The sequence below is a fragment of the Sorex fumeus genome, unplaced genomic scaffold, assembly GCF_029834395.1.
Source record: "Sorex fumeus unplaced genomic scaffold, SorFum_2.1 ptg000008l, whole genome shotgun sequence".
Taxonomy (NCBI): Eukaryota; Metazoa; Chordata; class Mammalia; order Eulipotyphla; family Soricidae; genus Sorex; species Sorex fumeus.
The window spans coordinates 77,006,262-77,067,209 of NW_026606065.1; the positions used below are offsets into that span (position 1 = coordinate 77,006,262).

Sequence of the window (60,948 nt, forward strand, 5' to 3'; positions counted from 1 at the left end):
CCTTTTCACGTTAAAATCCCTTTTCTGTTAGTCATTCTCTTTATTTGCCTCTTATTTCTGCAGTGCGCCTCTTCCCATCCCCTTCCCCTCCCCTCCCCTCACCTTCCCCTCCCTTTCCCCCGTCCCCACCCCGTGGGCCTTGCAGCCTGTCTTCTACTGGCCTTTCAGGGTCCACTCCATGAGTTAGCAACACTATGCTACCTTTTGCAAAAGTGTTACAAGCCTGGTCAGATTTCCCAGACCCAAGAAATCCTTCCTTCCACCCCTCTTACCACCCTACAAATCATTGGTTTTTTTTTTTTTGCCCTTTCATTTATTATATCTTTTTCACACTGCAGTGGACATACATTGTCTTTATTTATCTGCCTTTTTGGTTTGATATACAGTATCCTTCTGTTTTTCTCACTTCATATCACTAATTCCAGCCCTAAATTAGAATGAGTTTGTGCTTCAATTCTATGATAAATTGGCCAGAAGATAGCAACTTTCTATGTTAGGTACAATTTTGAATCTCTATGCCAAGTGCTCCAACCAGAACTAGATTGTCCACCACTGCTATTAGAAGTCAACCGTCTCTCTGCTTCAACTCCCCCCATTTTTGACCCCCATTAACAGTCCTTTCATATTTGGACAAATTGACCTTAAAGATTTCACTTTATAACTGACTATGCTGATTTTAAGAATGTGTATTTATTTATGTTTATTTTGTCATGGTGGCATACTCATGGGACTCAGAGACTATTGAGCTCTGGGGTTGTTATCTGAGGTGATCAGGGACGCTGTGTGGTGCTGGGATTCAACCCCATGCCTCCTTCATACATAGCATGTGATTAAGACCTCCGAGATATGTCTCCCGAGCCTGGACAATGGGCCTTTAGTTATTTGACCAAAGAGCATTCTTAAATTTAACTTTCTCACTTGGCAACGCTTCATACCCCGTTTCTGCTCATGGCTTGTAGGCTGATATGGGAAAGAAAGTTAGGGGCCATGCTTTCCTCTAAATTACCAAAAAGTCAGTCACTCGTCCTTTGAAAAGAGAAATCAGAGAGAGTTACGCTGAAAATGTTCCTCCAGTAATTTTCCATCCCTGAGGGGGGTAGAGTAGATAGTTTTTCATCTTTATGGAAATGTGAGTCATAGGAAATAAAAGGGCCCCAGTGTCCTCTGCTCACTTTGAGTCTGTTGGTAACTCGGACTCTGCCCTAGAAAATATGTCTAGTCCTGACCACCAGGTCCATTGTGTTGCTACTGTTGCTACTTCTGCCAAGGTTTTAGCCCTTAATCCTTAATGGTGCTTTTAACTCCTTCACTCTACACACTATGATTTCTGCCTCAAACTCAAGTATCATATTTTAATTAATTGACCCAGTGATAACTTCTCACGCCTCATGTCTTTAGTTCCACGGCTCTGAAATTTTTTTAATCCTTTCTCATTTAACTGTAGAAAGAGAGACAAAGTTCATGTAGCCAGTCACTATGCTTTTTGTACAATAAGTCTTGAATAAGGGGCTAGAGCTAGTATAGCAGGCAGAACACTTGCCTTGCATATAACTGACCCAGGTTTGATGCTAGAACCTCATCTGGTCCCCTGCCAGGAGTGATACCTTAGCCAGGAGTAAACCCTGAGCATCACAGGGTGTTGCCTCTCAGAACAAATGAAAAATAGTTTCTTGGGTAAGTACCATTGTTGGTAATCAGAAGGTAAATCTCTTAATAACCAATTCCTCAACTCTAGAATTTTCTGAAAATCAGAATTAATCTAAAAAATACTTTCTACTGATGTGGAAGACAGTTAAAAACTTTGGAATTAAAACAGCAGAGATTACCTTTGGATCCCAATTCTAACACTAATGATATAATGTCTAATTTCTACTCTTTGAGTAATTTCATTTACAACTTGTGAAGTTAATTTCATTAACCATATTATTGTGTTACATACTTGATTCAAATCATCCTAAAATTTATAGAGATTTATTTACCTTTATAACAACCCTATGAAGCAAATCCTATTATTATTCCCAACCTTCAGATTAATAAAATGATATTTAACAAATGTAATCAACTTTCCAAAAGTCATAACATTAGTGAGTGACAATTTGAAACTAAGCTAATAAGATATCAATTAGAACTCAGGTTTATTTAAGTCATTCAGTGAAAATTGTTAAAGCTCTTAACAATTATGCTTTTCTTTTTTCCACATAGAGGATGCAGAGACCTTCTAAAATGCTTTTATATATTGTCATTAGATTGTTAACTATCAAAATCATTTTCATCTCCGTTACAGTGTTTTTTTAACTTTAAAATTTTTTATTTTTTAAAAATAATGTAGAAGTACTGTTATTTGTTCAGCCATTGAGTAAGCTGATTGAATTGGGCATGAACTCCACATTACTTTTTTGTTTTATTGTATCACCGTGAGATAGAATTAGAAGGCTTTCATGTTTAAGATTCAGCCATACAATGATGAAACACCCACCCCCCACCAGTGCACATTTTCCACCACCAATGTCTCAAGTATCACCCCCTCTCACATACATACACATCGCAGTTCTCACCCTGCCTCTATGGCAGACAATTTCCCCAATGCTCTCTCTCTAATTTGGGGCATCAATTTTGCTCTAATTTTCCCACCACCATTCAAGTCTACTTGTCAGGGACAGACACTAGATAATATATTTCCCATAGCTCATTTTGAATATCACGAGAGCTCACGTGGGTGTGATTGTAAATGTAAATTTCTAGATTGTAAATGATTGGGTTCCAGAGACATCTCTGTATGGCACTAATCCATTTTGGGATTCAATTGGGAGCCTCTGGGCCAGGGCTGTTGGTGCGCTAAGATGGCATCCAGAGGCAAATTGTGGGCATGACAGCCAGTCTTCTGGGAAGGTGGTGACCCAGGGAGGGACAGCCCAGGTCCTCTGCCACATGTGGCCTGGAGATTTAGTCCTGAACCCACATACTTGGGCCTTGCTTTGAAAGCTCTTGGTCACCGGGATTCCATCTGGAATAAGTGGAGAGACTGCACCTGCTCCATCTGGGGAGCCCCCGTGATATAGACTCGGTATGGGGCCCAGAGAGATCTCCGGTGCTGTGGTGTCATCTTGGACTTGCTGCTGTGTTTCTGGGCCAGGGCTGTTGGTGTGCTAAGATGGTGCCTAGAGGCTAATTGTGGAAATGACAGCCAGTCTTCTGGGCGGGCAGGGACCCGGGAAGGTACAGCCTGGGTCCTCTGCCACCATGCGTCCTGGAGATTTAGTCCTGGAACCCGCATACCTGGGCCTTGCTTGTGGAAGCTCTTGGTCACCAGAATTCCATCTGAAGTAGGCGGGGAGACTGCACCTAATCCATCTGGGGTGCCCTGGTGATATTGGCTTGGTATGGGGCCTGGAGAGATCTCCGGCGCTATGGTGTCATCTGGGACTTGCTGCTTTGTCTCTGGGCCAGGGCTGTTGGTGTACTAAAATGGTGCCTGGAGGCTAATTGTGGGCATAATAGCCAGTCTTCTGGTCAGGCTGAGGAGGGACAGCCTGGGTCCTTGGCCGCCATGCGGCCTGGAATCTCCATTATAGTTTATCATCAGCAATGCTAGAAGATTACATTCTAATTTAACCAGCAGTACCTGAGTGGTCTTATTTTCAAATCTGTCTTTTACTATGTATCATTAAAAGTATTAATCACACTTGTTTTCTCAATTGACTGTGAATGCCATATCCTGTGGTGTTAGGACCTTTACAGGTGATACTCAGACCCAGGCACCAAGGCCACACTGAAGAGAAAATATCTATATTTAAACAATTATAAATAGTTCTCAGTTTACTATGATGTTATCTAGATAAATGCACTAAGTTAAAAATAGTATAATAAAAATTGTCATTTAATATAACTAACTTATTTATCAATATAGATTAATCGAGCCTACTTCTTGTACTCAGAACAACTTACATTAGCTTACAGTTGGAAAACAATCATCTAGAATCAAGCTTCTTTTATTTTCAAATTTTATTGAATCACTGTGAGATAGTTACAAGCTTTCATGTTTGGGTTACAATCACACAATGATCAAACACCCATCCCTCCACCAGTGCACATTCCCCACCACAAATATCCCTAGTACACTCCTCCTTTTCCCACCGTCCCCCTGCCTCCATGACAGACATGATTCCCCATAATCTCTCTCTACTTTTGGGCATTATGGTTTGCAATACAGACACTGAGAAGTTATCATGTTTGGTCCTTTATCCACTTTCTCCCATCCCGACCGATTCCTCTAGCCATCTTTTTCTTAGTGATTCCTTCTCTATTCCAGCTGCCTTCTCCCCTTTGCTTATGAGGCCGGCTTCCAGCTATGGAGCAAACTATCTGTCCCGTGTATCTACTATCCTTAGGTGTCAGCCTCATGTTATGTTGTTTTATACTCCACAAATGAGTGCAGTCCTTCTATGTCTGTCCCTCTCTTTCTGACTCATTTCACTGAGCATGGTACTCTCTATGTCTATCCATTTATAAATAAAGTCCATGACTTTATCTCTCATGACAGCTGCATAGTATTCCATTGTGTAGATGTACCAAAGTTTCTTTAACCAGTTATCTGTTCTAGGGCACTTGGGTTGTTTCCAGATCTTGGCTATTGTGAACAGTGCTTCAATGAAATATAGGTACAGATGTTATTTCTACTGTGCTTTTTTGCATGTTCAGGATATATTCCCAGAAGTGGTATTGCGGGGTCATAAGGAAGCTCAATTTCTAGTTTTTGAAGGACTGTCCATATCGTTTTTCAAAAAGGCTGGACTAGTGGGCATTCCCACTAACAATGAAAGAGTGTCCCTTTTCCCCCACATCCACGCCAGCACTGGTTGCTTTTGTTCTTTTGAATGTGTGCCAGTTTCTGTGGTGTGAGATGATATCTCATTGTTGTTTTTATTTGCATCTCCCTGATGGCTAGCAATGTGCAGCATTTTTTCATGTGCCTTTTGGCCATTTGTATTTCTTTTATGAGGAAATTTCTTTTCATTTCTTCTCCCAATTTTTTGATGGGGTTGAGGGTTTTTTTCCTTGTACAATTCTACTAGTGTTTTGTATATCCTGGATATTAATCTCTTATCAGCTGGGTATTGGGTAAATATTCTTTCCCATTCTGTGGGCTCTTTCTGTAATTTGGTCACTGTTTCTTTTGAAGTGCAGAAACTTCTTAGTTTGATGGTTTGATGTAGTCCCTTTTTTTTATGTTTTCTTCCACTTGCATGGTCAGTGCTGTTTCATCCTTAAAGATGCTTTTAGCTTCAATGTCATGGAGAGTTCTCCCTACATTTTCCTTTATGTACCTTATGGATTCATGTCTGATTTTGAGGTCTTCAATCCACTTTGATCTGACTTTTGTGCCTGGCATTAGACAGAGGTCAGCATTCATTTTTTTGCAGGTAGTTATCCAGTTTTCCCAGCACCACTTGTTGAAGAGTCTGTCCTTTTTCTACTTCACATTTCTTGTACCTTTGTCAAAAATTAAGTGGTCATATATTTGGGGGTCTGTCACAGAATATTCAACTCTGTTCCATTGTTTTTGCAGGTCTGTTTATAGCCCAGTATCATGCTGTCTTAATTACTACTGCTTAGAACAAAGCTTCTTAAAGTGTTGCATAGATCACGTAAATAGTGACTCTGTACTCAAAGAGAAAATATTGGTTATTTCCCTTTAGGATTATGCAGCTGACCAGGGATTGTGTCTCCTTACCATTCCACACTACAGTGGAATATTATCTCAAAAAGAAGAAAATTCTGCATATTCCCAAATGTATAAACAAGCCATAATATTAAGTGAACTAAGCCTGACCTAAAAAGCTCCAATATTGTGTGATTCCACTAATACTAGGAGGTATGTGGAATTCATTAAAAAAAAGCAGGGGAGGGGGGAGGAGATGGTGGTTGTCAGAGACTTTGGCAAAAAAGAATGGACAGTTACTCTTTAACAGGAACAGATTTATAGTTTGGGAAGTTCTGGAAATGGATGAAGGTGAGAGGTTGTGCTAATGGTACAACGACATTAATTCACTTAAATGCTTATAAACTTTAAACAATTAAAATACTATGCTATATATGCTTTAACATAATTAAAAACTATAAAAATATTATTAGCGTTTATATAAAAAGCTCTCTTAATGTTAACAAAGACCAGGGAAACAGTACCTGAGAACTCCAGTTCTATCCCAAGTACCATACAGCCTCCAGCATCACTGAGCATAGCTGTAGGGACTCTGAGCATTAATAAGGTGTCTCTGGTGGTCTCTGGTGCCATGTTGAATATCAACCCTAAGTGTTTTAGGCTTCATCAGTAAATTGGCCCTTTCCTCCTCCCAAAGAAGCTTACCATGCCCTTGCTAACATCCCTAATTTGGTTAAAGCCCATCTTTAATCTTTCGTCTGTGTTGGATATTGATCCTATCAATATCTGTTTCCAATCCTCCCCAGCTGTTTTAGACTTCATCAGTCAATTGTCCCCTTTCTTCCTCCTAGAGAAGTTTAGCATGCTCTTGCTAGCATCCCTAACTTAGTTACAGTTCATCCTTAACCTTTCCCTTGTATTTTATCTCTCATTGTCATAATTCCCCAAGTCAGTCTTGATTGCTTGTAAGCCAAAACTTTCTGATAATTCTGAACTTGTATTTGTGCTGCTTTGTATTTGAAGTGCTGTATATTTATACCTGCTTTTTCATATTTTACTGTAGAGCAATGTTCTTTGGTTAAACACAGAAAGACCATTAATGCTATGCGCCTATATTTGGGAGTTGATTGACTCTGAAATATGTCTGCTCCTGGGCATAATTACTTGGTCATAATTACTTGACTCAGACTCCAGTTGCTGTAGTTCCATCCCAAAAGGGAGGTCCTGCCGTAGGACTAGGATGGACCCAGGACGAGTGGCAAAGCTACCCATCATCAAAATGGGACATTCTAAAAAGTATAAATGCATGGTCTTGATACAAACTGTTATAACTTAAGAGACAGGACCCCCATGGGGAGGAACAACCTGAACTGGCCTGAGGACTTAGTCTTGGTTTACTGTAAGAGCCTTGCTTGCTCTCAGAGCCCAGAGAACTAAGTGTTAAAAGCCTTGCTTGCTCTCAGCCCAGAGAACCAAATGTTCCCTTACTGTGTTTATCCAAACAACTGCAAATATTGATAACTTATACAACTAGAGGAAAAGATAAAAGCAATGTAGATGTCCCTGGGTGACAGTGTCTTCTTGCATTGATCTCCCCAAGAAAACTTCCTCTGCCAAACGTTTATCTATGTAAATGACCAATCACACCTAGCCTTACCTCAACCCCCTTTCAGATGTTCTATAAGTATGCTAGCAACTCAGCATTAAAGGGGACCATTTTCACCATCAGTCTGTGGTCCCTGTTCTTGGCTGGGGAGGATTGGAAACAGCTCTGACCCAAGGCAGACGTCGTTGCATCATCACAGCACCCGCACCATTCAGTGAATTTACATCTGGTATCCCTCGGTGCGGGTACAAACTCCCAACTAAAGGTAAGGACAGCATTTGGTAGACCCCTGTTCTAGAAAGCAAGTGGAAGAACAGAATTTTGTGGTACCGTGAGTTAGAATACCAGTCATACACCACCCCTGAGATGGGTCAGAAACAGAGCCACCCAGGCTCTTTCAGTGTATCTTGAGCCAGACTGAAAAGGCTGAACCATTTATGGGTTTGATTCAGCATCTCTCCTGCAGAACAGGTTAATGCCTCTCCCGAGATCAACTCTGGGCCTGCTTTAAAATTGTTTACAAAACAAACCTGTGGTTCCTGGACCAAGGGACTCTAGAAGTCCAAGTTTGGAGAAAAGTTAGAGGACCCTCACTCTGAACTGTCCAGCCCAATTGGTAAGGAAACATGGATAGTGGGTCCGAAGCCCCCTAGTTCCATCTCTTGGGAACACTCTCTCCAATAAATAAAATTAGAATTATTTAAAAAAAGTAATTTTTTAAAAAATAGGCACAACATGTCAAGTGAACTTATAGATAAAAATGCTTATAGCCTTTAAACATATGAAATATGATCAACATCTATTATAGAGAAATGTGTATCAGACTCTATAAAAATATTACCTTACCTATCATGAAAAAAATCCAAAATTTTGACCACGTACTCTGAAGACAGGTTTTAGAGAAGCAAGTAGTCACAAGAATTGCTGACAGGAAGAAAACAGTACATCATTATATAAAATTTGATATCAGAAAAACTATTCATGTGATTTATATATAATGCAACCTAGAAATTCCACTACTTACAAAAACACACTGAACTATTGCAAACATACACTAACTAAAACAGAATGACATTTACAGAAGGGGCAATTATACATAACTGTTGTTATATATAATATAATACAATAGCAAAAATTATAAGTAATCAAAATTTCTCATTCAGAGTTGAATAAGCTATGAACTTTCTTTATAATGTAAGGCAATGTAGCTTATAAGGAACAAGAAAGATTCTACATAAAAATTAATATCTCATTGTGAATATTGCTATGTTACTTTGAAACAAATAATATGATTTTTAACAAAAGGGAAGTGACAAAACAATAAAATTGACAATTTTAAGTAAAACAACCTCTAATCTTTAATTGGAGGTTAAAATTGAGTATAAAGTCATACCTTTCATTATCCATAAACTGTATTTCCTACATCTTCGTACTGAAAACCTTTGGAAAAAATGATAATAGTTTCATGAACATCTTTAATGTTGATCTTTTTTATATCTGAAAACTACTTTAGAGATTTCAATATCTCTGAAATTTCCACACATAGTGGAAACACAGTGGATTCACTATGTGGAAACATTTTTCATATGAAGAAAATAGAGTTCCATAGTTAAGTGGGAGGTTTCAGATCTGAGGCAGGCAAGGTAGAAGTGTCAGCTTAATGTTCCTAAGAGTATGTGAACTGTAAAAACCTAGGCTTGTGCCAAAAATATAGATAACAACATGAAAAATCCTCAGTAATCAGTGATGAAGCTATCTGAATGTCAATAACAGCTGTGATAAAAATAATAATTCACTGAACATCAAACATATAAGAATCAATAAAATTTGGTAAAATTTTTTAAAACTACAACTTTGAGTTTTGCCTTCAGAGGTAGTTAAAACATTGGTTCATTATTGTGACATTTAAAATTGAATTAAATCTACTATCAAATCTAGCACCCTGACTCTCTTGTTAAGAACCATCTTTGTGGTTAACCAAATGATTGGTGAAGCAAAATTTTCTTTATGTAAAAATACAGCCAATAAGCTTTCATATTTAGAATGAAAAATATCTACAATCTACTTTATAGTATTACTGTGTCTCACATCATCGTAAAGATTTGGCAAATGTTAGCTCTTATGATTTTTTGAAGATTATCATTCCACTTTTTGAAGATGTAATACAGAGAACACAATTCTATTGAGAATCATCTTAAAATTTGTTTTCCTACTTAGAATCATACTTGATAGCAACTTAAAACATTTACTATTATAATACCAATTTCATTTTCAAATACTAAATCTTATAAATGCTATTCTATGAGGTACTGGATAAACGATTTGGGGGAAAGATGTATTGAATGACAATAAATTAAGCTTCTATTTGGGAAAGGAGTTTAACCTTTTGTATTCCAATATAACATCTCAAGATTGGGATTTGGGTTCAATATGAATGAACAGTACACTAAGACTACCATAAAAAAATAAAAACTTTTATAAACTTAAGGTGAATTAGCAGGAAAAAAAGGTTCCAAATAAGTAGCTGAAATGAATATAATATAAATAATGTTTTTCTAGTCTGCATCTTTTGTGGATCAAGGTGAAGGTAAAATATGTCCAGAGATGAAGGAACTAGAATTTAGGGTCACATGTATAATTATCAATTTGCTCGAGCGGGCCCAGTAACGTCTCCATTGGAGACTTTGTTGTTACTGTGTCTGGCATATCGAATACTCTCGGTAGCTTGCCGGGCTCTCTGAGAGGGGCGGAGGAATCGAACTCTGGTCGGCCATCTTGGCTGCGTGCAAGGCAAACGCCCTACCCGCTGTGCTATCGCTCTGTATTACATGTATTAATTATAAAGTAACTAGGAGGGCCTTTGCCATGTGTACAGGCTCATCTACATCTACATCTCTACATCTCAGACCCTCTACTTGCTTACTTAACTTTCCAGGTGAAGTTAACCTCCTGGATGATATCCTTCGAGTCTTTCTGAAACCAGAAATGGATACCCCTCCCTTCTGCCAGGGAACTATCATACTTGACTTTTGCTATCCCTATGACCTGCATCCACATCTCAGATCCTCTACTTTCTCATTCTTGCTCATTCAACTCTCCAAGCCCACATCCATACCCCATGACCATAACTCTGTTCACTGCAGCTTGCATCATAAACAAGCCATGGGACACTTGTGCTTATTACAGCTCACACTGTGCACATTTATATCTCCAGTCACCAGGTGAGGTCCAGTAGGAAAGTAAACGAGCAAGACACATTCAGCCTAATTCCTCAGATATCTTCAATGAGTGAGAAATAAAAATACTCACCCTGAAGGACAGAAGACACACTGAAGAAGCCATTCAGGCTCAGTGAGTGAGGATAAGGTGCAGAAGGCTTTACCAGTACCAACCACCTTTAGAACCTCTAAGGTAATGACTAGAAAGACACCATCATGAGGATGTTTAGTAAGCTGAAAAAAATGATGTGACATTACAATACAGAAAAAGTAAAAGTAGAATCAGAAGTGACCGACAAAAGAATAAGGTAAGTAAATTTAAAAACTTGGGAGAAGACCTTAGTCACAGAGTAATAGCATCTGAGGTAGAAACTGGTGACTTTAAAAGGAACAATGTAAGAATAATAGGAATCTTAAGGAACACGAAAGAGAATTGATAAAGAACCATAGTCAGAGAAATCATTGATAAAAATTTTCCAGACTTGAGGAGTACAGGCCTTCATATCCAGGAGGCCCAAAAAGTCCCAGAGAAAATAAACACACAAGTAGCAAAATTTCAAGTCAAAATGTAATCAGAATGACACTGTTATGCCAAAGACAGAGACAGAATATTGAAAACAGCAAGATCGAAAAAGGAACTTACATACAAAGAAATTCCCATAAGAATCACAATAGCATTATAAATAAAACTGAGGACATTTGGGAATGGTGGAGTTTAGTAAAAACAAAACAAAATGTCATTGAACACCTCACCAAGAATATCTATCAAGCTAGGTTATTATTCAGATTTGAAGAAACCTTAGTAACAGAGTAATCAGGATCTGAGGTAGAAACTGGTGACTTTAAAAGGAACAATGTAAGAATAATAAGAATCTTAAGGAACACGAAAGAGAATTGATAAAGAATTGATTCATGAAAAATCAACACCTTAGGGGATTTTGCAAGACATACTAGAAGGTATGGGTGTTTCATTGTATGACCGAGACTTAAAACTGAAAGCTTTGTAACTGCTCTCACGGTGATTCAATAAATAAAATTATAAAAATGAAAAAAAGTAAGGTAGAGTTCATGCCCAATTCAATTAGCTAATCAGTGGCTGAATAAATAGCAGTACTCCTACATTTAAAAAAATATATAAGAGAAATGAGGGCAGAAGTGATAACACAATGAGTAGGGAACTTGGCTTACAAGGGGGGCCAGACTTGGGTTTGATTTCCAGCAGCATGTGTGGTCCCCAGAGCCCCACCAAAAGTGATCACTGAGCAGAAATCTAGGAGTAAACCCTAAACACCAGCAGGTGTGATCCAAAATGGAAGGAAGGAAGGAAGGAAGGAAGGAAGGAAGGAAGGAAGGAAGGAAGGGGAGGGGAGGGGAGGGGAGGGGAGGGGAGGGGAGGGGAGGGGAGGGGAGGGGAGGGGAGGGGAGGGGAGGGGAGGGGAGGGGAGGGGAGGGAGGGAGGGACGGAGGGACGGGGAGAGAGGGAGGGAAGGAGGAGGAAGTAAAAAAGGAATGAAGGGAGAGACAGAGAGGGAGAGAGGGAGGGGAAGGAAGGAAGGAAGGAAGGAAGGAAGGAAGGAAGGAAGGAAGGAAGGAAGGAAGGAAGGAGAAAAAATTAGGCATATTTTTTTAATGCTTCATCACTGAGTATGGCATTTACTCATGGTGCTCAGGGTTACCCTCTGCTAGATTAAAAAAAAAAGTGGCTTCCTCCATTTGTGTATAGTTGTCACCAATGCCTCAATTTAAAAAAGACCTTTATCATATATGGAGAATACAAAAAACACACATAGTAAGAAAACAACAAACAGTCAAAGCTATTAGAATTGGAGAGCTTGTCTACAGAACTGAGCTTAAGGTGAGGCCATGTGTGCTAGAAGGGGTCTTTGAGACAATGGTCAAGAGCCTGGCAATCTGGTGCTGGGTGTGATGGTGGAAAATGTCTGCATAAAACCACCATTAATGGTATTTTAAAACATGGTACATCAATAAAATGAGGTGAAAATAGAATAACTAAAACAAACATGTGAAATACATGTGATAATGGGCTGGAGCGATAGCACAGCGATAGGGTGTTTGCCTTGCACGCAGCCAACATGGCCGACCCGAGTTCGATTCCTCCACCCCTCTAGGAGACCCCAGCAAGATACCGAGAGTATCTCGCTGAACGGCAGAGCCTGGCAAGCTACCCATGATGTATTCGATATGCCAAACACAGTAACAACAAAGTCCCCAATGGAGACGTTACTGGGCCTGCTCGAGCAAATCGATGAACAACGGGAGGACAGTGACAGTGACAGTAAATATTTATCCCAAAGAAAATAGCACTTGGTCTGTACATGGGATAAATATTCCCAGTGCTTTAATTTATTTTTAATGAATACCATGAGATACACAATCACAATGCTGTTCATGATTGGGTTTCAGTCATACAATGTTCCAACACCCATCCTGCTACCAGTGTACATATCCCACCACCAATATTCTCCTTTTCCCTCCTTCCATTACCCCCACTCCACCCACACTGTCTCTATGGCAAGCACCTTCTTTCTCTGTCTCTGTCTCTGTCTCTCTCTCTGTCACTCTGTCTCTGTCTCCGTCTCCCCCTCTCCCTCTCTCCTTTTGGACATTATGTCTTGCAATACAGATACTGAGAGGTTATCATGTGTGTTCCTTCACTGACTTTCAGCATGCAGTTCTTATCCAGAGTGATCATTTCCAACTACCTTTGTGCTTGTGGTCCCTTCTCTATCCCTACTTCATTTTTTTCCAACTACTTGAGCCCACAATTACTTTGTGTTCTGTTTTGTTTTGTTTGGGGCCAAATCCATTGATTCTCAGGGGTCACTACATTTTTGCAATCAGGAATCACTCCCGGTGATGGTTGGAGGACTATATGGGATGCCAGGGATCACACCTGGGTTGGCTGCATACGAGGCATTTGCCCTATCTGCTGTACTGTTACTCTGGCCCCTCAGAGTGTATTAAAAAAATGAATCCAACATTCTTCTGCCTGCAAGAAACACATTTAAACAGTCAGAGCAAACACAGGCTCAAAGTCAAGGGCTGGAAAAAAATTCTTCAAGCAAAATGTCCAGGGAGGTTGGAGCTAGACAATAGTGGTTGGTGATAAACAATAGTGGTTCGAGACTTCAACACTGCTTTCTTGTGTTTTGATAGAATAACGAGACTAAAACCCAGCAAGGAAATACTGACTTTGAAGGAAGAAATGGAAGAGAGGGAGGCTAGTAGACATATACATGCCTTTCAGTCTCCAAACAGCCAAATATACACTCATCTCTAGTGCACATGGGACATTTTACAAGATAGATCACATGCTGTGCCACAAAATATTCCTCTATGAAATCAAGAGGATAGAAATGGTATCAACTCTCTTCTTAGATCACGATGCACTGAAAATATAAGTTAATCACAAACACAGAGAACCAAATCAAACACCTGTAAGTTAAACAGCTCAATACTGAACAAATAGTGGGTTAGAGAGGAAATAAAAGGATCCTATAAACAAATGAAAATGAGGATAGAAGCTTCCAGAACTTGTGGGACACAAAAGCAGTGTTAAGAGGAAAGTTTATAGATCTGCAAGCATTCATCAGGAAGAAAGAAAGGACTCCCATAAATAACTTGACTTGAATTCACAGCTTAAGATCTTGGAAAATGACCACAAAAGGAGCCCAAACAAGGCAGGAGGAAGGAAATAATAAAAATCAGAACAGAAATTAACAGGCTGAAATACCAAAAAAAAAAATCCAAGAGCTACTTCTTTGAAAACAAGATCAACACACCACTAGCAGGACTCACAAAGAGAGAAAGACAAAGAACTCTAACAAACCAAATCAGAAATGAAAGGGGGCAAATCACAACAGAAACCACAGAAATCCAAAGGATTGTCAAAGATTATTTTGAGAATCTTTATGCAAGGAAACAAGGGAACCTTGAAGAAATGGATACATTTCTGAATTCCTATAGCCTCCCAAAGCTGAACCAAGAAGGTTTGGAATGCCTGAGCAGAACTATCATTATCACAAAAATTAAAATGATAATCAAAAGTCTTACCCCAAACAAAAATACAGGTTGAGATGGATTCACTAGTGAATTCTTTCAAACTTTTAAAGAGGGCGTACTGCAAATCCTTTTCAAGCTTTCCCAGAAAATTGAAGAAACAGAATCACTCCCAAACAGTTTCTATGAGGCACATATCATGCTGATACCAAAAGCAGATAGAGACACTCCCCCCAAAAGAATTACAGGCTGATATCCCTGATGAACACATATGCAAAGATCCTCAACAAAGTACTAGCAAATAGAATCATCAAACACACACACACACACACACACACACACACACATACACACACACACACACACACACACACCATGACCAAGTAGGATTCATTCCAAGGATGCAAGGATGGTTTAATATTCACAAGTCAATCAACAAATATACCATATAAACATTAGAAAAATAAAAAACATATAATCATATCAATAGATGCACAGAAAGAATTTGCAAGATCCAGCACCCATTCATGATAAAAAAAAAAACTCTCAACAAAACGGGAGTGTAAGGAAGTGTCCTCAATATAGTCAAAACCATCTACCACAATCCCACAGTAATAATTACTCTCAATGGGGAAAAACTAAAAGTCTTCCCTCTAAGATCAGGCACAAGACAAGGTAGCCTGCTCTCACCACTCCTAGTCAATATAGTATTGGAAGTACCTGACATAGCAGTTAGACAAGAAAAAGACAGCAAGCACATCCAGACAGGAAAGAAAGAAGTCAGGCCTTCACTACTTGCAGATAGCATGATAATATGTTTTTTTTAAATCCCATTCACACTAGTTTCCTCACAAAATCAAGTACCTTGGAATAAGCTTAACTGAAGAGGTAAAGAAAACTACAAAACAGTACTTCAAGAAGTAAAAGGGGGTGTGAGGAAATGAAGATACATCCCTGCTCATGGATTGGGATGATTAATATCAAAAAACTCCTAAAGCATTAGACAGATTCAATGCAGTCCCTATAAGGATACATATGACATTTTTAAAGAAATAGATCAAACACTTCTGAAATTCATACGGAACAATAAAGCCCTCGAATAACTAAAGTAATCCTGGGGGAAAAGTAGATGGGAGGCATCAGCTTCCTCAACTTTAAACTGTAGTACAAAGCAGTAGTGATCGAAACAGTATGGTATTGGAATAAAGACAGACCCATAGACCAATGGAATAGAGCTAAATATCCTGACACAGCCTCTTAAGCATATGATCACTTAGTCTTGAAAAAGATCAAAAAAATATGAAGTGGAGCAAGGAATATCACTTCAACATGTGGTTTTGGGAACCCTGGACAGCTAAATGCAAAGAAGGAGGAGGAGAAGGAGAAGAAGGAGGAGAAGGAGACAGAGGAGAAGAAGGAGGAGGAGGAGGAGGAGGAGGATGAGGAGGAGGAGGAGGAGGAGGAGGAAGAGGAGGAGGAGGAGGAGAAGGAGAAGGAGAAGTAAGAGAAAGAAGAAGAAAATTTCTAATTCCAGGCACAAAAGTCCAATCAATATGGACTAAAGCCCTTTATATCATACCTGACTTGTAACACATATCGAGCCAAACATAGGCAGAGCCCTCCATGATATTGAAGCTAAAAGCCTATTCATAGATGAAACACCACCAACCAAGGAAGTGGAAAAAAAAGATTAAACACACAGCAGAAATGCCATCTGTACTTCTATGTTAATTGTAGCACTATTTACAATAGCCACAATCTGGAAACAACCCAAGTGCCTGAGAATAGATGACTAGATAAAGAGACTATGGTATATCTACACAACAGAATACTACTCAGCCATCAGGAAAAATTAAGTCATAATATTTACTTATAAATGAATGGACAAGGAGAGCATTATGCTGAGTGAAATGAGTCAGAGGGAAGGGGCACAGACAATAAATGATTGCATTCATTTGTCATACAAAAAAAAAAACACAGTGTGGGACTAAAACCCAAGGACAGTAGCATTGTGGACCCATAGGATTGGTCCAGAGTTAGAAACATGCCACAAATGTATGTACATGAAGGGAGAGGGGGAGAGAGGGACAGAAAAGGGATCACTATGACAATGAAATTCAAAATGACCACTGTGGACAAGAAATAAGCACTAAAAGAAGGTAAAGGGATATACATAATAACCTTTCTGTACTTATATTGCAAACCATAATACCCAAAAGGAGAAAGAAAGAGCGAGGTTGGTGGGAGGACTGTGGCATGAGGGTAACAGGGGGGACCGGTGGTAGGAAAGGTACACTGGTGGAAGGATTGGTATTAGAACATTGTTTAACTGAAACTGTATCATGAACAACTTTGTAACTGTATCTCACAAGGACTCAGTAAAACGAAAGAAAGAAAGGTGGTTTTCTGATAATGATTTTTCTACAGATGTAATTATTAAAGATATAAAGTGTGTATAAATTGAGAAATTTTATAACAAAATTATAGCTAAACTCCATGATTGTATATACTCATATGGAAACATATAACCCAAATGAATTGCCCCAAATTATCTTAAATATGTATAAATGTCATGATTAATATTTAATACATAAAATTATATAACATTTTAATTAAAAATTTATTCCCATACAGTTTTCTCTTGTAAGTTTTCTTTTTATGAAACTAATTGGATACTACTTAGGTTCAAAGGATATAACATTTTCATACTTTCACATATATACATCCACAACTTCTTTTAATGCATTGCCTAAAGTATTTCTAAAAGAACACAGAAGCATATTTTCTGTAGGTTGTCAAGAAAACTTATTGTCATTAGTAGACCTAAAAGTATCATTACGTTATCTAGAAGCACATTTTTAAAAAGCTTTGATCTCTATAAAATATATACACCATTGTTTTAGAACTATAAATTTGGTTGGACTGGATAAATAGAACAGAGAGTACTCTTGCATGTGGACAATTGATATCTGATCCCTGGCACCAATCTGGTCTCCCAAACCCCACCAGGACTGTTTAGGAATAGTCCCTAAGCACTACCAAGTATGAGCCACAAACTAAAAGTTTTTTTAAAAAGGATAATAATAAAATTATTAGTGTGTATTTGGAAAGTAGTAATAGAAGAACAATTTTGTGCTATTTTATAAATGAATAACTTAGTAATTTGGTATCATCCTATGTCAAATAATAATGCTAGGCACTAATAAACCCCACTATTTAAAAATCTAAAAAATATTTAAGTTATTTTAAAAAACTTATAAGCCAACATTTATTTTAAGTCAAAGAGCATAACCTTCTTTGTAAATGTAAGCTGTTGTAATGCAGAGAATCTGAGGCATTTTAAAAAGTAATTCAGTTATAGTAACCATAACAAATGAACTTGGCTCTGAAGGTTGACTTGGGTTTATCCCACAAAATACAGGGGAGAGATCTCTTAGGCAGGAAGAATAATCAGCAAAATAATGGGTGGAAATCAAGAATTTTCTTAGTTTTGGTTGGAATATGGGTTTATTGTTATGAACAGAAAAAATTACTGGTGCACACACAGGTTAGAACATATTTCTAGGTAATTCCCGCTTTTTCTGAATTGAATTTTGCATCTATGAATTTTTTTCCCTGTAGAACAGACATCTCATATTTAGCTTTCACTTCAAGCAGGTAACTCACATAACTGTATTAAATATAAGACTAGCGTTTAGAATTATAAGATGAGCGTTTAGAGAGATGGAACATAAGAATGATGAGAAATACTGATAAGAAGGATGAAATTTAATTACCATACTTACCAACCAATTCAGTGTACATAGGAACGCCTACTATTTGTGTTAGTTACCTATTAGCTTGTGGAGACCAAAGGGAATAAGACAAATAGAAAATAAAACAAAACAGAAAATTTCAAAGCCTGATATAGGAAACAACTCTAAGAATTTACAATTGTGAATACACCTCAAATGTGACCTATTCTCTGAAGCTAATTTTATTTCCACAGTGCTCGGTTCTATTATAGAATGTTTTACATTGTATTTGAGCCCAGCATGTATTTTTGTTTGTGCTAATTAAACTGATTTCCTAGATAAAAAAAATATGCCATACTCTTGCCATAATACACAGAGATGGTAAAACATAAAGATTTGTGTTCATTTCACTGTGTTGGACTCTAACACATAATAATACACTATATTAAATTAACATATTAGACTATATTATAACAGTTTATTAATAGAGTATAAAACAAAATTAAACTTGCTATTCAAGATTTACTCTACTTTCTGGAGCCCATGACATAAATTATATTCATATTTTAGCAGCAATTTTGAGGACTTAGAACATTAATGTCTATAAATTTGGGGGTGGTTTAATGTGGACTTTTTTTGTACAAGAATTCACTAAAAAGCTTTAAATAATTGTATTAGAGTAAGGGGAAAATATTCACAACTATTATGGGCCTCATTTGTAGTATCCATGACCTTTTCCTACTCTGCACTTCCTTTGGCCTCAGAGAGACTAAAAGTCATGTCTATTGTGTGACACAAAACTTAAACAATATTGGGGCTGGAGCGACAGCACAGTGGGTAGGGCATTTGCCTTGCATGCAGCCGACCTGGGTTTGTTTCCCAGCATCTCTTATGGTCCCCCAAGCACTGCTAGCAGTAATTCCTGAGTGCATGAGCCAGGAGCAACCCCTGTGCATCGCCGGGTGTGACCCAAAAAGCACAAACAAAAACTTACACAATGTTGTTATACAGTGTAAGGTATTAGAATGTTAAAAGCAAGTATTATTTTAATTTAAAATAAATTCATATGAGGTTTAATCAAAATAGGAATACTAATGTTTTCATTTCCTCAGGGTGGAAACTTGATAGTTTGACATCTGTATACACCATAATATGTAGTACAATGTGTTCCAGCAAACGCCTTTTTGATGCATCACAGTATAATTAGCCCCTTTTACTGTTTAACCTATTTCCCCCTCCCATTTTCCCTTTTGGTAGCTACCAACTGCTCTCTGTACCTAGAATTTTAGTTTAATTTGGTTTAGACTTGTTTTTCCATTGTTCGTATATACATATATGCATATATATACAATTCACTGAATGAAATCAACAATATTTATTTTTATTTATCTAGTATAAAATTCTCAAATCCCACTCATATTTTCACTGTCTCTGAACATACTATACACCAGAACATATCTCACATGTTTTTTATCCATTCATCTTTTCTCAGACAATTAGGTTCACTGTATCACTATCATCTTGTTGTTCCTCAATTTCCTCAAGCAGGCACCAAAAACGTCTCCTTTGTCCTAGCCCTGAGATTTTAGAAAGTGCCACATTGAGGCTCTTTCAGGGTCAGAAGAATGAGACCCATCATTGTTACTGGTTTTGGCATATTTGGCATATCCCGCGATGGGGAGTTTGCCAGACTCTGCATGTGGGCAGGATACTTTTGGTAGCCTGCCAGGTTCTCCAAAGTAAGAACTAGATAATAAGATCTACACCCTGGGTCCTGCACACCTGGGTTCCTCTGCCAGTTCCTTCATTCATGAGGCTCGTCGGAACGTGTGGAGAGTGATCTTAAGCATGTCTGTGGCTGAAACCTGAGGTCTTCAGCTGCCCAGGCTCTGCTCGTGGAGGGGAGGGAAACTCAACCCACCCTCCTCCAAGGGGCCCCGGTGAGGAGAGCCAGGCACGGAGGCAGAAGACTCTGCCAGACAATTAGGTTGCTTTCTATAAATCTGCTGTGATTAGTACTACTACAATGAATATAGGGTGAATATATCTTTTGAAATTATCATCTGCATATTATTTCAATTAAAATTCAAAAGCATACTATTTGGTTGACTTGGCATCTCTATTCTCAATAATTTTAAGATTCTCCAGGTTATTTTCTATTGTGGTTGCAGAAACGTACATTTTTGCTAACAATGTACAAGTGTTACCTTTTCCCCATACACTCTTTATTATTTGTTATTTCTCAGCATTTTCAGAAGAGTCACTATAACAGGCAAGACACCTAACAGTGATTTTGAACATCTTCAGATGTGCCTATTTGCCTTCTGTATGTCTTATTTGGAGATGTGTCTATTCAGATTTTAAAAGCTTGCTTTATTATTTTTGCTATTGATTTGTATGAGTATCTCGCCCACACGGCAGAGCCTGGTAAGCCACCCGTGATGTATTCGATATGCCAAACACAGTAACAACAAAGTCTCCAATGGAGACATTACTGGGCCCGCTCGAGCATATCGATGAACAACGGGAGGGCCTTTATCTTTATCTTTTTTAATATATTTAAAAAATTAACCCCTTGTTGAGTGTATTCTGTTGCACAGTGGTAGGGCGTTTGCCTTGCAGCCAGTAGGTCCGAGCCAGGTTCAATTCCTCCGCCCCTCTCGGAGAGCCTGGCAAGCCTGGCAGGCTACCTGTGACATATTCATATGACAAACACAGTAACAAGTCTCACAAGGGAGACGTTACTGGGCCCACTGGAGCAAATCAATGAACAACGGGAGGACAGTGCTACAGTGCTACAATGTTATCTTATTCCATTTAGTAGGTTACCTTTTCATTTTGTTCAGGTTTTTTTTTTTGGGGGGGGGGGGTCACACCTGGCCATGCACAGGGGTTACTCTGGGCTCATGCACTCAGGAATTACTCCTGGAGGTGCTCAGGGGACCATATGGGATGCTGGGAATCCAACCCGGGTCAGCTGCATGCAAGGCAAACGCCCTACCCGCTGTGCTATTGCTCCAGCCCCACATTTTGGTGAGTTTTTTGAAGTCACTTAGTGTGATTAAGTTTCTTTTCTTGATTTTGCATTTCTTTTTTTTGTATTGAAATAAAATTCATGAAAATATTAGCAACACAACAAAAAGCCAATAGTCTTTGTTTTTTATTTTCGGAGTCCATATTTCGTATTTACATCTTTAATTCATTTAAACTAAATTTTTCTGTATTTCTAGGTGAGCTAGTGATCTAGTTTCACTCTTGATTATGGCTGTTCAATTTTTACAAATGTATATAAGTTTTGAGAAAAAGGCTATATATGCTTTTCCCTAGAATAAAATAATTTTATAAAATTATTATTTCTAATAATAATTGTATGATAATAAATATCAAAAATATATTATTGGCAGTACATGTTACTGCAGATTTTCTAAAACCATAATGAGTTGTTATTTATGACTGATATTTTAAAATTTTTAAAGTTTTAAAATTTTTGAATTTTTAAAATTTTTAAAGTTTTAAAAAATTTTAAAACTCTTTTAAAACTACATTTCTTTTGACTCAGAAAGAAAGGGATAGACATAGAAATATTGCATTTATCTGGGGAACATAAAGTAACAAAATAGGAGACTAACACCCAAGAATGGCTGAGATTAGTACCAGGAATTTTACTCCATGGCTTGGAGGCCGACCACACGTGCTAGGGAAAAAGAGAGCTCAGATAGAGAAGGGAACACCAAATAAAGGGTGTTGGGAGGATCCTCCCAGGATGGGAGAAGCATGTTGAAAGTAGACTATAGACCAAACATGAATGTCACCCATTGCCTCTTTTGCAAACCACAACACCCATTAAGAGACAGAGAACAAAAGGGAATGCCCAGACACAGAGGCAGGGTGGGATGAGGGCATGGGGGTGGGAGGGATACTGGGATCCGTGGTGGTGGGAAATGGGTACTGGTGGAGGGATGGGTATTTGATCACTGTATAATTGAAACCCAAGCACAAAAAATTATAAGTCTACAACTGTACCTCATGATGTCTCACTAATAAAATTTTTTTAAAAAATTATTGAAAAAAAACCTACATTTCTTTGTAACCATTTTGCTATTTGCTCGATATGCATGGAGTGTATTCAACTATTGTTTAGGTGGAAAAATGGATGAAAATTAGAAGGGAAAATTGCTAATATCAAAGAAATAAAAAAGTATCGTAAAGTGATTTGAAAAAACCAGCGTGGTTATATGAGGTTGTAGTCTGGTTGTGCACATATCATTTTTACCCACCTTGTCTTTATTAACCAATTTTAATGAAAGCAGCTAAAATGATACCTCAAATATTGCCTACAATGAATAGAAACTAATAAATTTATCTAAAGTATGTGACCTAATACAGTAGAAAATATCTTAAAATTTTAAATTGGAATTTTAGAATATTTAATAAATATATTGTATATTGTAATATGGTGTTTCCAACTTTTATTGTACTAAAAGCATCACGATCACAATCACGATCACCCTGTTGTTCATTGATTGCCTCAAGCAGGCACCAGTAACGTCCCCTTCGTCCTAGTCCTGAGATTTTAAAAAGTGCCATATTCAAGGCTCTTTCAGGGTTAGGAGAATGAGACCCATCATTGTTACTGGTGTTTGGCATACTGGGTATGCCATGGGGAGTTTTCCAGACTCTGCCGTGACTAAAAGCATAAACTGGGTTTTATCTTATCAAAAACAAATATCTAATATCAAATTTATGCTAAATAGAAATATGATTAGTTTTTTTAGTTTTTTTTTTGTCTATATTTGGGGCCACAACCAGAAGGTTAGGAGGACCATGCCATGTGGGGACCAAAGGCAGGCCTCCTTCATGCAAAGCATATACTTGGCCCTTTGAGTTATCTCTCTAGTACCCAGTGATTAGATTTCAAAGGTGATAATTTTTAAGAAGTTTTTCCTTATATTACTGCTTCTGCAATTGGAATGAAGTTAATCTGGAGAGAGAAATGGGAGTGGGGTCAGCTCTTGAAACTCGAAACTTCAGGGGTTAGGGAGATAGTACAGGGGTCAAGACTTGCCTTTTATGGCACCAACCTTACCACTGGTCTCAGCATGATGTGGTCCTCTGGAAGTGACCACCAGGTATGTGTTCTTCTCTACTCTCCCATAATGCATCAAAAAGAGAGAGAGAAAAAGAGAAAGAGACAGAGACCAACAGAGAGGGAAAGAGAGAAAAAAAATAGACATTGCAGGGTGCACACATTTTTGTAAGATGATTAAGCTTGTTATTCCCAGAAGCAGACTCTGCTCAAGCAATTTAGAAGTGAAATTCTTCTAGGAAAAATTACTAAAAGAAGTAAGAGTGGCAATGCTTCTTTTGCAGACCACAACACCCAAAAGGAGAGAGAGAACAAAAGGGAATGCCCTGCCACAGAGTCAGGGTGGGATGGGGGGTTCGGGGGTAGGAGGGATACTGGGATCCGTGGTGGTGGGAAATGGGCACTGGTGGAGGGATGGGTATTTGATCATTGTATAATTGAAACCCAAGCACAAAAATTTGTAAATCTACAACTGTACCTCATGGTGTCTCACTAATAAAAATTAATAAAAAGAAAAAAAAAGAAGTAAGAGTGGTATGGACAAAGAATCCAAGCAAGGTCCATGGCAGGCAAAGATCTTTGAGCAAACTTTCCCCAGAGAGGCCCGAGGTAAAAACTATTGAATATACATACATGTTCCCATTGTGAGTAAAGATTTCCAAAGGAGTATAAATAAATATAAGATCGGCGGGGTTCTGCGCAATGAATGCATGTTTCTGTTGCTTCATTTTGCAGCAGCATTTGGTGCTGTCAGTTTTCCGGATTTTTATTATTCTAAGAGGTATGTCATGCTATCTCATTATTGCTTTAATTTTCTCATTGATGACATATGACATAGAGCAGCCTTACATATTCTTATTTGCCACTGATATGTCTCTAGTTATGTGTCTGTTTGGTCTTCAGACCAGCTTTTAATCTTGCTTTCTTATTACTCTGTTGAATTTTATGAGTTCTTTGTCATTTTGAAAAACAGTCCTTTATCAGATGTGTTCTTTGCAAATGTTTTCTCCCAGTCTGTGATGTGTCTTAACATTCTCTTGACAATGTCTTTACAAAGTTTTGAATTTTAATGAGGTCCACTAGCATTTCTTTCTGGTTTCATACTTTTGGTGTTGCATCTAAAAATTTGCCATAGCCAACACTGTCTAAGTTTTTATCTATGTTATCGTCCAGGAATCTTATACCTTTGCATTTTACATTTTGGATTGTTGTCGGTTTTGTCTTAATATTGTAAAGGGTCTATGTATTCACTGATTGTGTGTATGTGTTTTGCGTATGGGTATTCAGTTGCTCCTACATCATTTTTAAAGGGTCGGGGACTCTGGAACAATGCAGAAGATACTCCAGGGTAATAGTCAGCAGGGCCTGCTAGTTCAGTGCTTGGTTGCACCAGAGTAGGGGGACCCACCATGGTTACACTCAGCAGTGCTTGAGAGGACATGTCATGACAGGAATTAAACAAAGTTCTCACACCCTGGGCTTTAGAGCTATCTCAACCTCCAGCATCATTTTAAATATAAACAACTTTAGCTTTGTTTTATTGTCTTTGGTCTTTAATTAAATATTAAGCAACTAAATTGATGTGGATCTATTTCTGGTCACTCTATTCTGTTTAACAGGTATATTAATTCTGTATCATACTGTCTTGATTTCAGTAGCTTTTGAAGGAAGTTCAGAAATCAAGTCGCTTTAGTTCTCCAGTTTGCTTCCAAATTATGTTATTCTGGTATTTTATCTATCCATATAAATTTCAGAATTGGTTTGTCAGTATTCATAAAATGATTTTCTGGGACAGTGTTACAATAAATCTGCAGGTCATATGAGGAGCTGACAACTCTGAAATATTTTCCCCACACTCTTCTCTCGTGTGTGTGGATGTCTCATACTGTCAAACGGGTTTTAGTGACACTGCTGCCTGTGATCCCTGGCACCACAAAGAATTGTGTGTGAACCCTGGTAAACACAACTATTCAAAAATAGTGTGTGACAATGGAGTACTATGTAGCTGTTAGAAAAGATGAAGTCATGAAATTTACATACAAGTGGTACTACATGGAAAGTATCATGCTAAGCGAAATGAGTCAGAAAGAGAGGGATAGACATAGAAAGATTGCATTCATCTGGGTAACATAAAGTAACAAAATAGGAGACTAACATGCAAGAATAGCTGAGATAGGTACCAGGAGGTTTAGTCCATGGCTTGGAGGCCAGCCCACATGCTAAGGGGAAAGGCAGCTCAGATAGACAAGGGAGCACCAAATAAAGGGTGTTGGGAAGATCCTCCCAGGATGAGAGATGCATGCTTAAAGTAGACTATAGACCGAATATGATTGCCACTTTGGCAAACCACAGCACCCAAAAGGAGAGAGAGAACAAAAGGGTATGCCCTGCCACAGAGGCAGGGTAGAGTGGGGGGGGGGATGGGGGAGTGGGAGGGATACTGGGATCAGCGGGAATGGAGAATGGGCTCTGGTGGAGGGATGGGTACCCAATCATTGTATAACTGAAACTCAAGCACTGTAAGTCTACAACTGTACCTCATGGTGTTTCACTAATAAAAATTTTTTTAAAAAAAAATAGCGTGTGAGCATTGCAATGTATGACTGCTGGACACTGCAGTAAGAGCAACAAAAGGCAAGGTAAGAAAAAAGATAGGGAAAGTTTTAAAAATTTAAATAAGTTTTTGGTTACCTCGACTTTCTTCCTTGATTTCGGTTTTGATTTTACTGATTTATGCTCTAGGTCTTATTGGTTTTCTCCCCACACTTACTTTGAATTTCATCTGCTCTTCATTTTTTAAGTACATGTATGCCAGGCTCTCCGAGAGGGGCAGAGGAATCGAACCTGGGTAGGCGGGGCCAGCTACATGCAAGGCAAATGCCCTCCCACTGTGCTATGGGCTGAAGCAATAGCACAGCGGTAGGGCGTTGGCCTTGCACGCAGCCAACATGGTCGACCCGAGTTCGAGTCCTCCGCCCCTCTCGGAGAGCCCGGCAAGCTACCGAGAGTATCTCGCCTGCACGGCAGAGCCTGGAAAGCTCCCTGTGATGTATTCAATATGCCAGACACAGTAACAACAAAGTCTCCAATGGAGACGTTACTGAGCCCGCTCGAGCAAATTGATGATCAACGGGAGGGCCTTTACCTTTTACCTTTACCTTCATTTTTTAGTTTCCCAATGCGATAACAGGTGAATGGTTTTAGATCTTTCTTCTATTATGTTCATTCAGTGCTATAAATTTCTCTCAGCATTGTTTTTATTTCTTCCTACAAGTTTAAATAAGTTCTATTTTTATTCTCATTCAGTATAAAACACTTCTACGTTTCTCTTGAGATTTCTTCTTTGATCCCTCTATTATTTAGAAGGTTGTTACTTTACCTGTATTATGTGATTTTCCATTTACTTTACATTATTTGTACCTTAATTCCATTGTGATGTAAAAGAAAACATTTAATGATTTCCAGTTTTTCAAATATGTTTAATTATCACTCATGTCCCAGAATATTTTGGTGAATGTCCCATGAAAACTTAAGAAAATTGTGTGCTCCTGCAGTTGGATATCAATCATATCCTGCAGATTTTTTCTTTCAACTGTGTTCTTCCTTATTTTCTGACTGGTTTGTCGGCCGATTTATGATAGAGAGGTGATAAAACTGTAACTATAATAATGAACTCATGTATTTCAATTTGGAATTTCTATCAGTTTTTGCTTCAAAAAGATTCATGTTAGGGAGATATATGTAAATCTATTAAGGATTATAATATCTTCTTTTTGTAAATTGACCCCATGATTATATTATGCTCTTATTGCTAAAGAAAATGCCTCACTTTTAATTCTTCTGTCTGATATTAATATAGCTTTTCTTTTTTTTTCTTTCATTCCACACCTAGTGGTGGTCAAGGGTTACACCTGGCTCTGCATTCAGGAATCATTCCTGATGTGTTCAGGGGATAATATGGGATCAAATTTGGGTCAATCTCATGCAATGCAAGCACCCTAATTACTGTATTATCTCTCCAGCCCCTGATACAGCTATTCTTGCTATCTTTTGATTAATGGTTAATAGGGTATATTTTCCTCTATCCATTTGCAATTACGCTCCATGTACATTTATATTTAAAGAGGGCCTTTTTATATACAATATGCAATTTTGTGGTCTTTGATACACTTTGGGCTGGAGTGATAGCACAGCGGTAGGGCATTTGCCTTGTGCACAGCCAGCCGGCGGAGCCGGGTTCGATTCCTCCACCACTCTAGGAGATTCTGGCAAGCTACCGAGAGTATCTCGCCCACAAGGCAAAGCCTGGCAAGCTACCCGTGACGTATGCTATATGCCAAACACAGTAACAACAAGTCTCACAATGGAGATGTTACTGGGCCCGCTCGAGGAAATCAATGAGCAACGGGAGGAGAGTACAGTTGATAGATACACTTTGCTTTTGTTCTGTGTTTTTATTTTTGTATGCAGTCTATTCTCCCTTTTTTGCCTTTGTGGCACTAATCAAATATTTCATATGATTAATTTTTAATCTTGGAGTATGGTGATAATTCCTCTTTTAAAATTTATTTTAGTGGTGGCTATAGAATTTGTAATATAAAATTGTAACTAACCAAAGCTTACTTTCAGATGACATTATGCTATTTTATTAGTACTGTAATTTATAATAACAAAATAACCCTAATTACTTTTTCCTATCTTCTGTATCACTATTGTCAGTCTTCAGATAAACATAAACTATATATAAAGCATATATGTGCATATTAGACATTTACAGGGGCCAGAGAGGTAGTACAGTGATTAAGGCACTTGCCTTGCATATGGCTGACCTGGGTTTGATTGATACACCCCAGATGATACCCTGAACACTGCCAGGAGTAATTCCCAAGTGCAGAGTCAGAAGTAATCTTTGATCATCGCTGTGTATGGCCCCCAAACAATCAAAAAGCCAAGAGACATTTACATAAACATACACATAGATTATTGCTGCTACTCTCATTTCAAACTATTCTCTATTAGGACAATTAATAAGAAAGGTCTTCAACTTTACCTTCACACATTCCTTCTTTTATGATGTTTCTCTATGCAGCTTCAAAAACTACTGAAAATAAAATCTTTCATTTTATCTGGAGTACTTATTTCTCCTTCACTTAAAATTTTTAAAAAATTTTACTGAAAAAAATATCATTAATTAGATAGTAAATTCACATTAGCACATCTATTCCTGGCAATCCTATTGCAGCGTCAGAGTGGGGATTCAATGCTTTCTCTCCTTTTCTCCTCATCTTCTGTGCAACTGATTCTGCTCTTTATCGTATCTTCCCACAAGACTTTCACAGTCAAACAATTTCTTGCCAAGAAACAAATCAGAATTGTGCCATTCACCCTTAGAAAGGGTAAGATTTAGTAATAAAATCAGATACAATTCCAGGAAGAGATACACTGGAAAAGACTAAATCTTAAGGAATCATATGTGAGATGGTACATACGTTAGCTATAATAGGTCATTGGAATCTTACATACTGTGTGGAAAATCTCACTAGTATTGGCTAGTTTGCTTAGGAAATAAATTTTTCCTATAAATTCTTTTGTACCTATTTTATTTTAGATATCATATAATAAAGCAAGAAGTATATCATACATAAACACAAATACAAAAAGGAATTATTTCTTATACTCAATGTCAGGAATAAATTCCATCCAGTGTTGGTATTTTAATTTATAAAGCTTGTGACAAAAGCTGAAATAACTCAGAAATCATAATCAGAATGACTAGACATTAACAAAGGATTTGGGGATATAGTGCAGAAAATGTATTAATTCATACTCAGCCTTCAACAACATGAAAACAAATATGTATACTTTGCATATACAATATATGTATACCTTATTGCTCCAAGTAATTTGTGCAGAAATTCTAACAACATAGTCATGTCACCAACAGCCCACAAATCCTCTGCTTATTGCTCAGTATCTACTGGGAACTCAATATCAAAATAGTAATTGATTTTTCTTCATTATCTTGTTCAAAAAGAATTTCCATAATTGAATATATGATTGATAGAATGACCTGTAAAGTTTTCTCTCCACCTAATGGGTAGTCAACATTTGGGATAGTGAGAAGGCTGCAGTATTCCCATCAGTACTAAATTTTTCTGCTTGGATATTCAGTTCATGATTCAGTTGATTATTCAAGTCACTTTAATCATGATTCAGTTCATGATTCAAATGTGTCTACTAAGGCACATTCTGGAACTGAAGTCATCACAGAGGAAAGGTTCTGGCCTTAAGCAGCACCTTTAGCAATTTCATCTGTTGGAACCGATAGCCAAGTTTCCAACTGCTTATGAAGAGTTTTTCTTCTGACAGACATTACTCTCCAACAACTTAGTTCTGGGATTTCTTTAAGTACTGGGATAGGTGAACCTATACCCATAATGCAAGACTATGTTAGTCTTTATCCCAGAACCAGCAACCTAGACAGAGAGAACCTCAAAATATTTGATAATATACAAGAGTCACATACATGGATGGCTCTCTGAAGTGGGAAAGACAATGATGACTCAAAAAGCAGAATTTTTAGAAATCTTTGGGGCTGCAATGTGTCCACATACTGTATTTCAATAAAAATAAATGATTTTTTATTAAAAAGTAAGAAGTTTAGGCATAACATCCCTTTTTCTTTTATATTTAAATTATGGTAGCAATCATGTGTCTGGTATCAGTCTCTTTAGAAAATGCACACATGATAAAGGCTTCTCCCAGGTTTAACACCCTGCCTTTTAGTTTTTACTGGTTGATAGAACTTTTAAGGTCCTTACCTATGAAACCTGTTTCTCTAGCTGTAATTTTCTTCTTGGTTAATTTCCTGGTTTACAAATTTACTTAAATATTTATTTAATATATTTATTAAATATAGAAGAATTATCTGTGATAAAACTGAGTTACTCTTGAAGTTGGGTAGTACAAAGTGATGCAGTTTAGATAGCTTTATAGAGCTTTATATTTCAGTTCTACCTTTGACAAGCTATGTTTATATTACTTAACCTGTATAAGCCTCAGTTTCCACACGTGACAATCAGGGATATTACTATATATAAAACTGTCATATCCAGCAGGTTTGAGCCGGGGGTGGGGGCGGCAGGGACCTCATGGGAAGGGGGGCGTTCCGGTCCGTCCTTCACGCCCTACCGAGGTCACCAGTTGCCCCCCACGAGTGGCTCTCAGGCACGGCCACGGCCTCAGAAGCACAAGGACTTAGCGCAGAAAACCAAACGCTTAGAGCAGAAAAGCGAATGGACTATGTGTTAAACCGCACCAGCATGCCTGCCCGGAGGGGAAAGGGTGTTGCTCCATTCGCCCTGGCCTCTCTGGAAAGAAAGGTGGCGGCCGCATGGGAGCCTTGTGGACAGCAGGTTTGAGCCAGGGGTGGGGGCGGCAGGGACCTCATGGGAAGGGGGGCGTTCCGGTCCGTCCACCCTACCAAGGTCACCAGTTGCCCCCCCACGAGCGGCTCTCCGGCACGGCCATGAATCCAGAGCACAGAAACCAATCTCTTAACTATCTAACTTTTAAAAGAAATACTTCCAGGGTTAATAAGTAAAATAGCAGAAATCCAAAACCGTGTGGCTGCTATTGTGGCCGCACAACATCATTTCATTCTTAAACCCAGCTGTAGAAAGCAAATCATTTCACAATGCTTTTTCAGCATGTCTGATTGGGGGGGGGTCATAAACTCTAAATAATAATGGTGCATCTTTTATTGAAACAATAAATCTAGTTAAAGTAGATAGAGTGTTAACTAGAACTCATCTGCCTCACAGGAATTGGGAGGGGTGGGAGGTGGGGTTCTATTGGGTTTCGCGGGTAAAAATAAGTATTGGTAAAGGGAAATGTGTTTGATATTTACATGACTGAAACCTAAACCTGAAAGCTCTGTATCTTTTCCCACAGTGATTCAATAAATAAATAAATTATTAAAAAAACTGTCATATATAACAGAAGAGAATCAAGTGAAATAATATACATAACACACATATAGATATGTATATGAATTGCCAAGAAGAGAACATCATAGTTGCTCATTGTATTACTTCTTTATTAGTGTCATTATTTTATATCTGTAGTTTCTTGGAAAACAGAACAATGGCCTAAAAAATAGCACATAGATTATATACACTGGCCCTGACAATATTAATGACATTTTTTTTGACAGACATTAATGTGTACTGGCTGATTGCATCTATGGTTAAGATATGGCTTAAAATTAGGTATCATTTCCATTACATTGGCCAACTTTAATTTTCCCATAGGTTGCATATTAAGTATTACTTTGATATGTTGACTGTGATAGTTTTCCCCTCTGTTACATAGCACTAGTTGTTTCTCTTTTTTAAGCTGAGATCACATGATTTACAAAGAGAAAGCTCTCTTTTAAGCTATGGCCAGTTATAATTAAAAATGTTTAAATTTTCTAACTTTAATTTTATGACAATGCTGAAACATCTTATCTGAAAGATCAAGGAAGGAAAAAGATTTCTCTTTTAATAATTTACCTGTTAGAAAATTTAAAATAAACATTATTATAAAACATTGAAAATTACTTCCTCAATAAAGGCATATTTCAAAAATAGACAAAATATATTCATTTTTATATAATTAAAAATTGAACTTTCAAAAATATGCCCAAAGATGTTATTGAGTCACTGTCACTGTCCTCCCATTGTTCATCAATTTGCTTGAGCAGGCCCAGTAACGTCTCCATTTTGAGACTTGTTACTGTGTTTGGCATATTGAATATGTCATAGGTAGCTTGCCAGGCTTTGCCATGCGGGTGAGATACTCTCAGTAGCTTGCAGGGCTCTCCAAGAGGGCCAGAGAAATTGAACTCAGCTCGCCCGGGCTGGCTGTGTGCAAGACAAATGCCCTACTGCTGTGCTATGGCTCCAGCCCATTATTTTGAGAATGCAGCATATTTTTATGGTGGGGAGAGGTAGGAATGAACCACAGTCAGTAGTAATTAGTAGCTGGTCATGATTCTGTGTTCAGGAGGTCACTCACTGGAGATGCCAGGTACTAAAACAGGTTGGCTGCTATAATACAAGAGACTTAATCCATGTCCTAGTTCCATATTTTGAAACCAGTAACATATGTAATCATTTTAAAAACTGTAACTTTTCACTTATATAAATTAAATAGCAAAGTATAAACTATAATCAGATTCTTATATGCAAAATACATCTGTTTTGTCTTTAATTATTAATCAGCATTTGGTGATACCTTATTGTTAGCTAAGGATAGTGGGTTCTCCTATAATATGAAGTTATTTTAATCACTGTTGTATTTCTGAGTCTGAACCAAAGCTGTTATAGAACAAGTAATATGAAATATGAGTCATAATAAGTCATGCTAATTTGCATTAAGACTTGCTAATAAGCATAACATTATTTAATATATTTTATTTCATTATCCTCTTACTGATTTTCAGGTACATACAGAGGTGAGAAAATGAGTGTGAGATACCTTTTTGATATTCTGATAGTATTAAGTCCTAAAAGCAAATATTTAAAAACACTGTCTCTATGTGTCACTTCTAAAAAGTGACTAAACCTATGAATGGTAAGGAACACTTTGAAGCTGAAAAAAGGGCACACCAAGGTTGATACAGTGTTCCAACACCGATCCTCCACCAGTGCACATTTCCCAACAATGTCCCGGGTTTCCCTCCAACCCTCTCCTAGGGGGCGGAGGAATCCAACACCGCTCCGCCAGGCCGGTTGAGCGCCAAGACAAACCCCCTACCGCTGTGCTATCCCTACAGCCCTGAGTATTAAAATACATTTTACAATCTGAAGCATTGAACATACAAAATGTAGTAGATGTTAATATTTATGAACTACTGTCTGGAATGTGGTAAAGGACAAGTTCTAATAAAAATCATGAAATAGGAGCCAGAGAGATAGTACAGCATGCTGCGCACTTGACTCACACACAGCCAACCTGGGTTCAATCACAGGCATCCCAAACGGTTCCCTGAGCATCACCAGAGGTGACCCCTGAGTGTAGAGCCAGGAGAAACCGCTGAGCAAGGTAGGTGTGCTACCCCCAGAATTCCCCCAAGTCACAAAATAGACAAAAGTTTAAATATTGTAATTTAAATCTTAGCAAATTCAAGCATTTTTTATAATTTTTTACTAATTATGAGAATGAAGACAACATATTTATTAAAAGGGCAGTAGTGAGTACACTGTGTATTATACATTCAAAGTATTCATAATGGAGTCTAACACTATTCTTATCTAAATATTCCTGCTTTCTTTCTTTTGCTTCCAAGGATAAGGCTGGAAGGCACTTTAATAAATTATTAATTAAAAAAAACTGTATTGGTCATCCAGAAAAACTTCTGACAATAATACTATGAAGAATCCAAAGGCATTTTTGAGGGCATAGTTGTTCGTACTCTACATTCACCTATGCTTGAATGCGTTTTCTTAGTTCAGCTGCAATTTTTTCCAGTTGTTGAATGTTCCAGTGCCACTGTCTTCTATTTGACTGAAGCTTGTTCACCTGACAATGCAAACGCTTAAGTATTGCACTGTATCTCTTATGCTGTACCTATTAAAAGAAAAGTACATGTCAATTGGGCTTGAGAAGAATAAACAGAAAATAGCCATCAAAGATATGGGGGCTACCTACCCCAAAGAGAACACTTGATTAGAAATTATTCACTATAATAAACTGTTAATAAAAACAGATAATAATTATAACTATCCAGCACTTATTACATGTTACTGTGCTGAGAACTTTGTACATATAGTTTGTACATATAGTAAAATTCTTGCTCACTTATGTGGAGAACAATATTTCGTATAAACATGTAAAATATCAAAGATTAACTTATCAAAATAGTAAAAAAAAGTTTCATTTTCTATATTCAGATGTTCACTGCAATTACAGATATATTGATCTGAAGAAAAATCTAAATCACGTAGTCCACTCCCCTGCCACTAAGACAGTATTCACAGGGAGACAGACAATGCTATTGGAAGTCAATGAAACACACAAGGAAAGTGCAAGGGCTTTGATGTTAGGCTCACGAGGAAATAGAAACAATTTTTTTATTTTAGTGTTGATTCTACAAAGAACACCCATTTAAAAATTTTTTTTTAAGAAGAGAATTCAACTTTGTAAGTCACGGCTCTTTAATAATTTTTTTTAAAAAGAAATCAAATGCCATACAATCAACCTTTTTAGTATTTAAATCCATCTTTAAATATTGTAATATTAAAACTTCATGGTATTAATATGCTCAATTGTCTATTATCACAATCAATTTGATGTCATTTTCGTTATCACCCCATCTCCTTGAAAACAGAATCCGTTACCAATAACTGTCACAATTCTTTTTAGCACTAAGGAACAAATAATCTGTTGTCTCTTTCTATAAAGTAGTTCATACAGGTAGAATCATACAATATGTGGTTTGTGGGGCTGGATTATTACACTTAGAATCTGTCATGTTTGTAAGGGTCATCCATGTTTCAGTACATATCAGTTCATTTATCCTTTTTGTTGCAAAATAAAATTCCATTGTATAATTTGCCAACTAAAATTTGTACATATAATTAAATTCTTGTTCACATTATGTCAATAACCATATCCCTGTTATTGTATAACATGCCACTTTTTAATTATGTATTTCACCATTTGATGGACGTTTGAGTTACCTTCACTTTTTAGCAATTATAGTACTTCTATGGAACATTCATGGTGTGTGTGTGTGTGTGTTTTGTGTGTGTGTGTGTGTGTATAGATGTTTTCTCTTCCCTGGGGGATGTACCCTGGAGTGGAATTAATGGGTGATAATAATATCCCTATGTTTAACCATTTAAGGAACTTCCAGATTGTTTTAAAAGTTTTGAAATGTTTCATACCTTTATACATTCCAAGATCAATGTGTGAAGATTACAATTTTTTCATATCCTAGGGTTGGAGTGATAGTACAAAGGGTAGGGTGCTTGCCTAGTATGTAGACAGCCTGGGTTCAATCCCAGTCACCCCAGAAAGTCCCCTGAGCACCCCCAGGAGTGATCCCTGAGCACAAAGCTTAAGAAAGCCTTAAACATACCAGATGTGCTCCGTCATTAAAAGAGAGAGAAGGAAAATATTCACTATTATCTTTATTTTTATCATAATACACCCTATTGTGTGTGAAGTTTTGTTTTAAACAAATAACCAAGAAAAAAAAGAAGAAGAAGAAGAAGAAGAAGAAGAAGAAGAAGAAGAAGAAGAAGAAGAAGAAGAAGAAGAAGAAGAAGAAGAAGAAGAACAACAACAACAACAACAACAACAACAATAACATGACTGGGAAAATTGCCTATTTATTTCTTTCTAGGGTGCCAGGGATTTAATCCAGGGTTTCACACTTGAGAGACATGCCCCCATTCATTTTGTAAAAGTCTTTTTTAAATTCATTTTTAGTTAAATGTTTGTAGAAAACACACAGTTTTACCAAAATTTACCATTTTAACCAATTTTAAGTGTAAGATAAAATAAAAAAAAACAAAAAAAACAAAGGCCCTCCCGTTGATCGTCGATTTGCTCGAGCGGGCCCAGTAACGTCTCCATTGGAGACTTTGTTGTTACTGTGTCTGGCATATCGAATACTCTCGGTAGCTTGCCGGGCTCTCCGAGAGGGGCGGAGGAATCGAACTCGGGTCGGCCATGTTGGCCGCTTGTAAGGCGAACGCCCTACCCGTTGTGCTATCACTCCAGCCCAGATAAAATAATATTAAGGATATTTACATTATTAAGCAAACAAAACCACCTTCCAATTGTAGAACTTTCACTTTGCTAAACCAAAACTTTATTTCCATTAAACAAAAGTTTTGAATCTTTATATTCAGTGCCCTAAACCCTACCAATCATCATTCTTCTTTCCATGTATATGAATTTACTATGTCAGGTTACCATAATTCTATAAGTAGAACCATAGAGTATTATCCTCCTGTGGCTAATTTATCTAATTTAATATAATGTTCTTAAAGTACATCCATGTAGTACCAAGTAAAAATGTCCTCCCTCTTTTAAATATGAATATTTACTGGTGTGAAATATTAAATATTGTTTATTCATTCATCCACTAGAATTGCTCTTACTTTTTGATTATACATGCTATGTATAAACATGGATATATAAATATCTATATTAGACAAATATCTATGTTTAGACTTTTATTTCAGTTATTCTATTTTATATAATCAGAAGTAGAATCTTGGGTAATATAATTCTATTTTTATTTTGGAAACCCCCATACTTTATATAATGTGGTTGTACAAGTTTCTATTCCCACCTGCAGTGTATGAAAGGGTCTAATTTCTTTGCACAGTGGAAAGCAGTTGTAACTTTTGCTTTTCTTCATCATAGTAAAAACTCACTTTTATGTTTTGTTAAGATGATTCTTTTTTTGGCAGTGCCAAGGACTGAACCCAGGGCTTTATGCTGCAAGACACTAGCACTGAGCCACATCTCTGTCCCAAAACATCCCCTTCAAGAATAAGGAGCTATATAAATTACCTCTTTGTTTATTGGTTTGAGGAAGTGCTTTAGCAGGTCAGGAAGATAGTGCTAGGTCAATTTAAAGAAAGATCAATTTGTCAAAACTCCAATTTCAACAAATACTCCATTCACCAAATATAAATTTATAACCTATTTAGGCTGTTGGCAGACAAGTTTCTGGGTTTCTGGGCCCTTAAGATTCTGTCCCTGACCTATTTCTCTTTATCTCCTCCCCTTGTTTTTCTACTTACTGGGAACCAGATTGTGCTGTGCGCTGAATATTATCTCTGACTTTTCATCAGTAAAGGTTCTCTTTTTCTTGCCTAACATTTTTGCTACTCTGTGCCTTTTAAATCTTTATTATAAAATGGTTTCTTTTGATAGCATTGTGAAGACTACGGACTCCTTCTTTGAATAATATTTTAGTGCATAAAATAAGACACACAGGACTACAAAGGAAACCCAATTAAACTGAAACACAGTACTGCAACAGCAGCAGGGAAACTGGGGCAGAGACACTCTAAGCATTCCAAAAACACTTCTACAAAAACAAAGTGGGAACTTGCCATTAATACTTCACAGAAGCTGCTATAAATTTTAGTATCTTTTAAAACATCCAGTTTCTATTAATAGTACAAATTCAGATAGTTAATTCAAATTGGTTAACTAGGTCTGTTGATATGTTGGGGAAATGTAAAATGATATTAAAATTAGAAATAAATTAACATAAAATAAAACATTATATTAGATAGTAAAATTTATATTCAGAAGAATACAACGAATTCAAAAGGAGATATATTCATTGATGCATATGTAATATGATTTGTATAATATACTTACATGTGTAATGTAACAAATTATTTATGTACCCATTTTAAATACTGCAGGATATTCATATGGAAAATATAGTCATTAGATATGCTTATAGTCATGTTAGTAGTGTAATAGAAAACTAACTAGAACTAATTTTGAGTTTAATCAATATATTCAGTCAGTTTGCATGTTTGCTCATTTCAAAGTTATTCAATAATTAAGCTATTAAAGTAACTTTAAAAAAAAAGTCAGAGACGTGTAAAGTTCCCTTAGTGGGACTCTATATTACCAGTCACAGCTAGATGTCACAGAAGACATTCATACATCTAAAGGAAAAAAATATCTCATCAGAAGGAATTTGTGAAGAATATCTTAAAAATACACAAGTGAAAGTATTTCTCACCCAGGTCTTAACTAACAAATATTGCCCTGTAAAAGAGATTGGCTCAGAAGTCAAGGATGCTCAAACTCAGATGTTTGGCTTGATGTCCACGTTGACAAACCAACCATGTGATAAAGGACTTTTTTTAGGGAAGAGCAGCACTTCAAACTCAAACAAACCAGTTGGTTTTCTCCAAAATTTTTACTGTAAATCAATTAGTTTTATAATTCATACTTTTCTAAAACATAAATTCCATAATTTCTATAACATTTGAATCTTTAATTAGAAATGAATATTCCATAAAATGTATTAGCAAGTATTTTATGTTCTTCGGTTTTAATAAAACTTTTGTTTCATTCATCTCATTATCTGATTGTTTATTTCTATTTACATACAACTTGGAAATTCAGATTTAGAGATGGAACGATAGTACAGCGGTTGGCCCAGGTTTAATCTCTGGCATGCCATAAGGTCTCCTGAGCTCACCAGCAGTAGAAAGCACAGAGCCAAGAGTAAGTTCTGAGCACAGGCAGGTGTGAGCTCAAAACAAATCAAAACAAAAACAAATTCAAATTGAGGGGCCAGGGTTACAAAAATGTGCCCTGAAACTCTAAGCAAACTTAGTTTGCTGCCTGGTGCCACCTACAGGTACCAAAGTTGGTCCGGGTGGTTCTAGTCTTTGGGATACATGGCAAGTGTGTACTCTCTAGGGCATTGTGCTAATATTTTTCTAACACCACGATTAAAGTGTATAAACCCTGGTGAGTACAACGGCTAAAAAATGTTTAAGAAACATGGTCAGACATGTAAGCCCTAACAATCAGTTTTGTGAGAATCATAAGTGAAAAGACCCCCTGGAGAGTCACCCCACATGGCAATCAGAAGTATGACCCCTAGCATGCACAACCAAGTGTGTATACACCACAACATGCTTGTAGGTGGGTTTTGGCCACTACAATGACAACAAAAAAAATGTGCAACTTAAGGAAGAAATAGAAAAAACAATTTTTATATTTTACCTCTAATCCTTTGATCTGCTAAATTTACATATGGTTTATTATGCATGTTTCTCAATATTTTCTACATAAGCAACTGTTCTGTGAATAAAGTTTTACTTCTCTACTATTTTTGTGGCTTATATTACTTCTTCTACTCAAAAGCACCAAGGAGAATACTATCCTAATATATCCTAGTGTAATGTTGTAAGAGAAGCTGCGATCAGTTATTTTCACCTTGTTCTCAATCTAAGAGGGCAGCATTAGACATTTCACCAATAAATAAGGTGTCAGGAATTTTTTGCTAGATTTCTTTAAAAGTCTGAGAAAAGTTCTTTGCCTTTTAAATATGCTACTGTTATTATGAATAATACTGTGGTGTTTATGTTGTGCTCTTCTGCAACTATTAAACAATTACATATGTTTTTCTATTTAGATCATGTTAATGTGGCTAATTACATTATTTGTTTTAGACAATTAGATCAACCATGCTTTTCTGGCACCGATTCTGCTTGGTCATGAAGTATTAACTTTTTTGTATGTAGCTGAATTCAATTAGAAAATATTCTGTTCATTGTAAACTGAAATGCAAGCATGGAAGTTTGTAAGTCTGTAATTGTACCTCACAGTGATTCACTAATAAAATAATTTTTTAAAAAATATAATCTTATTTTCTTAAAGTTGCTGGAAACAACCCAGCAGCATCAGAAAAAAAAGAAAGAAAATATTCTGTTAAGTCATTTTATACCTTTTAATGAAGGACAGTATTCCATGGCTTCTTTTCTGGTAATATTCCTATTCCAGAAACAGGTAATATTCCTGACTAGAGTATCAATGTTAAGCTAGCCTCCTAAAATGAGTTGGGAATACTATCCCTTTCATTTTCTAAAAGCTATTCTTTTAGGTATTACTTCTGAAATAATAAACTCTACTAGTGATACCATGTCAATCTAAAATTTTTTTATGGGGAACGGTTTAATTATGAATTCAATTTCACTGATTTCTCAGTAATTATAAAGATTCATCTGATATAGATAATAGGCCTGAACATAAAGGTAATTTTTTTCTTTTTTTCCACACCTGGTGGTACTCCAGGCATACACCTGGCTTTGTGTTCAGGAATCATTCCTGGCAATGCTTAGGGCACCACATGTAGGGCCAAGATAAGTACCAGAGTTACAGAAGATGCAGCCGTATACTAGGCAAGCACCGTAACCTTTGTGATCTCTGATCAAATAATTTCTCCTTATAGTTTCCATAGAATTTACTCGTTCATCTAAGTATTTACATACAATATTATAAGGGTTGAGGTGATAGCACAGCAAGTAAGGCATTTGCCTTGCATGCGGCCGACTTGGCCGACCTCGGTTCGATTCCTCCACCTCTCTCAGAAAGCCCGGCAAGCTACTGAGAGTATCTCACCAGCAAGGCCTGGCAAGCTACCGGTGACATACTCAATATGGCAAACACAGTAACAAGTGTCACAATGGAGACGTTACTGGGCCCCCATGAGCAAATTGATGAACAATGGGAGAACACTGACAGTGACAATATTATAAACAATGATTTCTTTAGTTAAAAATGAGTGTGACATGAGTTACCAAAACTTATGGGACACAGCAAAAACTGTGTTAAGAGGAAAGTTTATAGCTCTACAAGCATTCCCAGGAAGGAGGAGCGAGCCCACATAAATAACCTAACCTCACAGCTTAAGAGCTTGGAGAAGGACCAACAAAAGGGGCACAACCTGAACAGGAGGAAGGAAATAATAAAACTCAGAGCAGAGATTAACAAGATGGAAACCCAAAAAACAATCTGAAAGATCAATGAAACCAAGAGCTGGTTCTTCGAGAAAATTAACAAGATCGATAAGCCTCTAGCAAAACTCACAAAGAAAGGGAGAGAGAAAACACTAATAAACCGAATCAGAAATGAAAAGGGGGTCATTACAACAGAAACTACAGAAATTTAAAGGATCCTCAGGGAGTACTTTGAGAAGCTTTATGCCACGGAACATGAAAACCTCGAGGAGATGGATAAATTCCTAGACTCCTACAGACTCCCAAGGCTGAACCAAGAAGACCTGGAATACCGGAACAGACCTATCACCATCAAGGAAATTGAAATGGTAATGAAAAGTCTCCCCAAGCACAAAAGTCCTGGCCCAGATGTCCATAAGGTACACATAAGACAAAGTTGGCAAAACCCTCCATGACATTGAAGCTAATGTTATCTTCAAAGATGTCACATCACTGGCCAAGCAAGTGAAGACAGAGATAGATAAATGGGACTATCTTAATCTAAGAAGCTACTTCACCTCAAAAGAAACAGTGACCAAAATACAAAGACAGTCTACAGAATGGGAAAGGATATTCGCTGAATACCCATCTGACAAGGGGTTGATATCAAGGATATACAAAGTACTGGTTGAACTCCACAAGAAGAAAACATCCAACCCCATAAAATGGGGTGATGAAATGACAGAAACTTTCTCAAAGAAGAAATCCGAATGGCAAAAAGGCACATGAGAAAATGCTCTACATTATTAATCACCAGGGAGATGCAGATAAAAAACCACAATGAGATACCATCTCACACCTCAGAGACTGGCCCACATCCAAAAGGACAAAAGCAACCAATGCTGGCACGGATGTGGTGAGAAAGGGACACTCCTTCACTGTTGGTGGGAATGCCGACTAGTTCAGCCCTTTTGGAAAACAGTATGGACGATTCTCAAAAAATTAGGAATTGAGCTCCCATTTGACCCAGCAATACCACTCCTGGGAATATATCCCAGAGAGGCAAAAAAGTATAGTCGAAGTGACATCTGCACTTGTTTGTTCATTGCAGCACTCTTTACAATAGCCAGAATCTGGAAAAAACCTGAGTGCCCAAGAACAGATGACTGGTTAAAGAAACCTTGGTACATCTACACAATGGAGTACTATGTAGCTGTTAGAAAAGATGAGGTCATGAAATTTACATACAAGTGGTACCACATGGAAAGTATCATGCTAAGCAAAATGAGTCAGAAAGGGAGGGATAGACATAAAAAGATTGCATTCATCTGGGGGACATAAAGTAAGAAAATAGGAGATTATTACCCAAGAATAGCTGAGATCAGTAGCAGGAGAACTACTCCATGGCTTAGAGGCCAGCCGGGCATTCTAGGGGATAAGGCAGCTCAGATAAAGAAGGGAGCACCAAATAAAGGGTGTTTGGAGGATCCTCGAGGATGGGAGATGCATGTTGAAAGTAGACTATGGACCGAATACGATTGCCACTCAATGCCTCTTTTGCAGACCCCAACACTCAAAAGGAGAGAGAGAACAAAAGGGAATGCCATGCCACAGAGGCAGGGTGGGATGGGGGGATGGGGATGGGAGGGGTACCGGGATCCATGGTTGTGGAAAATGGGCACTGGTGGAGGGATGGGTATTTGATAAAGAAAAAAATTGAATTTATAAAATTCAATATAAAAGAAAAATAATTGGTAGTGGAGAAAGAGTACTGGTGGAGGGATGGGTACTTAATCATTGTATAACAGAAACCCAAGCCAAAAATTTGTAAGTCTACAATTGTACCTCATGGTGTTTCACTAATAAAAATTAAAAAATAAAATGAGTGCGACAATAGCCAAAATCTGGAAAAAACCCGAGTGCCCGAGAACACATGACTGGTTAAAGAAACTTTGGTACATCTACACAATGGAGTACTATGTAGCTGTTAGAAAAGATGAAGTCATGAAATTTACATACAAGTATTACTACATGGAAAGTATCATGCTAAGTGAAATGAGTGAGAAAGAGAGGTACAGACACAGAAAGATTTCATTCATCTGGGGAATATAAAGTAACAAAATAGGAGACCAACACCAAAAAATAGCCGAGATAAATACCAGGAGGTTCACTCCATGGCTTGGAGGCCAGCTGCACATGCTAGGGGAAAAGGCAGCTCAGATAGAGAAGGGAGCACCAAATAAAGGGTCTTGGGAGGATTCTCCCAGGATGAGAGATGCATGCTGAAAGTAGACTATAGACTGAACATGATTCCACTCAATGCCTCTTTTGCAAATCACAGCACCCAAAGGGAGAGAAAGAACTGAAGGGAATGCCCTGCCACAGGGGTGGGGTGGGATGGGGAGGATAGGGGGGTGGAAGGGATACTGGGATCAGTGGTGGTGGAGAATGGGCACTGGTGGATGGATGGGTACTCAATCATTGTATAACTAAAACCCAAGCACAAATATTTTAAGTCTACAACTGTACCTCATGGTGTTTCACTAATAAAAATAATAAAAATAAAATGAAATAAAATAAAGATAAAACACCAAAAAAATGAGTGTGAGTGAGTATTGCAGTGGAAGGTAGTAGGCAAAGGAAATACTGCCTTCCCTATTGTATTCTCATCTTTTTCAAGAATGTGCTCCTACAGAAATAATAACCATACATTTGAAAGAACAGAAAGAGCAGAGTCCAACCAATATGATTAACATCCTACTCTCCTCACTTGCCATTATCTATGTAACCTTGTATAAATTATTTAAATTTCTGATAAATTCTGAACACATGTTAACCTGAGAATTTAAATGTGAAACCCTTTGTAAACTTCTAGAAAATATCAGGTACTTGATTCATTACAATATATTTAATAGTCTTAGATACTCCTTTAGAAAATATTTTATGATATCTAGTGATCTGAATAATTTTTTAAAAATTTTGTTTAAAGCTTCATGGTTTACAATACTATTACTGGTAGAATTTCTTAGGTTCAATGTTCCAACACCACATTCTGAACCATAGTCTCACTTCCCTCCCCTAGATGTTCTCTCTTCCCTTCCACATGTCTGTCCCACCTACGCTCAGTTCTGTAGTCCAGTTCTCAGTTCTTTTGCCTTAGAACTTCCGTTATTTCATTGTTATGTCTCTTTATATCACACCTAAGTGAGAGATGATTCTGTATCTATCCCTCTCCTTCCAGGTAACTTCATTCAGCATGATACTCTCCAGTTCCATCCACGTTGCACGATTTTGTCTTCTCTCTCTCTCTCTCTCTCTCTCTCTTTCTCTCTCTCTCTCTCTCTCTCTCTCTCCCATGTTCTCTCTTTTCTCTCTTTATGCGTGTGTGTGTCAGTTTCTGGGTCACATCCAACAATGCGAAGGGCTTATTCCTGCCTCTATGCTCAGGAATCACTCCTGGAGAGGATCAGGAACCATATAGGGTATCAGGGATTGAACTCAGGTCAGCAACATGAAAAGCAAGCATCTTACCCACTGTACTATCATTCTGGCCCCATAATTTTGTCCTTTCTTATAAATGAATAGTATTCCATAGCTTCTTTATTCAATCATCTCTATCAGACACTTGAATTGTTTCCATATTTGGGCTATTGTGAGTAGTGATGCAATAAATGTAGGAATGCAGATGTCTTTTCTGAATAGTTTTTGGGTCCTTGGAGTAGACACCAAGAAGTAGAATTCTGGGTCATATGGAAATTCAATTCTTAGTTTTTTTGGAGAAGTGTCCATATTGTTCACCAAAGGGGTAAAACCAGTCAACATTCCCACCAACAGTGGATTAGGATTTCTTTTCCTCCACATCCCCTCCAATACTGGTTGTTCTTTTTTGTTGTTGTTGTGTGCAAGTCTCCCTGGTGTAAAGTGATACCTCATTCTTATTTAATTTGCATTTCCCTGATGATAGTGAAAGAGCTTTTTTCACATACATTTTGACCAACTGTTTGTCTTCGCTGAGGAATTTTCTGTTCATTTCTTCTCCTTAATTTTTTGATAGGGTTGACTGCTTTATTCTTGTTCAGTTTTATAAGTATTTTGTGCATCTTGGATGTTAACCATTGTTAGGTGAGTCGTAGGAAAATATTTTCTCCCACTCTGTAAGATGTCTTTGTATATTATGGTCATTGTTTCTATTGCAGTGCAGTTTCTTAGTTTGATGTAGTCCCATTTGTTAATCTTTCCTTCAGTTTGCTTGGCTGTTAGAATCAAATAACTTAAGGCACCTCTAGTTAAATTTCATTAAGTATTCTGCCTGTGTTTTCCTCAATATATTTTATGGATTCAGGGTTGATATCAGAGTCTTTCATTCAGTTGGAGTTGATTTTTGTGCATGGTGTGAGAAAGGACTCTGAGTTCATTTTTTACAGGTGACTAAGTTAGTTTTCCCAATATCATTTATTAAATTGGCTCTCCATGCTACACTTCATACTCTTTGCTACCTTGTCAAAGATTCATCTGAATAATTCTTAACTTGCTGTTAGATCATCTTTTCACTTTCTAGGTTTTTCTGATAGGATTTGCATTCCAATTGTGCAATCATTTCTGTAACTGACCTCAATAAATTAATGTTCCAGTCAATTTTGTAATTTGCATGCTCTATTGTACCAAGTTAGACATATTTTGCTTCTGAGTCCTAGTAGCTTTGAAAGAGTTTGGAGCCCTGACTGTAGAAAAATAATTACCATTAGTGAATCTCAAAATACTTTATATAATAGCTATTATCACAAAATTCTATCCCTGAAAATTTTAGACTCAACAAGTAATTTTTCATTAAACCTTGAATTAAAAAAATCTGATTATTGCTTAATACTTGAAGCTTTTATGTTTGTATATTTTGTACTTGCATATTTTGTATTTACTTCTCAAATTTTTACATTGATGACTCATACCTTATCTTTATTCTCCTCTCTCACATTTAGTTCCTTTCTTCCAAAGCACATAAAAGACAGAAAATAAAGAGAAAGCCATTTTCAAATACATATTTGGATTTTTTTCATTTAGAAATGTTCTAAAAATAACAAAAGCCTTTGACTATAGAGAAACCATGTCAAATTCAAACCTGTTTACACTTTTGAATGAACTAAAAAGATGTAAACATTAACAACGGTATAAAAAATGAAACATGCAAATCACAAAATGTGTGAAAGCATTAAAATTAGAACAAAAGAATGCTGTAATATACACAGAAGATACAATTAGCAACACTCAAATGCCATAAGGTCATGGATAAAGCCATTCAGAAGAAGTAGGAGAAAAAGACTCAAGGAAAAGATAAGGATTTCTCATCAATAAAATTCACATAAATGATCAATGAACAGTAAAACAAAAAGTAATTACTGGACCAGAGAAATATCTCACTATTAGAGCATAATGTAAAACACTGGAATTGATACCTGATACTACAGATAAAAAGATTAAAGTTTAAAAAGATTGGAGATTAAAAAAAAGGTTAAAGTTTCCTTTGAAGGGCTGATACCCATGGTCCCAAAACCATCTGTATTTCTATATTCATTGTTGTACTATTTACAATAGCCAGAATCGGGAAACAACCTGAGTATCTAAAAAAAACAGATGACTGGATAAAGAAACTATGGTACACAATGGAATACTATGCAGATACTAGGAAAAATGAAGTCATGAACTTTTCTATAAGTGATGGATATGGAGAAAATCATGCTGAGTGCAATGAGTAAGAAGAGGGCCGGACATAGAATGATTACGATTATTTGTACGATATAAAAAACATAGTATAAGACTAATACCCAAAGACAATAGAAACTAGTTGATGGTTGGAAGCTTGCCACAAATTTAAGTAGAGGAGGCAGTTAGGAGAGAGAAGACATATCATGACAATGATAGTTGGAAGTGATCATTCTGGACAAGCACTGAGTTGAATGCTGAAAGTGGGGTAAGGGATAACCTCCTAGTACCTGTATTGTAAGCCATAATGGGAGAGAGAGACAGAGACAGAGAGAGGGAAAAGATAGAGAGAGAGAGACAAAGAGAGAGAGAGAGAATAAAGGTACCTGCTGTAGAAAGTCAGGTTATAGATGGTGGTGGGAGGGAAACTGGGGACAGTGATGGTGGGAAATGCACACTGGTGAAGGGACAGGTGTTGGAACATTATATGACAGAAATCCAATCATAAAGAACTTTGTAACTGTATATCTTTTGGTGATTCAATTTTAAAAAATGGAAAAAATAGGGCCAGAGAGATAGTATAGCAGATAGGGAATATGGCTCCTTACCCATGGCCAACCTGGGTTTGATTCCCCAGAACCAAATAAAGTTTCTTGAACCCTTCCAAAAATAACATGTAACTGCAGAACCAGGAGTAAACCCTAAAAACTGTCAGGTATGACCCATGAAACAAAAAAAGGAAATGGAATTTTTAAAACAATAATATTTGACCTTAATTTTATAATTTACTCTAGTTTCTTACATTTTAATTTTTTCAACCACCATATTGTAATAAAATTGAGGATAACATTTAATTGTATTAGGCCTAATAAAACTAAAATTTAAAAGGAAGGCCCCAGCCCACATAATTCTAATACAGACATCCATATTATCAACAATTTTAAATGTATTAAATATTAAGGCAAGAGACCAGAGCGATAGTACAGCAGGTAGGGCATTTGCCCTGCATGTGGCCAACACGGGTTCGATCCCTGACAATCCATACTGTCCCCCAGACACCACTGGGAGTAATTCCTGAGTGCAGAGCCAGGAGTAAACCCTGAGCATCACTGGGTGAAACCCAAAAGGACAAATAAGTAAATTAATAAACTTTAAGGCAAGAAGTTTAATGACAAAATTTTAATGATGAAATTTTAATGTTGAAACACTTCAAAAATGAAGTCCCAAGCTCTCTGAAATTCCACATAAATTTAACATTTATAGTCACATATCAGTTCTTTTGCTGTTAAAAATACGCATTTACACTTTTACTTCTGTTAATATGACATAAATATTAAGTGCAAGTAAGAGTCCTTAACATTTATTAAAAAAAATGAAAGCATCTGTAAGTTGGAGAGAAGAAGCCAAACTAACTAGGGATCTGGTAAACCAAGGGAAGCTATGATGCTGCATGCTCTGTGTTTTTGTTCTGCCTCATCAATCTCCCAGTGAACACTGGAAAAGACAGGCGCCAGGAAACAGCAGTGGGAGCAGCCAAAATTGGCTGCAAGACTATTCTATTCTTTCTAGTCTAAAACTAAATCAAGGGAATCCTAGAAAAATAGGAAACTTTTCACTGATTTTTTTGATGATTGAAATGATTTTTCCCATTCCCTTCCTTTGGTTGGTGTTGTGATGACGAGGACTTCTGTAAGTACTTGGTGTGGTGCACAAACATTTGGTTCTTGTGCTCACAGGGAGCTGCATATCAGAATACCTTTGCTTCAACCCTGACAGCTGTGCCGACTGGAAAACGTAACTCTTTTAGCTATGGAAGGCATTTGTGACAGCACAGCTGCTAGGCACAAAAAGCAGTGTTGTTGGAATCACATTTTGTGGTGCAACAATACCAGATATTAAAAACCAACCTTACAATTGCAAGGTAGATGCTCGAAGTGACTGAGCTATTTTTATGTCCCAAGCTACCCAAGGAAAACATTTCATATAGTAACTACTCTATTAAAGTCAAATACCACATAAAACAGCTGTGTCACCTGTGCTTTACCACCAACACCGTACCAGGAAAGGATGAGTGGAAACCATAAACTTCAGGTATTACTAGGCTATCACAATCTTGTGTATGGAGAGTGGAGTAAGTAAGAATGAGACATCTTATTATCTCATTCTTACTTTGGACAACCTGGCAGGCAACCGAGTGTAACCTGCTCACACGGCAGAGTCTGGCAAACTCCCCATGGCATACCCAATATGCCAAATACCAGTAACAATGATGGGTCTCATTCTCCTAACCCTGAAAGAGCCTTGAATATGGCACTTCTTAAAATCTCAGGGCTAGGACGGAGACGTTACTGGTGCCTGCTCAAGGCAATCGATGAACAACAGGATAATCGTGATCATGATCACAATCTTGCCCTAACTCTGCTGCTGGTAATGTGTCAGAGAAGGGTCATCCAGGACTCAGGTCTTTTCAGACTAGCTAGGCAGTAACTTTATGTTCTGGTAGAAGTACAGACTAAACTTCTACCCCCATCTAGTGGTAACAAGACATCCACTTTCCTCTTACTGGGAAGTATCAGAGTGGAGATCAAGGACTTTCACCAACACCCACAGAGAGAGAAGGCCACAGAGAGCAGTAATGAAGTGTCTCTACCCCACCCCTCCCAGTCAGGGAATTATGACCGGACAGAAGTGACAATAGACTTTTCCCCCTATCCTGGGTGCTAGCAGCAACTGACTGAAGAAAGGGATCACTAAGAAAATGATAACTGGAAAGATCGGTTGGGATGGGAGATATGTGCTAAAAGTAGATAAAGGACCAAAAGGGATGGTTTCTTGGTATCTGTGTTGCAAACCATAATGTCCAAAAGTAGAGATTGAGTATATGGGAAACTGTCTGCCAGGGAGGGGCATACTGGGGAGATTGGTGGTGGGGAATGTGCACTGGTGGAGGGATGGGTATTTAATCATTGTATGATTGTAACTCAAACATGAAAGCTTGCAACTGTATCTCAGGGTGATTCAATAAAATAAAATCTAAAAAGAAAGATAGAGAGAAAATTCCTTCATTGCTGAAAAGTAACAATAAAAAGAGTCTTAAAAACTAATACCATGTCTGATTTGGGGGGTGTAAACGCTAAATAATAATGGTGCATCTTTTGTTGAAACAATGAATCTAATCAAAGTAGGTAGAGTGTTAACTAGAATTCATCTGCCTCACAGGCATTGGGAGGGGTGGGAAGGGGGTTTTATTGGGGTTCTTGGTGGTGAAAAATAAGTATTGGTGAAAGGAAATGTGTTTGATAATTGCATGACCAAGACTTAAACCTGAAAGCTTTGTAACTTTTCCCACAATGATTCAATAAAAAAATAAATAAATAAATAAATAAAAGCTAATACCCAATGTGTCCAGACTTCAATAGAACAAGGACTATCATATAGAAAAAGAAAATTAAAAAGTGTCAAAATCAAGATAACTCAAGTTAAAATTATCTGACAGAAATTTTAAAACCATCATGAGCCAGAGAGGTAGTACAGCAGGTAGGGCACTTGCCACGCACATGGCTGACCTGGGTTCGATCTCCAGCATCCCATATAGTCCCCTGAACACTGCCAAGAGTAATTCCTGAGTGCAGAGATAGGAGTAACCCCTGAACATTGCTGGGTGTGCTCCAAAAACTAGAAAAAAAATAACTAAAGACATTTGCATAAAGAGACTTCAATGGAGGTTATGAACATCCCCTAAACAAATGAAAGATAATCTCTCAACAAAAATGTAAAAGATAAAGCACCAAGTGGAAAAGAGGAAATCACTGAAATGAAAAAGTCAATGGATGGGTTCAAAAGGAGAATAGAGGTAATAGAGAAGAGAATCAGTAAGTGTAAGATAGAAGACTAGAAATCACTCAGTCTGAACAAGAGAGAGAATAGCCTAATGAAAAATAAAAAGATTTCAAGGGACCAGTGGGAATTTAACACAAATGACCTACCAAGTATGTTATCAAAGTTCTGGAAAGAAGAAAGAAGGCAGAAATGAAAAAAGTATGAGCTACAATGTTCCTACATTTAGCAAATGATATAAACTTAAGGGAGTTAAGAGTCATTTCAAGAGGATAAATCCAAAGAAATTCATAGCAAAACACTTGAGAGAAAAATTATGAAAACGTAAGACAGAAAAAATATCTTGAAAACAAACTAAACACTTTATAGAGAGTAAAAAAATAGAATGACAGTGAATTTAATATAAGAAATCATAAAGGACAGAAAAGATATTTTTCAGTGATGGAATAAGTAATATTAGAACATCAAGAAGGAAGAAAAGAGAGTTGAAAAATACAAATGAAGATGATAAAAAACTGTCTAAGACTGTAATTATAGTTATAGAAAATCTGAGGAAAAAATATTGATAAAAACGAAAATATTAGCACACAACATTGAACCATGGGAATACTTGCAAGGGTGATAAGAGGCCACCCTAAAAGCCTCTCTCCCTCTCGGAGAGCCTGGCAAGCTACTGAGAGTATCTCGCCCACAAGGTAGACCCTGGCAAACTATCCATGTCATATTCGATATGGCAAAGCCAGTAAATACAATGAGTCTCACTGCCCTGGCCCTGAAAGAGCCACCAATATGGCAACGTTAAGAAGGAGGAGGAAGGAGAGGCTGATAAAATCTCAAGGCCGAAGTAGGCTGCCAAAATGAAGAAAGACAAAAATGATGGTCTGTACTTTCAATGCACGTTTGCTAGCATTGGATACATCCATCGAGGACCTGATGGTACAAACATGAAAGATCAAGTACGACATCACTGATGTGACAGAGACGAGAAGGCATCAATCACATCACGCCATTTTCAACACTCGGAACATGCAACAAAAGAGGCTTCGGAGGTGCTGGTGTCCTTGTCAACATGGATTTGGTCATGAGCATTGATTCATTTGAATGCCTAACAATCCGAACTGGATGATTACACTTGAATAGATATGGCTCACTGCCGGCAGTTTCTATCTTTGTTGTCTATGCAACAACATCCAATTACGATGAAGGAGAAATTGAGAAATTCTACATGGAGCTGGAGAAGTTCTATAAAAAAGACCACACCTTCTACAGGATCATTGTCGGTGATTTTAATGCCAAGATAGGACCAAAAAGATGGGCCGAAGAAGTCTACATCTGGACCCATGGCCTAGAATGGAACAGACAGGATGAGAGATTGTCTGAGTTCATCATGTTGACCAAGACCATCTATGGTAACTCACAGTTTCAGAAGACTGAATCTAAACATTGGACATGGGAGTCTCCCGGTAGAGGGTTCCACAATGAAACTGAACACATCATATTCAATCGACAGTTTTGCCTGACCGAGATTGCTGTTGTCCCAAAATTCCAAACGGGATCAGACCACTGTCTTTTTCATGCAAAATTCTACTTCATAGAGCAGGGAGAAAGGGCTGCAAAGTTCAAGAAGAGAACTCCCAGAACTACGCCAACTGGGAGCTCTTTGGCACTATTGTGGCAACATGGGAAAAAGGCCATCATTGACCACATTGACAAAGAATACGATAGACTGGTTCAGCACCAACATGATTGTGCAAGGAATGCCGAGAGAGATAATCACCAAAAAATGTCTGTCTTCGAAAACTCTTGAGCTTATTCGCCAACATGGCTTGGCTCAAGCCTCAGGCAACCACAAGCGAACATCTGAGCTCACAAAGCAGTGCAGAAAAGCAATAATGGAAGACCTCAAAGAGAGAAGAGTGGCAGTGCTGGCAGATGCAGCAGAAGCCAGGAAGAGCAACACCAGCCTGTCCTTCTCCAATTACAAGACCAAGATGACTGCCCTCCAACATGCTGATGGATCTATCACATCTTCCAGAAGAGCAATGGAGAAGACTATCCATGACTTCTACTTGGATCTCTTTGAGAGTCATATCCACCTGCCCACATGCCAAATTCCGCAGGATGGATATGTCGTTCCCAATGTTCTCCCTTCAGAAATCCCGCACGCCATTTTGTTAGGAAAGAAGCGAACAGCACCTGGTCCAGACAAGGTCACCTGAAGAATACCTGAAGAATCTGAGGTCAATACTCATCAATACACTGGTTCAGCTCTTCACGTGCTACCTGTCTGAATGTAAGGTTCCATTCCAATGGAAAACCAGCAGGACTATACTACTGTACAAGAAGGGAGACATCCACAACATTGGCAACTATCGCCTGATCTGCCTGTTGCCTGTCATTGACAAGCTATTCACTTGAGTCATCCTGAATAGGATTGTCAGAACACGAGATGAAGGAAAACCATGAGAGCAAGCCGGGTTCTGCAAAGGATTAAGCACGATTGACCATATCCACACGATAACCAAGCTCATTGAGGTTTCTTAGGAGTTCAAGATGCCGCTCTGTCTAATGTTCATTGATTTAAAGAAGGTCTTTGATTCTGTTGAGATGGAAGCGGTCATCGAAGCCCTAGCCAAACAGGGCATTCAAACAATACATCAGGATCCTCCATGAGCTGTATTACGGATTCACTACCAGGATCTCACCATTATACAAAAAAGTTATCATCCATGTCAAGAGAGGGGTTTGGCAGGGTGATACCATTTCACCAAAACTCTTCAGTGCCACCCTCTAGAACCTCATGCAATGATTGGAATGGGAAGGAATGGGAGTGAAGATAGACGGTCAGCAACTACACCACCTCCGCTTTGCTGATGATGACATTGATCTAATAACACCAAACATTAGCCAAGCAGCACAAATGATGGCCAACTTCGACCGTGAGTGTGGAAAGGTCAAATTACAACTGAATCTCACAAAGACAATGTTTTTGAGAAACGCTCTCATTCCTGACGTTCCATTCACTCTCAGTGGGACAAACATCTCCGAATGCAACCATTATGTGTACCTAGTTCGAGAAGTCAACATGACGAATGATTTGGCATCTGAGTTGTGCAGGAGGATGAGAGCAGCGTAGAATGCCTTCAAGAGTATCAAAGAAATAGCTAAGAGGAGGAAGAAAAAACCTCTAGCTCCAGGCACATCTCTTCGATTCCACTGTTCTTCCTGCATTAGCATACGCCTCAGAGACCTGGGCCCTACAAAAACACGATGAGAATGCTATTCGGGACTCCCAAAGAGGAATCAAAAGAGCTATGCTTGGAGTATCATGCTTCACTCAAATGAGAGAAAGAATCCGGAGTTCCAACCTCCATCGACGGTCAAGAATCAGGGATGCTGTCTCATTTGCCAAGGTGTCAAAAATCAGATGGGCTGGACATGTAATGTGATTTGGAGATGACTGCTGGACTAGAGCCATTACCTACTGGACTCCACCGGACGACAAAAGATCGTGTAGCCACCCACCTACGAGATGGTCAGACTTCTTCATCAAGATCCTGAATGATCGGTTTGAGGCTCTTTCTGTTCCTATAATGCACAGATGCCATTGGGCTACACTACACAACGGGGATGAATGGAGACATTACTGGCACCCGCTCGAGCAAATTGATGAGAAATGGGAAGTCAAGTGATAAAGTGATTAGCACACAAGGCTCTATCTGTAACATGTTAGTAATCTCTTATACAAGGGCATAACGGCTCTAGGGTGAGATACAACAATCTTCACACACTTTCCTCTGAGAAAACTTTTCTGGATCATTTTTAGTGGATTATTTATAACAAGCAATACAAAAACAATTACATAGGACCTGCTTTGGGGGCACATTTGGGTGGTGGTGAGAAAATTCGAAATAATGGTGGTAGGAAGGTGTAATGGTAGTGGGATTGGATTGGTGTTGTAATACTGAATGTAATAAATTATTGTGAACAAATTTTAAAAAAAAAGAGTATCTGTGATAATACCAAAATCTACTTACTTACAGACTTTTAAATGGGTGAATTGGATGATATGTATATGATAACTCAATATAGCAAATTTTATTCAACTTAATTAACTGGGAGGAGGATGCTTACAAGTGGTGCTCAAGGTGCCCACGGCCACTTTTTGCAATTCTCCTCCAACTGGGCCATTTTCTGCTGCTGCTACTGCTCAGACCTTTATTCTGCCAACCCCCCGCCAATGGCCACACAGCCAGTGCTCAGGGGCCTCGAGAGTTGCAACCAGCAATGTTCAGAGGCCTGTGGTATGAGATGAACCCTGGGGCATCACTCTAGCTCCACAGCCACTATTTAAAACTACAATAGTAATAGTCAGAGCCAGAGTGATAGTGCAGCAAGTAAGGCATTGCCTTGCACAAGGCAGATCCAGGTTCAATCACCAGCATTCCGTATGGTCCTCTAAGTACTGCCAGGAATGATTCTTGAGTGCAGAGCCAGGAATAAGCCCTGAGCACTCAGATGTGGCCCCCAAACCAAAAATTTTTAAAATGCTCTCAATTATTACAAGTATGAAGTCAGAGAGGTTTAGAATATCAGTCAGTTTTCTGCTGCCTTTACACAGCTTCAAGGAGTCTGTTATCTATGTAGGATTGGTTATTCTCTTTGAATTCATAGGGTTTGTCTCAAGCCATTAGTTGGTTACCAAGATGTTGGCAGAATGAGAACTAGAAGAATCGCAGGCTAGACTTAAATAGAAGTGAGTGCTTTATTTGTCTGAATATATTAATATTTGAATAACTTCAAATGACAACGTTTTCTCTAATTATCTATTAATGATTTGGAATGATCCACCACTTACTATAATTCTTCCTGTTTCCTGGCTATTTTGAGAATTGAGTTAACTATGGAAATTATGAATTTAGTATAATAAGAAATGATCCCACAACGCACTGAAATTCAGACTTACCTCTATTTCTTTTCTTAATTTTTCATGTGTCTGTTTTTCTTCTTCAAGGAAACAGGTTTTTTCAACAATAGATTCTTTTATAGCTGTAATTTTATCCTTTATCTTTGTAATGTCTTCCTGTATGTTTAAAAAAATTTTAAATACCAAATCAAGCAATGATCGATCTAAATTCAGAATTTTCAGTGTTTCTATAATTTTAGAAAATTCACCATCACATTTAATTTTAGAAAATTACTTCTATTTGGTATAAAAAATAAAGAACAGCTAGCAATTAAAATAAATTTCACATTTTAAAAATTGAAATGAAAATCAAGAAAGGTGGAAACTGCCTATCAAAACTGAAAAGGATCCTTTTTATTCTCTAGCAAAAAAATAATAGCTACTTTAAGTATTATCTCCCACTGTGTTCAAAGAACAGTAAAAAAAAAAAAGATGCTTAAGGTGCAATTATTAACTCATATTGTTTGATAACAGCATTAAGAATATTAAATTAATTTGAATTGCTCTGGATCCATTAGTTTAGAAAACTACAGATTCAAAATTTTTTGTGACCAACCTTCTCTGTAACAACTGGATCAATTGTTCACAGTGATTTTGCTTGACTAAACATTTTTGTTAATTCACAGGGAGACTTAGAGACATTAAGTTTATGCATACACAATTGGCACAGTTATTGTAGAATTCATATACTTATATATAACATTTTAAAAGCTGTTAAAATAATTTTGAAATTATAGTAGCTATGGCTATAAATTTTAAGTTAAATTATCTTTTATAAGTCTACTTGTTTGTAAAAGCACTTACAAAAAATGAAGCAACAGAAAAAGTTTTGGTATGTGATATTTCAAACCTGTTCTTGTTTCATGCGTTTTCCTTCTGGATTTTGGAGATCTTGCATAAGTTCCTCCTTCATTATCTTTAGTTTTTTTACAAGATCTTGTTTTTCACGGAGTTCAATCATGAATGGCCATTTGCTTTCTACTTCCCTCAAATTCTCTTTATGTACTTTTATTTTTGCGTAATACTCATTATATTTTGCCATGTGTTCCTCAAAATCTTCTTGGGCTGCTTCTATGTCATAGTTAAGCTTTACATTTTCTGTATGTAAGGATTTGAGTTGAGTTCCCAAATTTTCACAATGAAATTTGGTATTCTCTATGGCAGAATCTTGCTGATAAATTTTATGTTCTGTTTCTTGAATTTCTGCTGAGACAGAAGCTATTTGTTTTTCAAGCTCATGAAATTCATTCTGTAATATATTTTAACATTATCATTATTAATTTATAATATTCAATGTAAGAAAAACTGTTTTTATCCATAATACATATAGGAAAATGACAACATGAAAAAGGATGCATAATAGGAGAAAACATAATAAAATATTTTATAATATCATAGATATCCCAGTTGTTATATTTTTACGTAAGCATAATCTAAATATTAAAATTTTACCATCAGTCTGAAACTTAAAATTTTATTCGTAAAAAAATTCACAATAATTTTAATAAGATATTTATGAGGGATCAGAGAAATAGTACCACAGATAAGGTGCCTGCCTTGCATGAGGCTGACTGAGGGTCAATCATCAATACCCCATACGGTCACTTGAATCCATCAGGAATGATCCTGAGTGCAGTCAGGAGTAAGCCCTGAGCATTGTCATAAATGAAAAACATAAACAAAAAAATAATATGTATATTGGTACCAGAAGTATATAGTGAGTAGACAACATGATAAAAATGACAGTTGAGTAAAAAAATCAGAAGATCCATGTTCTAGCATTCTTTAATTTGTAACTAGCCTATCATAAATAATAAACTTAAGTTACCCTATTCAAACCTCAATTTCTTCACCTGTAACACAAGCATCAGTTAGCTATCTTACCTTTCTGGGATATCTGGCATTTCTAACTAACATCAAATTTTAAAGCATATTTTTGAAACATTGGTTTAAGAGTTCTCACATGTCTATGAGCACTGTGGTAGAGGAAGGACAGAGAGAATAGTCACACAAAAAGAAATATAATTCTTATGAAAGAGCAGAAATGTACTGAAGGAAAAAATGACTAAAGCCAGTGAAAACAGTTAGCTGTTTTTAACTGTTTACTACAACGGTCCAGGAAAGAGATGAGATTATAGCCAAAATGTATTCTTTGCTAAAGGTAGTTGATATAATGAAAGAATTTTTAAGAAATATTTATACACCATGATAGTATAATTAACATAATTATATCTCTGTGGATACATTCGTAACTTAATAACTTAAGCCAAAGTTAAAACTCAGCCTTAGACTATCCTCAGGGTTCCCGTCATGATGACTCATATATTTACAAATATTAATTTTTTTTAATCCTCGTGAAAACCTTATAAAGAAGTCCCTGTATATTTTTATATTACTTCTTATTTACAAATGACAAAAGGTAGCACTAGGAAATTAAACCACAGAATCAGAAGTAGCAAATCTTGTCTTTAAAACTAGCAGATCAGGGCAAAAGTAATAGTACAGTGGTTGGCATTTGCCTTGCACACAACCCGCCTGGTTTTAATTCTCTGTGCCCAGTTAGGATTGATCCATGAGCACAGAGTCATGAGTTAGGCCTGAGCACTGCAGTGTGTGGCCCAAAACAACAAGATAAACAAGAACAAAAAAACCTGAGTAGATTAGTTCTAAAGTGTATTCTTTTTATTTTTGTGATACATATAATAAAAATCTTTACAAAGCATAAGGTAAAAGACACTGTATCCTTTAAGTCTCTTTAGTTATAGTAAGAGTATAACTAATTAATCTGAAGGCAAAAATAAGCATGGCTTCCATGTATTCATTGTAGTGGAATTATGAATATATTTTGGAAATATAAGGAATACAGAAATTCTCCTAATCTACTTGAAATGTTAATTTACAACTAGTACTCAAAGTTGTAACTTAAAAAATACTGGCTTTAGAAATTAACGTTTTCATAATGCAGCATTTTGGGAAAACTATCAACTGGAAGTTTAAAATAACTCTACTTGTCATATTAGATTTTATATACTTATAAAAATAATGATGTTGCTGAATCCTTATACATTAGGTATGCAAAATGCTTGATAAACCTTACTGCTCATATATAGGGAATCTGAATAATTAAGAATTAAATATTTAAAATATGAACATTACCTCCAAAACTAAATATACTTAACAATTTTATTATTAATTTAATTAAAATAAAATTTATATTAAATACGAAATTTAAAAAAGCACTCATTTAAAAGACTATCTGAAATATATTACCTGCAAATGAAACAGAAGTTTTTTGCTTTTCTCTATTTCTGAGGTTTGTGATTGTTGTTGCTTTGCAACTTGTTCTACAACATCTATTAATGAAGATGTATCTTGTTTAGCTGTAGCTAGGCAGAAGAATAAAGAACATAATAGAAATTTTAATGCAGAATCTAAATTATAGTTCTTTATGCAAAATCATGAAAAAGCAGATGTTTCCTCATAAATAAACTAGATGCAGGAATGGTAATCTTTACTTATGACTATAAACAAAGACACAATCAAAGGTAATAACAGTAATAGATAATTAAAAATTGCCTAATGCAATTTGTAGCTTGTGCCTTCATGGAACAATATAAATATCCTGACTGTGTTAATTTTTTTTATCCAATGCACTGAACATATAATATAATTATTTTTCTGCTGTAACAACTATATAGCAATTATAATTGAATTTTATTATAGACCAACATTACATTTATACCTGCTATACATAGTGTATATGTTTTTTCTAATAAAAGTTATATTTCTCTCTAGTCTAACTTGTTATTTTAACAATTTTTTAATTGAATCACTGTGAGAACAGTTACACAGCTTTTAAGTCACAGTCACACAATGATCAAACACCCAACCCTTCAACAGTGTACATGTTCCACCACCAAGTATAGCCCCCATCTTACCCCTCCCCCTGCTTGTGCAGTAGACAATTTCCACTTTACTCTCTCTCTCTACTTTGATTCCATTCAATTTTTGACAGAAGACCCACCATTATTTGGAATTTTCCCCCAACAATCAGACCTATTGAAAAGGCATCATTAGATAATTTGTTTTCTCTTGCTGATAATGAAGAGCACATGATGTCATGCGGGCACAAGAGCAGCCGCGCAATTTTGGATTTCTGATATTTTAGGAACTATGTTCGGAGGAATTTCTGTCACAAGCCACTGGATTCCAAGATTGGTTTGTGTGCCTCTGGGGTTGTGGCCATTCCAGAGCAGGAGGAGCCTTTTGTGGGCAGCAACTCAGGGTCTCGACTGGGTGGGGAGAGGGGCCAACCCTACCCCCTCATCCCATGAGGCTCGGCGCATCTCATCACTGCAGGCTCGTACTTTAGTTCAATAGTTAACAGAATTATTATGAAGGACTTTTTTGCTATGGTTTATCTTTTATTCATTTATTAAGGCTTAGTTACCTTCTTCGGCAGGCTGGAGCGATAGCACAGTGGGTAGGGCGTTTGCCTTACACACAGCCAACATGGCTGACCCGAGTTTGATTTCTCCGCCCCTCTTGGAGAGCCTGGCAAGCTACCGAGAGTATCTTGCCCGCACGGCAAAGCCTGGCAAGCTACCCGAGACGTATTCAATATGCCAAACACAGTAACAAGTCTCACAATGTTACTGGGCCCGCTCGAGCAAATCGATGAACAACACAAGGAGCATGAGTTACCTTCTTCAGTAACTTCTTGATTTTTATTTTCTTTTTTGCCTGACATTCTTCTATTTTCTCAGCCCCTTTTGGCTCACCTTTTCTTACTCCTATAAATCAACCAATGTTAATATTTCAATTTAATTTTTCCTGTGATATATTAGTGGTCTTAAAAGTAAACTAATTTTCAGCTACTTCATAGGATGACAGTATTTCACCATAGTACCAAAAGTATCTCAATGCAATGATTGAGATACCTTTGGGAAAAAGTAGAAATATATTTGAATCTTAATTCTTCATCTTTTGAATTGTTACAATTTGAGAAGTTTCTTAATTTCTTTGATTGTATATATCCCTCTCTAAAAAAAAACCATTGTAATGGTCATATATATTACATATATATCGATGTATCTCTATACATATATTACATGTTCATCATGGTACATGACCTATGTAGCAATTTATTTATTATGGATCAGAATCTCTGTCCCACCAGTATTATGATGAAATCAATTCTGATGCTATAAGAAAAATCTTTGAGAAACAGTGCTCAGATGGATTATCCATTTCCTCCAAAGTTATCTGATATAAGGAATATGACATTCCTGTCCAGTGCTATTCTGACTGTATTCTCATAAATTGGTTTAAAATCATATTTCATTTAAAAAATTGCTGAGTATCTGATAAGATGAAGATGTAGAAACTTTTCTCCTTTTGGACATGATGGGAATTACTTTCTCTACCAATATAGCAAATAGATGCTATGCTGACAGAACTAAAATTTCATTACCAACTTTAGAAAGGTGTCTGCATTTACATGTTCATCCTACATAGAGAAAATTGTGAATTTATATGATTAATAAAATTAAATCAATTCTCCTAAATGCATTCAGTTAGCAATTTTATCTATTATTTGTCATTTATTTATATTAATCATTTAGATGAATTATCCTTTA

General features: G+C 37.2%; 1 protein-coding gene across 2 annotated transcripts; it reads right to left on the reverse strand.

Moving 5' to 3' along the window:
* Window positions 1–33,538: 33,538 nt before the first annotated feature.
* Window positions 33,539–60,059, reverse strand: CCDC122 (coiled-coil domain containing 122). 2 transcript variants are annotated; one of them, XM_056110032.1, is made up of 5 exons: window positions 60,014–60,059; window positions 58,580–58,695; window positions 56,160–56,558; window positions 55,310–55,426; window positions 33,539–33,937 (listed from the first exon to the last, which is right to left on the reverse strand). In XM_056110032.1, exons 1-5 carry the CDS (start codon window positions 60,057–60,059, stop codon window positions 33,794–33,796), a joined length of 822 nt encoding a protein of 273 aa, XP_055966007.1. In that variant the 3' UTR covers window positions 33,539–33,793. The 2 variants fall into 2 exon arrangements, with proteins under 2 accessions (XP_055966007.1, XP_055966008.1); XM_056110033.1 differs by lacking the exon at window positions 60,014–60,059 and having other exon boundaries at window positions 56,160–56,512; window positions 58,580–58,648.
* Between the last annotated feature and the right edge of the window lie 889 nt (window positions 60,060–60,948).

What these genes read in the sequence shown, in the direction of transcription:
- CCDC122 (XM_056110032.1), bottom strand. Translation starts at nt 60,059, where the DNA reads ATGTCAGGCAAAAAAGAAAATAAAAATCAAGAAGTTACTGAAGAAG. An exon ending in AACTTCTGTTTCATTTGCAG is followed by an intron (nt 56,559 to 58,579) that starts GTAATATATTTC and finishes AATATATTACAG; the next exon opens with AATGAATTTCATGAGCTTGA. An exon ending in AACGCATGAAACAAGAACAG is followed by an intron (nt 55,427 to 56,159) that starts GTTTGAAATATC and finishes TTAAACATACAG; the next exon opens with GAAGACATTACAAAGATAAA.